Here is a 72,089-nt window from a genome sequence, read left to right on the forward strand (position 1 = left end):
TACATTACATTACTGATCCTGAGTTACATCCTGTATTATACTCCAGAGCTGCATTTACTATTCTGCTGGTGCAGTCACTGTGTACATACATTACATTACTGATCCTGAGTTACATCCTGTATTATACCCCAGAGCTGCACTCACTATTCTGCTGGTGCAGTCACTGTGTACATACATTACATTACTGATCCTGAGTTACATCCTGTATTATACCCCAGAGCTGCGCTCACTATTCTGCTGGTGCAGTCACTGTGTTCATACATTACATTACTGATCCTGAGTTACATCCTGTATTATACCCCAGAGCTGCACTCACTATTCTGCTGGTGCAGTCACTGTGTACATACATTACATTACTGATCCTGAGTTACATCCTGTATTATACTCCAGAGCTGCACTCACTATTCTGCTGGTGTAGTCACTGTGTACATACATTATATTACTGATCCTGAGTGACATCCTGTATTATACTCCAGAGCTGCACTCACTATTCTGCTGGTGCAGTCACTGTGTACATACATTACATTACTGATCCTGAGTTACATCCTGTATTATACTCCAAAGCTGCACTCACTATTCTGCTGGTGTAGCCACTGTGTACATACATTACATTACTGATCCTGAGTTACATCCTGTATTGTACTCCAGAGCTGCACTCACTATTCTGCTGGTGCAGTCACTGTGTACATACATTACATTACTGATCCTGAATTACATCCTGTATTGTACTCCAGAGCTGCACTCACTATTCTGCTGGTGCAGTCACTGTGTACATACATTACATTACTGACCCTGAATTACATCCTGTATTATACTCCAGAGCTGCACTCACTATTCTTCTGCTGCAGTCACTGTGTACATACATTACATTATTGATCCTGAGTTCCATCCTGTATTATACTCCAGAGCTGCACTCACTATTCTGCTGGTGCAGTCACTGTGTACATACATTACATTACTGATCCTGAATTACATCCTGTATTGTACTCCAGAGCTGCACTCACTATTCTGCTGGTGCAGTCACTGTGTACATACATTACATTACTGATCCTGAATTACATCCTGTATTGTACTCCAGAGCTGCACTCACTATTGTGCTGTTGCAGTCACTGTGTACATACATTACATTACTGACCCTGAATTACATCCTGTATTATACTCCAGAGCTGCACTCACTATTCTTCTGCTGCAGTCACTGTGTACATACATTACATTATTGATCCTGAGTTCCATCCTGTATTATACTCCAGAGCTGCACTCACTATTCTGCTGGTGCAGTCACTGTGTACATACATTACATTACTGATCCTGAGTTACATCCTGTATTATACTCCAAAGCTGCACTCACTATTCTGCTGGTGCAGTCACTGTGTACATACATTACATTACTGATCTTGAGTTACATCCTGTATTATACCCCAGAGCTGCATTCCCTATTCTGCTGGTGCAGTCACTGTGTACATACATTACATTACTGATCCTGAGTTACCTCCTGTATTATACTCCAGAGCTGCACTCACTATTCTGCTGGTGCAGTCACTGTGTACATACATTACATTACTGATCCTGAGTTACATCCTGTATTATACTCCAGAGCTGCATTCACTATTCTGCTGGTGCAGTCACTGTGTACATACATTACTGATCCTGAGTTACATCCTGTATTATACCCCAGAGCTGCACTCCCTATTCTGCTGGTGCAGTCACTGTGTACATACATTACATTACTGATCCTCAGTTACATCCTGTATTATACTCCAGAGCTGCACTCACTATTCTGCTGGTGCAGTCACTGTGTGCATACATTACTGATCCTGAGTTACATCCTGTATTATACTCCAGAGCTGCATTCACTATTCTGCTGGTGCAGTCACTGTGTACATACATTACATTACTGATCCTGAGTTACATCCTGTATTATACTCCAGAGCTGCACTCACTATTCTGCTGGTGCAGTCACTGTGTACATACATTACATTACTGATCCTGAGTTACATCCTGTATTATACCCCAGAGCTGCACTCACTATTCTGCTGGTGCAGTCACTGTGTACATACATTACATTACTGATCCTGATTTATATCCTGTATTATACTCCAGAGCTGCACTCACTATTCTGCTGGTGCAGTCACTGTGTACATACATTACATTACTGATCCTGAGTTACATCCTGTATTATACTCCAGAGCTGCACTCACTATTCTGCTGGTGCAGTCACTGTGTACATACATTACATTACTGATCCTGAGTTACATCCTGTATTATACTCCAGAGCTGCACTCACTATTCTGCTGGTGCAGTCACTGTGTACATACATTACATTACTGATCCTGAGTTACATCCTGTATTATACCCCAGAGCTGCACTCACTATTCTGCTGGTGCAGTCACTGTGTACATACATTACATTACTGATCTTGATTTATATCCTGTATTATACTCCAGAGCTGCACTCACTATTCTGCTGGTGCAGTCACTGTGTACATACATTACATTACTGATCCTGAGTTACATCCTGTAGTATACCCCAGAGCTGCGATCACTATTCTGCTGGTGGATACTCTGAATACATACAAGTGCTGTTTACAGAAAAAAATATAATGTAATAATATATATCTACTATGAAGTCTTGCAGCAATATTTGCAAAAAATCTTCTGGAAAGGAAAGCGTTACTACTAGTCATAGGTAGACATCCTCTTCAGCATGGAAAGCGCAGAAGCAGCATTTTTGGCAGTAAATATATAATTAAACTTATTACTTTAAAGGGGGCTGAATCTTTTCAAAGAAACTAATTACACTAATTTTTTTTATTGTTTGTACCCGGAGAGTCGAGCTTCCTGCTTGTGCAGAACTCACAGCTGCAATATCCCAGGCTTCCCACTATTGGCTGAGCTCTGGTGGATAATAATGACATCTGGGGAGATTACTGCGCCTGCATATGCTCTAAGGAAAAATCCTTCATCTTAACACATTTGAGGGGCGTAAGTACATAAGACAGAACATATGTACAGTGAGAGTGACAGGCAGCACAATTGGAGAGTTTAACAAGAGATGCCATTTCTCAGTATAAAATAATGCCCTGTGTCACAAAGATAATATTCATGTCATGTAACATCATCTAGATTTCTTGTACATATAAACAGCAATATAAGTGTGATTTACTACATACAGAACCCTATATTACAGAAAACATCAAATATGCAGTAAATCAAAATTATGATTGGCTTATCGGTTCTGTAAAGTACATTTACATAATATAATACTGCCCCCTATGTACAAGAATATAACTACTATAATACTGCCCCTATGTACAAGAATATAACTACTATAATACTGCCCCTATGTACAAGAATATAACTACTATAATACTGCCCCTATATACAAGAATATAACTACTATAATACTGCCCCTATGTACAAGAACATAACTACTATAATACTGCCCCTATGTACAAGAATATAACTACTATAATACTGCTCCTATGTACAAGAATATAACTACTATAATACTGCTCCTATGTACAAGAATATAACTACTATAATACTGCCCCCTATGTACAAGAATATAACTACTATAATACTGCCCCTGTGTACAAGAATATAACTACTATAATACTGCCCCTGTATACAAGAATATAACTACTATAATACTGCTCCTATGTACAAGAATATAACTACTATAATACTGCCCCTATGTACAAGAATATAACTACTATAATACTGCTCCTATATACAAGAATATAACTACTATAATACTGCCCCTATATACAAGAATATAACTACTATAATACTGCTCCTATGTACAAGAATATAACTACTATAATACTGCCCCTATGTACAAGAATATAACTACTATAATACTGCTCCTATATACAAGAATATAACTACTATAATACTGCCCCTATGTACAAGAATATAACTACTATAATACTGCTCCTATGTACAAGAATATAACTACTATAATACTGCCCCTATGTACAAGAATATAACTACTATAATACTGCCCCCATGTACAAGAATATAACTACTATAATACTGCCCCCTATATACAAGAATATAACTACTATAATACTGCCCCTATGTACAAGAATATAACTACTATAATACTGCCCCTATGTACAAGAATATAACTACTATAATACTGCCCCTATGTACAAGAATATAACTACTATAATACTGCCCCCATGTACAAGAATATAACTACTATAATACTGCCCCCTATATACAAGAATATAACTACTATAATACTGCCCCTATGTACAAGAATATAACTACTATAATACTGCCCCTATGTACAAGAATATAACTACTATAATACTGCCCCTATGTACAAGAATATAACTACTATAATACTGCCCCTATGTACAAGAATATAACTACTATAATACTGCCCCTATGTACAAGAATATAACTACTATAATACTGCCCCTATGTACAAGAATATAACTACTATAATACTGCCCCCATGTACAAGAATATAACTACTATAATACTGCTCCTATGTACAAGAATATAACTACTATAATACTGCTCCTATGTACAAGAATATAACTACTATAATACTGCTCCTATGTACAAGAATATAACTACTATAATACTGCCCCTGTGTACAAGAATATAACTACTATAATACTGCCTCCTATGTACAAGAATATAACTACTATAATACTGCCCCTATGTACAAGAATATAACTACTATAATACTGCCCCTATGTACAAGAATATAACTACTATAATACTGCCCCTATGTACAAGAATATAACTACTATAATACTGCTCCTATGTACAGGAATATAACTACTATAATACTGCTCCTATGTACAAGAATATAACTACTATAATACTGCCCCTGTGTACAAGAATATAACTACTATAATACTGCCCCTATGTACAGGAATATAACTACTATAATACTGCCCCTATGTACAAGAATATAACTACTATAATACTGCTCCTATGTACAAGAATATAACTACTATAATACTGCTCCTATGTACAAGAATATAACTACTATAATACTGCCCCTATGTACAAGAATATAACTACTATAATACTGCTCCTATGTACAAGAATATAACTATAATCTTGCATCTAGACTGTGACATGTGCCGGTCCTGTGTTTTGCACTTGCTACTTTTGTGTCACATTATATACTGCACACATTGTTTCCCAGAATTTCTGTATCAGCAGGAGTGGTGTTGTTGCGTATTTTTTCTGTTTCTTGCTGTTCACACCTCTCCCATCTACATTCTGTACAAGCAGCATCTTCATGTATAAATCCAATTTATGCACCCGGTCGCTGTGATAAACGTTTTTATCAAAGCAAATGTTCTCCGACTGTATATTTGTGCCGGCAACACGAAGTCAGTAATGCATTTTCTTGTCAGCTTTGAAGCCTTTTAGAGCTTTGAGTCTATCCATACTTGTTTTAAGTATTTAGTATTGCTGACTTGGGAATTTGAATGTTTTATCGTCCTTCTCGAGAATTGGGCCAGCTTGGTGTGTGCAGAGATGGCTGAGATCTTCCAGATGGGAGAAATGAAAAGCGATAAGTTTTGGTTCATTAGGATCAGTCCTATTCCCATTGTATAATTTACACTTCTCCAAGTTGTGTCCTACAATGGCGGCAACATTAAAGGGATAATGTATCTGAAGAAAACGACCTATTGTTTAAATCAGATTATCATATTAAATGTAGCTTTTAAATAGGTTTATCTTTAATTTCCATGTCACAATTTATATGTATAGAAAAAGTGAATTGTGCAGTTTTGACACCTGTCACTGGGGCTATTTTTTCACTTCCCGTACTTTCTTGTAGAGTGTTCAGCAGTTTACTTATCATCAGAGGCAGAATTACAATAAGACCTTTATACAGTACAGATAACACATGATCCAACAGTCACAATAGACAATGTGACAGATCATCTTCTCCCACCATCTTCACATTGACTCTTTCACACACTCATTAAATGCTTTGATACCAAATGATGCTGTTAATATTTACGTGAAATTCCCGAAAGAAGAGTCCAGGGTAAAAATTTAAAGATTTCTAACTTTTGTTTTGAATATGGAAGATAATATGAAAAAAAAAGTACAAAAAATAAAAACCGTTGGTTATTTTCTAATGAAACATCCCATTAACAGTCACACTAGGACCATCTAGGGCTTCCTGAGCAGAAGACCCTCCAGTTCAGCAGAGCTTACAGCCTAATATAGTGATATGACTGATCACAGACATATTTGGAAATCCCGCCATTTAACTCTGGTAAAACCCTTTTATAGTGTAATGAAACCTTAGGGTGTTGGCATCGATATGACGTACCCTGGGATAGGCTCACATTTTCTTTCTTTTGAAAATTTGCATGAATCTTCCCCATCTAAAGACTTTTTCTGTGATTAATGGACCACCATCTAACACTATAAAGCACGGACCGCCCCCAAACTGCATAGAGCTGGCTCCCTCTAAAGTCTGGAGTTTTTGCGAGAACCATATGTCATTAGGTTCTTAATATTTTTGACCAGTTATTGTTTTTTATTTTCACTATAGCCAGGCCGTCCATCAATTCACTGCCACAATGATGAAAAAGGGGGTCTGCTAGCCACATACCCTCCTACTCGGAGCCCTGCCATCTAGAGTCCCCCTGGTGCTTGTAAACAACGCCCTTAACCACCTACTGCCTCATCCTAGCAAGGGCTCTGGAGATCAGGTGGTTTCTGCCATTGTGGATCCTCCCATCCATGCTACTTATTTTCCCTTCTTGAAACCACACAGCCCTGTCACTTAGGGTCTCCTTCTGCCTCCCCAACACAGTCACTTCCCTCTGGTGGTTCTCCTTTCTGTTCTCTCATGGCTGCTTCGACTAATTGTTTGTTCCCTTCCTCCTTTTACCTCCTTGCTATTTTTCTGTTCCCTCTCGACAACGAGCTCTTCCACCCAATGCATTTTCTGGCCTCTGCCGGCTTGCATCTTCCTAATGTTTCCTTCCTGCTTGCCAACATAGCCATTTCCCTCTGACTGCCATCTCTTCTGCCCCTCCATGTTTCCTTTGACTGATTGTAGGCGCCACGTCTCCTTTTACCTCCTTGCTATTTTCTGTTCACTCTCAACAAGGAGCCCTGCCTCCTAATGTGTTATCTTGCCTCTGCCCACTTGCATCTTTCTCCTGCTCTGTCACCTAGTGTTTCCTTCCTCTTCCTCAACAGATCCACCTTCCCTATGACTGTCCCATTTCTGTCCTTTCAAAGTTGCTCTGACTGTAGGCACCACTGCTCCTTTTACCTCCTTGCTATTTTTGTTTCTTCTCGACAAGGAGCCTTGCCACCTATTGTCTTTTCTTGCCTCAAGCAGCTTGTGTCTTACCCTTGCCTCCTAGTGTTTCTTTCCTGCTCCCCAACAGAGCCACTTATCTCTGACTTTCCCCCTTTCTGTTCTTCCATGGTTGCTCTGACTGATTGCTTGTGCCACTGCTCCTTTTACCTCCTTACTATTTTTGTTTCTTCTCGACAAGGAGCCTTGCCACCTATTGTCTCTTCTTGCCTCTATCAGCTTGCATCTTTCTCCTGCTCTGTCATCTAGTGTTTCCTTCTTGCTTCTTAACAGAGCCATTTCCCTCTGACTGTCCCCCTTTCTGTTCTTCCATGGTTGCTCTGACTGATTGCTTGTGCCACTGCTCCTTTTACCTCCTTGCTATTTTCTGTTTCCTCTCGACAAGATGCCCTGGCACCTAATTCCTCTCCTTGCCTCTGCCACGTTTTATCTTACCTCTGCTTCCTCTCCTGAGACTTTGTGTCTTGCATCTCTCACCCCACGATTGTCCAACACTTTGAGTTCTCCAACATATCCCCATAGATCCCTTCCTCCTCCTCCTCCTTGCCCTCCCTCACCTTCTGTTTCCTAATGCCTTATCATACCTCCCTTATCCCTTCTCTCCAAGACAAAACCCAGAAATTCCTGATGGCTGCCTTGGAGTCATATGGAGAATAAGATATTATACAAAGCATCTGTGAGGGAGGGACAATGCCGTAGTCATGGCCAAGGACAGCAATGTATCTGTGCCCTGGCCTCCCATCACATGCACACAGTGTCCATTACTCAGGTTCAGCGCCATCAGGGTCTCTTCCCTGTTTCAGGAGAATCTTTTCAGGTGGTTTTTCATAAACTGAGACAGTCCATTTCAACTTTCAAACGCATAACTTTACTGTTTTCCATACAGAATGCATTCATAGTCAGGACAGAGTCAGCATCAGATTCCAAGCAGAACATTAATTCTTCTTTCCCTGTACTTCCCTCTCTGTCACACAGGACATGCCCGGGATGAACTGTAACACAGTTCCTAGAGTGTCCTCCCTGTCCAGACTTACTTCACTTCCGTTTCACACCGGTTCTGAGGGCATCAGCCCATGCTATAAGCTGCCACATGGTGAGCGAACTGCCCGCGGTTCCTGCTGCGATTTCTACTTCTTCTACACTTGCTTTACTCTGCTTCTCTTCTCGCTGCTGTTCTGTCCTGGTGCTCTGGATGGCTGGGCTTCACTCCTTAAACATTACAGGGTAGCTGCATTATACCCCCGGGCTCTAAGCCCGTGCAGACAAACTGGGCCCCCTGGTGCCAACTGATGCCAGGTAAGGGTGTACTCCTGCTTACCCTACAGCAAGCCCCTCCTACATTAACTATTTCCTATGTAAAATCCCTATTCATTACTACGGTTGCTATAGTGCCCCATCTAGTGGCCATAAATGGGTCCTACGCTTTCCCTAACATACATATACATTCTATAGCAAATATATATATATATATATATATATATATATATATATATATATATATATATATTACAGTACATACATAGCAGCATCATATACAAAGTTAAATACATGGTAAATATACATACGTGCACATAACAACATAAGGCGAAAGTAAACACATTTAAATATGGGTTTGTCCTATAAAGAAAGGGGTAGAGCATAAACCTATCCCGATACACTCCGAGTCCTTACACATCCTCGGGACGTTGTGAGCTCTTCTCCCTCCCTTCGAGTATCCTTGTGATTTGCCTATAGTCTCGTCTCTGAACAAGTCTTTTTATAAAACTTTAAAAAGTTCCACCAGAGAAGTCTCTGAAGACTCCAAGAAGATGGACTCTCTTCAGCATCCTTCTCCCAGCATTGAAGTGCTTTATAAATAAGAATGTAATCATGTTGAGCTCCCTGCAAGAATAAGATGAGGAGAGCCATTTAGCTCCTTTATCTGATCTCAGATTCATAGGCACCGAGAGGGAGAGACACTAATAAACAATCAACAGCAAATTAAGCCTTATAAATGCATGGAAAGGCTCCGGGACCATCTCCACTGTCGCGGTCCGAATTCCCCCGCTCCCCACCCGTGGCCGAGTCATCTCCAACAAAATCAGATAGGAAAGGATGCAGAATTGTATTCATTCCATTTATTGCCGATCATATTATCTCTGCCGGGCACTCGGCATCTATTTCAGGTAAAAACAATTGCAACTGCTTCAATTTCCACACGGAATACTGAATAATCTCAATGTTGTTTTTTTATTTAGAGCTTAGTGAAATAAAAAAAAAGAAAAGAAAGAAAAAATGAAAATGAATCATTCTCCGCACAACGGAGGCAACCCACATTAACATCTTAATTGGCTGACAAATTGCAAAAAAAAGTGGGTAGGTTGTAAAAGCAAAAAAATAAAAAATAAAAATAAAAAATGACTCAATGCTTTGCGGTTTCATTCCCGGAGCAAATTATCCGAGAGATAGTTAATAAAAATCTAGAGTGAGAAATGTTATTATAGCAACGAGATTGACATTGCAAAATAAAAGAGGAAAAAAAAAAATAAGTGAACGTGAAAATATATTCAATTTTTTGGGGGGTTTTGGAGACAATCTTACCCCGAGGCATCGGGAGCATTAATAATAATTTAGGAGTTGATCTTCCGTAGTGTTGTGTTTTTGAAGGCAGGATTGGAGATGAGATGGGGTGTGGAGGTGGTTATGCCTTCAGCCGCTCCGAATCGTTTCAGCTTTTAAGGATTAATGTACCTGAAAACAGGACACTTAATTGCGCGCTGTATTTCATGCTCCTCCACATCACATTTTCACGGCTTTTATCCTCCACAACAAACTTTAAGAAGGTGAAATAAATATTGGATGATTTCACATGAGCCATAAAAGTTGTCACGTTCTTTATTGAATGCAAACAGGACGATGGAAATATGGAAATAGGACCTTAGTCTAGATTTGTGGACAGGTGTTAGAGGGCAGCAATTGTCCAGGTCCTCGGAATCCTCGGAATCCAAAGGTCGACCTAAAACTTCCGACTATTGTTTGGCATTGTGGGGCAGTATTACTTAAAAACTGATCTGTACGTTTCCCATGCCTGAGTTCTTTAACTCATTACTTGCCAAATTAGCAATTTTCATTTTTTTTATTTTTTTTTTAAATGACAGATTTTTAATGATTTGGGTCCTAATTAGTGTTGAGCGATACCTTCCGATACTTGAAAGTATCGGTATCGGATAGTATCGGCCGATACTCGAAAAATATCAGATATCGCCGATACCCATACCCGATACCAATACAAGTCAATGGGACACAAGTATCGGAAGCTATCCTGGATGGTTCCCAGGGTCTGAAGGAGAGGAGACTCTCCTTCAGGCCCTGGGATCCATATTCATGTAAAAAATAAAGAATTAAAATAAAAAATATGGATATACTCACTCGTCCGGCGGCCCCTGGACCTTACCGATTGTAACCGGCAGCCTCCGTTCCTAAGAATGAGGAGTTTAGGACCTGCGATGACGTCGCGGCTTGTGATTGGTCGCGTGAGCGGTCACATGAGCGGCACGCGACCAATCACAAGCCGCGACGTCATCGAGGGTCCTAAACTCCTCATTCTTAGGAACGGAGGCTGCCGGTTACAATCGGTAAGGTCCAGGGGCCGCCGGACGGGTGAGTATATCCATATTTTTTATTTTAATTCTTTATTTTTTACATGAATATGGATCCCAGGGCCTGAAGGAGAGTCTCCTCCCCTCCAGACCCTGGGAACCATACACTGGGAACTTCCGATTCCGATTTCCGATACCACAAAAATATCGGAACTTGGTATTGGAATTCCGATACCGCAAGTATCGGCCGATACCCGATACTTGTGGTATCGGAATGCTCAACACTAGTCCTAATGAATCAGAAACATAATTTGCAAAATTTTTTCAAGTACGGATTTTTCAGAAACGGGAGTCCCAATATTCAATTAAAAATGACAATGACATGATTTCCTATTTTGTAAACATTCATTTTACAAACACAACACAAAAAATTGGACCTAATTATAAAAATTATAAAATCTTAGTTGCTAGAAGCTAAAGATTAGGCGTCCCAAAAAACGGACATTGGTAGATAATGGGTTAAAGGAATGTTTGCAAAAAAATGATCCCCTACCTGGAAAAAAAGTGATAACTTCTCGATTGGTGGGAATCAGATCCTTGGGACTTGGGACCACCGAAACTGGGTACTTTATTCCTTTAGTATGGAGTATAAGTGTGCATGCTCGGCCGCCGGTCCATTCATTCTTTATGGGACCGTTGTATTCTGCTTTCTTTCCCATAAGGAATGGATTGATGGGCATCACGGTGGCTCAGTGGTTAGCACTTCAGCCTTGCATTGCTGGGGTCCTGGGTTCAAATCCCACCAAGATGTCAATCAGGTCAGGATGTAGATAACACGGTACCAAGATATATTTCTTTCCTGTATCAATCAGGTCAGGAAGAGTGGAGCTTGGAATCACTGCCAGCTCCAGGTTAATGTCTTCCCTTTGGGGCATCTGTTCATTTTGGGTTCTTCCTCCTCATCTTCCAAGAGTTATGTCAGACTGTGTTTTTGCAAAAGTTTTTATCATTACTGCTTAGTGATCCAAACAATTTTCTGATCGGTTTTCATTTCATTTTTTGGGGTGAAGGTAAATGACCAAAAACAAAACAGCTATTCTGTTTTTATTTTCTTAATTTCCACATTTGCTAACTTGATATTATATTAGTTTGGACAGTTCCACAAGTGTTTATAACAAAAAGTTTTTATTTTTATTCCAACTAGGGCACCTAACAGAAGTCAGCAATGTAACTTGGGCACTGTGGTCTCATTGGCACCGTGGGCTCCCGGCACTTGCCCTGGTTGGAATCCTGACTTCATATCTTACTTTAAGTGGTTTAAAGGTGATATCCTGTATAAGAAAAAAGGCTCTACTTTGTTTACCCCACCCTCATACCATTCTTGTCCAAACATTCCATATGAGCCCGATTTACTGGTGCAGTGAAAAAGTGCAATACCAGAAATAACCTGAGGACAAAAGAGGCGCTGTCACTCTGGAAATTAGGTATAATTTACACAGGATTCAATTTCTGTCTCTCAAGCAGCCTTCTTTTAGGTGATTTTCAGAGTATTTTATAACATAAGTCAAAACTTGCGACATATTGAATCACTTCCCATTTCCAGATCCTGAAATGCAATGTCCGCTTCAGTAATAAGTACAACGATGAATGAAGAAGTATGAATTTTGCATCATCTCTTTGATATGATTTTTAAATATTTAGTCCCCTCTCCGGTGAGACGGGAATGACTTCACCAGACGGCAGGTCTTAATCTACCGAGACTCCATCTGTACTAATGGCAGGTTTTATTCCTGGCCGATGACATTCACCAGCTGTCCGGACCTCCGTCCTTCATGAAATGACGATCCGTCTTCATCTTAAGACCCGTCTGTATTCGCTCCACCAGGACTCCTTCAAGACTTCCTCTCTGTTCACAGATCGCACACAACTTGTGAACTCACTTCCTCTTATTTTCCTAATTTTACCTTTCCTGGATGATTCCTTGAGTTTCTTATACTTCTTGGGAAGTGACTGATACAAGTCTGTGAAGAACAGAGAGGCAGTCCCTTGTACATCAAGTAGAACTTTCTGTGACCACTGCAGTGAATGTAGTGACATGAAACGAGTGGTTACTATGTAATATGAACAAAAAACCCATTAAGAAAACCTAGAGAGGTAGAAGATGTCATTACTTTGTAAGATGAGGTTATTTGCTGAGTTGGGAACAGCAGACGCAAAGATCTGCTTTACTGCAAGTGTCTGCTTACTTGATTCTGGGCATACTCTGCATGCATACTCTGCGGGAATACTCTGCGGGAATACTCTGCGGGAATACTCTGCGGGAATACTTCTGCGGGAATACTCTGCGGGCATACTCTGCGGGCATACTCTGCGGGAATACTCTGCAGGCATACTCTGCATGCATACTCTGCGGGAATACTCTGCGAGAATACTTCTGCGGGAATACTCTGTGAGCACACTCTGCGGGAATACTCTGCGGGCATACTCTGCGGGAATACTCTGCGGGCATACTCTGCGGGAATACTCTGCGGGAATACTCTGCGGGCATACTCTGCGAGCATACTCTGCGAGCATACTCTGCAGGCATACTCTGCGGGCATACTCTGCGGGAATACTCTGCAGGAATACTTCTGCGGGAATACTCTGCGGGCATACTCTGCGAGCATACTCTGCGGGAATACTCTGCGGGCATACTCTGCAGGAATACTCTGCGGGCATACTCTGCGGGCATACTCTGTGGGCATACTCTACGGGCATACTCTGCGGGAATACTCTGCGGGAATACTTCTGCGGGAATACTCTGCGGGCATACTCTGCAAGCATACTCTGCGGGAATACTCTGCGGGAATACTCTGCGGGAATACTCTGCAGGCATACTCTGCGAGCACACTCTGCAAGCATACTCTGCGGGAATACTCTGCAGGCATACTCTGCGGGAATACTCTGCGGGCATACTCTACGGGAATACTCTGTGGGAATACTCTGCGGGCATACTCTGCAAGCATACTCTGTAGGAGTACTCTGTGGGAATACTCTGCGGGCATGCTTTGTGCCTCGCTCATCTATTGCTGTAATGGATCCTGTATTTTCTGCCTCCAGCATTATTATAGATGTATTAGGCTTAGCACCGATGACATCTGGACCTTGTGTTTGGAGCATATGCCAGGAAAATCCTTGGTATACTGGAAATAAAGTGAGTCAATTGTGGGCACACTCTGTGTGCATGCTTTGTGGACATACTCTGTGGGCATGCTTTGTGGGCATACTCTGTAGGCATGCACTGTTGGTATACGATGTGGGAATGCTTTGTGGGCTTACTCTGTGGGCATACACTGTGGGCATATGCTGTGGGAATACTCTGTGGGCATGCTTTGTGGGCATGCTCCGTGGGCATACTCTATAGGCATGCTCTGTGGGGATACTCTGGGCATGCTTTGTGGGCATGCTTTGTTGGCATATGCTGTGGGCATACGCAGTGGGAATACTCTGTGGGCATGCTTTGTGGGCATGCTTTGTGGGCATACTCTGTAGGCCTGCACTGTGGGCATAGGCTGTGGGAATACTCTGTGGGCATGCTCTGTAGGCATGCTCTGTGGGTATACTCTGTGGGCATGCTTTGTGGGTATACTCTGTAGGCATGCTCTGTGGGTATACTCTGCGGGCATGCTTTGTTGCCATACGCTGTGGGCATACACTGTGGGCATGCGTTGTGGACATACGCTGTGGGCATACGCTGTGAGCATGCTTTGTGTTGGGCTCACTTATTGCCAGTAATGGATCCAGTATTTTCTGCCTCTAGCATTATTATAGATGTATTACGCTTAGCGCCCAAGGCATCTGGACCCTATGTCGGGAGCATATACCAGGAAAATCCTTAGTATACTGGAAATTAAAGGAGTAGAGATGAGCAACAAAGATATTGCTCAGTGCCTCCAGATCAGAGGAGGTGGTGGGTTTACCGTCAGGTAAGAGGATCACAAAAAGAAAGGAAGACAAGGTGATTGGAGGACCAATTGGGGAGCAGCAGTTGGATAGTTATAGGCTGAGAAAAGGTGAGTATAACCATTAATGTTTATTTTTTAATGTCTTTCCTGTTCTCAGAATCCCACACAATATCAACCAGCTGCTATTTTGATGGATACGTGCAAAGTAAAAAAACAATTGCCAAATATTCACACTTGCCTGTATCAACAAATTTTGTGAAATTATAAAGAAATTCAATTTGTCTGGAAACAATTTAGCCAATGTATTTCTGTATGAGGAGGAAAAGCACATGTTAAACAAACTTGCAGCTGGTAAGTGGACAGATAAAGTCAGTGTATTTCCAAAATGAAAGTTCTGCAAAACACGACACAGACTCTAACCCAAACTTCTATACGACACAGACTCAAACCTTAACCCTAACTCTTATACAATACAGGCTCTAACCCTAACTCCTATATGACACAGACCTAACCCTAACTCCTATACAATACAGGCTCTAACCCTAACTCCTATACGACACATACTCTAACCCTAACTCCTATACAATACAGACTCTAACCCTAACTCCTGTATGACACAGACTCGAACCCTAACTCCTATACAATACAGGCTCTAACCCTAACTCCTATATAACACAGACTCTAACCCTAACTCCTATATTGCACAGACTCTAACCCTAACTCCTATATGACACAGACTGTAACCCTAACTCCTATACAATACATTCTCTAACCCTAACTCCTACACAATACAGACTCTAACCCTAACTCCTATACGACACAGACTCTAACCCTAACTCCTATACAATACAGACTCTAACCCTAACTCCTATATAACACAGACTCTAACCCTAACTCCTGTATGACACAGACTCTAACCCTAACTCCTATACAATACATTCTCTAACCCTAACTCCTACACAATACAGACTCTAACCCTAACTCCTATACGACACAGACTCTAACCCTAACTCCTATACAATACAGACTCTAACCCTAACTCCAATATGACACAGACTCTAACCCTAACTCCTATACAATACATTCTCTAACCCTAACTCCTGTATGACACAGACTCGAACCCTAACTCCTATATAATACAGGATCTAACCCTAACTCCAATACGACACAGACTCTAACCCTAACTCCTATACAATACAGGCTCTAACCCTAACTCCTATATTGCACAGACTGTAACCGTAACTCCTGTATGACACAGACTCTAACCCTAACTCCTGTATGACACAGACTCTAACCCTAACTCCTATATAATACAGGATCTAACCCTAACTCCAATACGACACAGACTCTAACCCTAACTCCTATACAATACAGGCTCTAACCCTAACTCTTATATGACACAGACTCGAACCCTGACTCCTATACTACACAGACTCGAACCTTAACCCTTTCTTTTTCACCCTAGCTGATATAAACACCAGCATTGTTGCCATTTTCATAGCATTTATGAGTGAAAAGATCCATTGTCTAAAAAAACACAATGTAGCTGTTATACTTAGGTCATTAGTTACAGTAAATGAGGTTGAGGGGGGTCTCACCATAAACCCACTCTAGACAGGGAAGATTTAGAGTGTGGTCCATAGTAAAGTCTGTGCTATGTTAAAATATACAGTATTTTACTACCAGTTTTACAAAGAAGCTCTACTTCGTACAAAATGCACAAATAAGATAAAGAACCCTGCACCCTTCCTTAATAACTCAGGAACAATGTGGAATAATTGACTTACAGTCCGAGCCGAGATCTTCCAGATCTGGTGTAACGGGGATGCGGTGAGGTTTGTAGCTTACAGTATTAACCCGAGGTTATTTCTCCCAATGAAGATTTCTCCGAGCGCTTTGTAATCTGTACTTAAAGTAATTAACCTTTGACCATCTCATTTTTACTTAAAGGTTTTCAAACTAGAAATGCTAAGCACAGAGCAAAGGACAGGTCCGGAGCGGTCAATGGTTATTACAGAGATGCGAATAAGAAGATACGAGGGGAGAGAAATCAAAACATTGAGAAGAGCTGTAATTACTGTCCTAAACTGCATAAGACTAGAAGAGAAGCTGGCCAAATGTATCGCAGGAGCACGCGCTGCATTGTCACTTAGGCCCTTCCTCTTTCTTTTGCATATTTTGCACTTTCAATTTACACCAAAAATTTGCACCAACAAATCTGGAGCATTTCTTGACTTTTAACCACTCTTTTTTTCTGCACACTTCTCAAAACTGCTTAGTGAGTCGTAAAAAAAAGTGTAAACCACATAATGCACAGCTTGGGTGCAATTTGAGCCAAAAATTGTGTATTTTCTTAGTAAATATTTTGGAAATGAGCGAATCTTTAGAAATTCAAATTTGCCATTTTACTAAAAAATGTGATTAGTGGCAACTCAATTAGTTGGGAATCACAAATACACTAATTGTCCTTTAACCCCTTAATCCCATATGATGTACTATCCCGTCGAGGTGACCTGGGACTTATTTCCCAGTGACGGGATAGTGCGTCATATGCAATCGGCCGCGCTCACGGGGGGAGCGCGGCAGATCGCAGCCAGGTGTCAGCTGACTGTCACAGCTGACATCCGGCACTATGTGCCAGGAGCAGTCACGGACCGCTCCTCGCACAATAACACCCAGAACACCGCGATCAAACATGATCGCAGCATTCCGGGGGCATAGGGAAGCATCGCGCAGGGAGGGGGCTCCCTGCGTGCTTCTCTGAGACCCTCGGTACAAGGCGATGTGCTCACCTTGTACCGAGCATCTCCTCACTGCAGGCCCCAGATCCAAAATGGCCGCGGGGCTACTTCCGAGTCCTGCAGGGAGGTGACGTCACAGCGCCTGCTCAGAGCAGGTGCCTCTAAGCCTGGAGCAGTGCACGTCAGATCGCTGATCTGACACAGTGCTCTGCAAAGTGTCAGATCAGCGATCTGTCACTATGTAGTGATGTCCCCCCCGGAACAATGTGATAATGTAAAAAAAAAAAAATTTTAGATATGTAAAAAAAAATAAAAAATTCCTAAATAAAGAAAAAAAAATATTGTTCCCATTAATACATTTCTTTATCTAAATAAAAAAAACAATAAAAGTACACATATTTAGTATCGCCACGTCCGTAACGACCCGCCCTATAAAACTGTCCCACTAGTTAACCCCCTCAGTGAACACCATAAAAAAAAACAAGGCAAAAAGCAACGCTTTATTATCATATCGCAGAACAAAAAGTGAAATAACATGCGGTCAAAAAGACAGATATAAGAAACCATGGTTTCGTTATCTTCTCCCACACAAAAAACGAGCCGCGATACAGCATCATCAGCGAAAAAATAAAAAAGTTATAGTCCTCAGAATAAAGCAATGCAAAAATAATTATTTTTTCTATAAAATAGTTTTTATCCTATAAAAGCGCCAAAACATTAAAAATGATATAAATGAGATATCGCTGTAATCGTACTGACCCGAAGAATAAAACTGCTTTATCCATTTTACCAAACGAGGAACGATATAAACACCTCCCCCAAAAGAAATTCATGAATTGCTGGTTTTTAGTCATTCTGCCTCACAAAAATCGGAATAAAAAGCGATAAAAAAATGTCATGTTACCAATAAAAATGTCAACTCGTCCCACAAAAAACAAGACCTCACATGACTCTGTGGACCAATATATGGAAAAATTATAGCTCTCAAAATGTGGAGATGCAAAACTATTTTTTGCAATAAAAAGCGTCTTTTAGTGTGTGACAGCTGCCAATCATTAAAATCCGCTAAAAAACCCGCTATAAAAGTAAATCGAACCACCCTTCTTGACCCCCTTAGTTAGGGAACATAATAGAATAAAAAAATGTATTTTTTCCATTTTCCCATTAGGGTTAGGGCAAGGGTTAGGGCTAGGCTTAGGGATAGGGTTAGGGCAAGGGTTAGGGCTAGGCTTAGGGATAGGGTTAGGGCTAGGGTTAGGGCTAGGGTTAGGGCTAGGGTTGGGGCTAGGGTTAGGGTTGGGCTAGGGTTAGGGCTACAGTTAGGGTTGGGGCTAAAGTTAGGGTTAGGGCTGGGGCTAAAGTTAGGGTTAGGATTGGGGCTAAAGTTAGGGTTAGGGATAGTTTGGGTTGGGGCTAAAGTTAGGGTTTGGATTACATTTACGGTTGGGATTAGGGTTAGGGGTGTGTCAGGGTTAGGGGTGTGGTTAGGGTTATGGTTGGGGTTAGGGGTGTGTTGGAGTTAGGGGTGTGGTTAGGGTTGGGGGTGTGTTGGGGTTAGGAGTGTGGTTGGGGTTAGGAGTGTGGTTGGGGTTAGGAGTGTGGTTGGGATTAGGGTTAGGGGTGTGTTTGGGTTAGGGTTTCAGTTACAATTGAACTTTTCCACTGTTTAGGCACATCAGGGCTCTCTAAACGCGACATGGCGTCCGATCTCAATTCCTGCCAATTCTGCGTTGAAAAAGTAAAACAGTGCTCCTTCCCTTCCGAGCTCTCCCGTGCGCCCAAACAGGGGTTTACCCCAATATATGGGGTATCAGCGTACTCAAGACAAATTGGACAACAACTTTTGGGGTCCAATTTCTCCTGTTACCCTTGGAAAAATACAAAACTGGTTGCTAAAATATAATTTTTGTGGAAAAAAAATGATTTTTTATTTTCACGGCTCTGCGTTATAAACTGTAGTGAAACACTTGGGGATTCAAAGTTCTCACAACACATCTAGATAAGTTCCTTGGGGGGTCTAGTTTCCAATATGGGGTCACTTGTGGGGGGTTTCTACTGTTTAGGTACATCAGGGGCTCTGCAAATGCAACGTGACGGCTGCAGACCAATCCATCTAAAGGTACCGTTACACTAAGCGACTTACCAACGATCACGACCAGTGATCGTGATCGTTGGTAAGTCGTTGTGTGGTCGCTGGGGAGCTGTCACACAGACAGCTCTCTCCAGCGACCAACGATCAGGGGAACGACTTCGGCATCGTTGAAACTGTCTTCAACTATGCCGAAGTCCCCCTGCAGCACCCGGGTAACCAGGGTAAACATCGGGTTACTAAGTGCAGGGCCGCGCTTAGTAACCCGATATTTACCCTGGTTACCATTGTAAAAGTAAAAAAAAAACACTACATACCTTCTGATGTCTGTAACGTCCCCCGGCGTCCACGCGCTGCTGCAGAGAGCTTTCCCTGCACTGAATGTGTCAGCGGCGCCGGCAGTAACAGCGATGACGTCACTGCTGTGCTCTGCTTTACGGCTGGCGCTCTCACAGTCAGTGCAGGGAAAGCTCCCTGCAGCAGCGCGTGGACGTCGGGGGACGCGACAGACATCAGAAGGTGAGTATGTACTGGTTTTTTTTACTTTTACAATGGTAACCAGGGTAAATATCGGGTTACTAAGCGTGACCCTGCGCTTAGTAACCCGATGTTTACCCTGGTTACAAGTGAACACATCGCTGGATCGGTGTCACACACGCCGATCCTGCGATGACAGCGGGTGAGCAGCGACGAAATAAAGGTCTGGACTTCTAGCTCCGACCAACGATATCACAGCAGGATCCAGATCGCTGCTGCGTGTCAAACACAACGAGATCGCTATCCAGGATGCTGCAACGTCACTGCAACGTCACGGATAGTTGTCGTTCTCGTTGAGTGTGACGGTACCTTAAGTCTGCATTCCAAATGGTGCTCCTTCCCTTTCGAGCTCTGCCATGCACCCAAACTGTGGTTCCCTCCCACATACAGGATATCAGTGTACTCAGGACAAATTTTGGGGTCCAATTTCTCTTGTTATCCTTGGAAAATAGAAAACTGGGGGCTAAAAATTATTTTTGTGGAAAAAAAAAGATTTTTTATTTTCACGGCTCTGCATTATAAACTGTAGTGAAACACTTGGCGGTTCAAAGTTCTCACAACACATCTAGATAAGTTCCTTGGGGGATCTAGTTTCCAATATGGGGTCACTTGTGGGGGGTTTCTACTGTTTAGGTACATCAGGGGCTCTGCAAATGCAACGTGACGCCTGCAGACCAATCCATCTAAGTCTGCATTCCACATGGCGCTCATTCCCTTTTGAGCTCTGCCATGTGCCCAAACAGTGGTTCCCCCCACATATGGGGTATCGGCCTACTCAGGACAAATTGGACAACAACTTTTGGGGTCCCATTTCTCCTGTTACCCTTGGAAAAATACAAAACTGGTTGCTAAAATATAATTTTTGTGGAAAAAAAATGATTTTTTATTTTCACGGCTCTGCGTTATAAACTGTGGTGAAACACTTGGGGGTTCAAAGTTCTCACAACACATCTAGATAAGTTCCTTGGGGGATCTAGTTTCCAATATGGGGTCACTTGTGGGAGGTTTCTACTGTTTAGGTACATTAGGGGCTCTGCAAATGCAATGTGTCGCCTGCAGACCAATCCATCTAAGTCTGCATTCCAAATGGCGCTTTTTCCCTTCCGAGTTCTGCCATGCGCCCAAACGGTGGTTGCCCCCCACATATAGGATATCAGCGTACTCCGGACAAATTGGACAACAACTATTGGGGTCCTATTTCTCCTGTTACCCTTGGGAAATACAAAACTGGGGGCTAAAAAATATTTTTTGTGGAAAAAAAAGAATTTTTATTTTCACGGCTCTGCGTTATAAACTGTAGTGAAACACTTGGGGGTTCAAAGCTCTAACCACACATCTAGAAAAGTTCCTTAGGGGGTCTACTTTCCAAAATGGTGTCACTTGCGGGGGGTTTCAATGTTTAGGCACATCAGGGGCTCTCCAAACGCAACATGGCATTCCTTCTCAATTCCTGTCAATTTTGCATTGAAAAGTCAAACGGCGCTCCTTCCCTTCCGAGCTCTGCCATGCGCCCAAACAGTGGTTTACCCCCACATATGGGGTATCAGTGTACACAGGACAAATTGCACAACAAACTTTGGGGTCCAATTTCTTCTCTTACCCTTGGAAAAATAAAAAATGGGGGCAAAAATATCATTTTTGTGAAAAAATATGATTTTTTAGTTTTACGGATCTGCATTATAAACTTCTGTGAAGCACTTGGTCGGTCAAAGTGCTCACCACACATCTAGATAAGTTCCTTAGGGGGTCTACTTTCCAAAATGGTGTCACTTGTGGGGGGTTTCAATGTTTAGGCACATCAAGAGCTATCCAAACGCAACACGGCATCCCATCTCTATTCCAGTCAATTTTGCATTGAAAAGTCAAACGGCGCTCCTTCCCTTCCGAGCTCTGCCATGCGCCCAAGCAGTGGTTTACCCCCACATATGGGGTATCAACGTTCTCAGGACAAATTGTACAACAACTTTTGGGGTCCATTTTCTCCTGTTACCCTTGGTAAAATAAAACAAATCGGAGCTGAAGTAAATTTTTTGTGAAAAAAAGTTAAATGTTAATTTTTTTTAAACATTCCAAAAATTTCTGTGAAACACCTGAAGGGTTAATAAACTTCTTGAATGTGGTTTTGAGCATCTTGAGGGGTGCAGTTTTTAGAATGGTGTCACACTTGGGTATTTTCCATCATATAGACCCCTCAAAATGACTTCAAATGTGATGTGGTCCCTAAAAAAAAATGGTGTTGTAAAAATGAGAAATTGCTGGTCAACTTTTAACCCTTATAACTCTTTAAGAAAAAAAAACTTTGGTTCAAAAATTGTGCCAATGTAAAGTAGACATGTGGGAAATGTTATTTATAAAGTATTTTGTCATATCTCTTTGATTTAAGGGCATAAAAATTCAAAGTTGGAAAATTGCGAAATATTCAAAATTGTTGCCAAATTTCCGTTTTTTCCATAAATAAACTCAGGTAAATTTTACCACTATCATGAAGTACAATATGTCACGAGAAAACAATGTCAGAATCACCGGGATCCGATGAAGTGTTCCAGAGTTATAACCTCATAAAGGGACAGTGGTCAGAATTGTAAAAATTGGCCCGGTCATTAACGTGCAAACCACCCTTGGGGCTTAAGGGGTTAAAAGCATGTAATACTCTGAGGTCTCTTAGGACTGTATCCAATCCCTTTCAAGTTCTTTAGTTTTAAGTAATGTCAAAGTGACCTCAAGATATAATGTAGGGCAATGCTCGCAGTTCTTGGCTCCTGTGCTATCACACACTATCTGTAATGTTTATTAAGTGTTTTATGGCTTTTCTTCTTATCGTTATGTCTAAGTTGTGAGTTGTGACTTCCTCCCACTATTTAGATTTATCATAGCATGGCTGCTCTATTCCCTGCCTTGACTTTTAGAAAGATCTGATTGGATGTGATGTGATATCTGCAAGGTTTTATGAGGAACCTGCCCAGCTGTGCTTGAAATCTTGTAAAGAATTCTCTGGCTGCTGCAAAAGTGTAAAATGTCAGCGGTCATTTTTGGAAATTCGGAAAGGGTGCAGACTCTTTATTGTGCCGTTCTCTATTCCTTCAGTAACAAAAATCAAAATATTTCACATTTTAATTCATCAGTTCAGTGCACCTGCTGCCATCTTTTTGCAGCCCATTTCTTATGTTTCCATGTATAGTTTTATATGAGGGAACTGTTTGTTGCAGCCTGTCAGCTCTTAAGAGAGATTCCATGGACAGGCTTAGCGCTAGGACCCTTCGTCTACCAGATCCAAGGGGTTGCCTTGGCCTTCACTCTTTTAACCTCTGTACAGGGATCTGGACTTACACAGGGGCTGCTGGGTTAGAGTCATGGAGTAGACTGCTGAGTGGTGGAGTAAGCTGGCCATAAAGAAGAATCATCATGCATAGCTGGAGCCCAAAAACGGAAGCAGAATCATTAGGCAGAAGAATCATCAGAAAAATGGCTCAGAACAGGTTGAATACAGGAAGAATATGAGCAAACAGACTGCAGATAAGCAGAGTAGTATTCACTGTAATTAGCAATTGGAAACAGATTCTCATGAGTAGGGATGAGCGAACTCGAACAGTAAAGTTCGGAGTTCGTACTGGACACCTAGTGTCTGGTACCGAACACAGACTTTTTTCAGGGAGTCCTTTTTAGTGTTGGGGTTCTGTGCTGAATAAAGATTGCTGAAAGGCTGCAGCACAGCCAATAAACAAGCTTCTAAGCTGCGGGCATTAATGCAGCCATCACAGTCATGCCAAGTATTGACGTGGCTGTTAATGGCCGGCGCCCGCTATGACCCGGCATGTATAACCGCCAGATCAGAGGTGGTGAAAATGAGGGACAGTGTAAAAGAATGAAATAAAAAATGTTGTGTGGTCCCCCTACTTTAAATAACAAGCCATAGTAAAGCAGACAGCTGTGAACTGGTCTTATTATGCTAGGAAGGGGACAATATCCATGGACCTTCCCTGTCTATTAATATCAGCCCCCAGATGTCCAGCTGGCTGCTTTGCCTTTGCTAGTTATTAAAATTTGGATGAACCTAAAAAAATGACTTGAGGTTACCCTATTTTTAATAACCAGCTAAGGCAAAGCAGACAGTTGGGGGCTGATATTGATAGGCAGAGCTGAATCACCAAGGGACATTAACAACCTAGGAATTAACCCCCAAGCGTCCAGTCTAGGCAGAACCAAAAGGGAATCCTAAGAGTAAAACAGGGCTACCTTATCGTTGCTCTGTCCCCCGCCAACCAAAGGAGACAAAAAGGGGACAGGTATTGGCATGACTGTTGCAAATTGATTCATTTGGTCTTGTTCAATTTCAAAAATATGTTTTTTTCTTCCATGAAGATGACCTTTGGAGAGACTTCTCTGAACAGTAGATCAGATGAGCTGGGTCTCACTGGTTGCTGCCAGTTCTAACCCGACGGCACTGCTGCACATTTTCCGATTTTGACTTTGCTGTCTCGGTCTACCACTGTGTGTATAACCCATAACATCTGTTTTGAAATTTTTGCCTGGGAGAGAACTTGCTGATGCAGTATAACTACCCTGTGTCTTGTTGCTGCACTTATTCTTCCCATGGTGTATAGGATCTGGGACATGAAACTATCTTCCACACTGACTCATTTGTAGCTAAGTATTGCTGTTCCTCACCCAGTTTACGACTCCAACGCAGCTATTTCCGTTGCAGTTAATGACTGTGCTTAACCTACATATGAATAGATGATCATTACTACCTGTTTGCTATCATTGTTTCCCCATGCAACTGACTATAATCCTACAAAACCCCTGACTGTAAAAGTGTATCGAGAAGTCCTGATGAAGGCAGTGGGTGATCACATCAATTACTGATTGATTTAAATGTCTCTTTTGTTCATTTACTTTGCATTTTGCAAATTGATATAAATAAACCATTACTACTTCTATTTCTGAAAGCATTCTTACTTTGAGCCATTTTTCCACGCCTGCCTATAACTTTTGCACAGTGCGCAAACATAATGGAAAATTGTAATTAAAAATAATGTATGCAAATATTTCCCCACAAAATGCATTTTATTACATACACATAAAACAAAAATAACTAAACATATCGAGCAGATAAATGACCATACTAACCGGTTACTTTACCAGTCCTTTAGCATGAAACTTGTATAAAAATACACATTTAAGAAATGGTGATGACAAAAGAAATAGCATTAATATAAATAACACTGTCAGTTCTATGTATTCTCAAAAAGAAATTAAAAATAATACAATTTCTCCTGCACTTAAAGATGCCTCCTTCTGCCACATCAGTGAAAAAAAAGATAGTAAAACCTAATGTCAAGAAGTCACAGCTGGCTTCAACTTTTACCTGGCTCTCTGTATTTCTATATTATGATCCCAGTGGCTGGGGATCACAGGAAATACTAGCTAAGTAACTAAACATAGACACGAGCTCTAGGGAGGTGGTAACTGGACTGACCGCAAAACCTGATCCTATCCAAACACGCTAAAGGTAGCCGGTGAACGTGCCTAAAATCCTGGACGTCTCGACGCAGCCTGAGAAACTGACTACCCCTAAAGAGAAAGCAAGACCTCACTTGCCTCAAGAGAAATAACCCCAAAGATATAGGAAGCCCCCAACAAATAATAACGGTGAGGTAAGGAGAAAAGACACACGTAGGAATGAAAACAGATTCAGCAAATGAGGCCCGCTAATACTAGATAGCAGAAGACAGATAGCGAACTGTGCGGTCAGTAAAAAACCCTACCAAAATATCCACGCTGAGAAATCAAGAACCCCCACACCAACTAACGGTGTGGGGGGAGAAACTCAGCCCCCCAGAGCTACCAGCAAGCTGGGAAATCACATATTAGCAAGCTGGACAAGAAACATATAGAACACTGATAATCAAAAAATGAACAAAACGGAAACTTAGCTTCTCTTGAAGAGACTAGGAGCAAGGTAGTCAGAAGGAATCAGAATAGCACTGAATACATTGACAGCAGGCATAGACTGAGAGTCCAAGTGAGCTTAAATAGAAAACCAGCCCACAGATAACGAGACAGCTGATGCCAGTCACAAACCTGCAGAAAGACAGCACTCACACAGTACCACTTGTGACCACAAGAGGGAGCCCAGGAATAGAGTTCACAACAGAATTCCCCGGTAGGCCCCTGTGAAGGAGTAAATCACTTCCCAAACTTGATCAGTAGTTTATCAGTTTATAATGTTTCAGGTTTTGGGGAGACCTGATATTATAGTAAATGGCTTCAACCAGAAATTCAATCTGCATTAATTTAAATTTTTATGGATTTAATGTGTCCAAATCGAGGTAATTTGGTGAATTAGATATCGTCAGATCTGCTCATCTCTAATGCCGTACATGTCACATATCCATATTCACAGTACTTTATTTGCTTGTAGGACAGAATTTAATCACACGTGATCACTTTTTGCTTCATATTCATTAGTATTGTAAATGCAGACGTTTCATACTTCACAGCTGGACGCTTTCTCATTCTTTGCCCGGCTCTGCTCGGTCCATATGGGTTGACGCCACCATCCAAGTTCCTCTCAAACAATGAAATAGCTTCTCTGATCCATAATTCATAGAATTTGCAGAATTATTTGTGTAAAGAGTCATGAGATAGGTCAGTGGAGAGGAAATAAAATATTTCCAGATTTTACAAAAGTCTGTTAATCCACATCCGTTTATGTGTCATTGTGAACATCGGGACATCTGGAAAAAGGCTGATATGGGAAGGAGATTTCATTGTGTCATCGAACATCTGTTCTGTAGAAATGTGTCTACTATTTTCTGAATCCAGGATAAAAGCAAATGATATTAACCATTGCGGGGGAACTTGTAGAAGAGGATCTGTTCCACCTAAAGAGGAGCACATAGGTGACATCCTACAATAACCACTCGTCCAGTCCAAGAGTAGAACCTGGAAAATGTTGAGAGACCTCGACTGTGACATCAATAGTCTTGAGTGTCTGCTCCTGATTGAGCAACGATCATCAATAAGAAGCAAACCCCAAAAATGGATAACTGATAGCCTTTTGATGCTTGTTGGTGGTCCAAAGGAATGGTCAACACCATTGCTAGTTTGCTAAGATTTACCATCTTCTCTTATTTTGTAAATTGTCTGGGTTGGTTTCTCAGAAGAGATGTCAGGAAGCTGCGGAAGCATTTGTACCTATAGGTTTTAAAAAAGGACACAAGTGTGATAAAGAAAAGTATTGTTGTGTTACTCACTGCCCTCGATACAAGGTCAGTATCTGCCATTTCTGATAGCTTGACCCTTATTGTCTTCTTGTTCTCCCACCTTCTATAATGACTCACCTTTTTACACTGCTCAATGCCGCAAGACTAAATAGCTGGTGCCTGGAGAGGATGTTGGTATTTAATGGAGAATCGCTACACCATTTATTGACTAGAGACTGAGATTTTACATTTCTGGCACTTGTTCCTTTGCCTTTAGATCACTATTTTTGTTTCTGTGTGCTTAGATTGCCTTGTTTGCTGACTATACTCCCATTTACCCATTGGATAACATGTTAAATGTAGTGCTACACCTGCTTCTAAATCCTGACGATTTTATGTCAAACTTCCGCTTTGTTGGAACCTGGTACTTGCAGTAGTATAGCTGGTCCTTATTTTCAGATTCCTCCAGACTATGCCTCAAATTTCCTATCGGGGCCTTTTGTATACTGATTGTCATGATCCAGACCAGGTTTTGAGTCCTGTCTTCCCCTTTTCATGGTCTGGTCATGCCAGGGGTTAACTTTCTCAGCCTCAGTTTGGTCTCAGGTTTGCTATTTATCTCCGCTGTGTCCTGCAGACCATGTCAGTTATAGTTCCTGCCTATGGCGTGTGTAGCTGACTCCATTTGCCCTGATTTGTCCTGCTGCCTTGCTTACTGAACCTGTGTCCGTTTTCCCCCTCTTCCCTTTTCGACTCAGTGCTCCCCTTTCGTGTATTGACTCTTTGGTTTTGACTTGGCTTGGACCTTGACCTGTGGCTTTGAGACTCTTGTCTTTGGCATATCTGCTCCTGACCGGTATTGACCCATTTAGCTTGTTGTTGACACTGTGTTTGCTTATTCCTTTTGTACTGCGCTACAGTCTTATATCGACCCGGCTTGTTTTGACTATTCTGCAGCCACCTGGTGGTGACCTCACCGCTGCATTGAAGGTCTGGTCTTGCTGGGTGCAGTCCTTCCTCCACTCTATTGCCACCTAGCGGAGCTTGCATTTACCTACATTGCAGCGGCGTGACACTGATCTCTCTTATGTTGATGACTCTTGGCTCCAATCCCACTTGTGATTTGTTCCAACAATTTCCATTGCAACCAATTCCAATCTATTGCTGTTGTGAGTACATGAAATTCCTCCTGCAGCAAAGTCCACTCCTCTGTTTGGCAGTTATGGGTGAAAACCAGAGGATTACTTAAAACCCAATCAAGCCAGGGTCAATCATATAGGTCCACATTCTGGCACATGGACATCACATGCCGTGTATATCCATCAGTGCCATTAATTATGTATCCACTAACTTTTTCTTTCATTTGAAACATTTTTATCCCCATTTCTTTGAGTATCCATCTTCACAGGGAACACCCACTAAACTCAGAACCTGCATCTCCACCTGAAGAAATATCAGTCTGAAATGGACTGAAACTATTATACCTTCAAGTCACGGTATGAAGTAGAAGATTATTCAAAATTAGTCATATGATTGATTAATTGATTTATTGATTGATTGATTGATTGATTAGTTATGGATGACATTCTTTGCATTAATGTTTATTGGGTCAGTTGACATTTTCCTCATGCGATTATTTTTATATTTTGAGTTCCTGTTAATTTTTTAATCTTTTTATTGAAACATAATTTCATTCATCAAAAAAGCGTGCATGGAAACATCCCACTTATACATTAATTTTAATAATGACTCTTTAAAGTACCACTATAGATTGGTGGAAGGAACCTTATTATTTTTGGAGAATTATAAATTATCTACCCACGATTAACCTACTTACTCTATTATCGGACCATCTGAAGAGGACATTAAAAGCTCATCTGTAAAACCATTTATTAAAATTACCTGTAAGCGCTTTATGATGAGGCGCTATGCAACTATGTATGAGAGTGCTGATTGCATCAGGATTGTAGTAAAGTGATGAGCGCTCGCTTCTCAAGCATGCCCTGAGAGTCACATAGTTAATATCTCCCCTCATTTACATTGGTCTAGGTGGTTAATCAAGATGTGGGCAGCTTTGGGTCAGACCACAGACCAGAGGTGAGGGAAAGTAGGACATGTAACAAAAAACTTTTCACATTGCATTTTGCAGTCTGACCTGTTTATTCGGAAAATGTCATCCTGTATACTTCAAAACTATACCTCCTATAGATACTATGGTCTAAGGATAAAGTGATTTCTCTTACCATTGCAAAAAGTCTATATACAGCATGGTACACATTTTTTATAATGCCAACTGCGCTAATCTGGAAGCAGAAAAAAAAGGTATATTGACGACATTTACATGAACGAGGGCCTATGGATATGACATACACACCAGAAATTTACCCGGCATATAGACACTCAAAAATGCTGAGAGAATGCAGCTCAGTAAGATAGTTCTTGGCCCAATGGCCATTTTCCAATCTCTACTCATCAAAATTCAGCCATTATAGTTTGCTAATTGATTTATTTTGGCACCTTCGATGTTGGACTATGTGATATTAACTTTGGCTATGTCTGTAGTTTACACTTCTAAATAGCTGTCTAGTATTGACCTTGGACCATGGCCATGACATGACGTCCATCAGTGACCACTCTGGTAGACTTTATACCATTACAAAGAGTAAAAAACAGAGAAATCCCTTCGATAAGTCATCAACAAACCTAACGAACAAGTTGCCTATTTAGCTGATGTTACAGTCCAGTTCAACGTGAAGGCAAGAACATGGCTGTCTATGGGGAAACAATGAAAGTGGCTGGTGACTACTCCATATTGCACAACAAATTGATGCAGGGTTTTTGAAAAACAACTTATCATTAATTTATCACTCTCACTAGTAACAATGGAGCTATAGCTATAGGGGGTTTGAAGACAAGAAGACATATCCCCAGCTGGCATTGTTGGAGAAACATCTGTACTGTATATCTGGAGAAGTGCTGGAGGCCTCCATAGCTTCCTCCTCTGCAGATATCTCCAGGGAAGATGCCCACTGGAGCTCAGCACAAGAGTGAATGTTAGTCAAATATTTTTGTATTCTTCAAGGAAATAGAGAGAGAAATACCAGTGGGTGGGAAAAGATCAAAGAAGACATTCATAGTGATACAGAAGGCTTTGCTTAAAAATATAATGATAGTATTATTTTGGGTCTTAAGGATACTTAGTTTTTAGTTTTGTTTTTTAAATTATTCATTACTGAATTTTAACCAACATTTTTATTTTCTTTAAAGATTAACTTTTTGATATTTCTTTTTTTACAAGACAAGTTGTATTTGTTATTATTATTGTGGTTTTGCAGGATTGTTTTAGTTAGTATCTTTTTATTTTGGGTGATACATGTAAAAACAAACAATTTTTTCTTGCTTTTTAAAATGCGGTAAAAATAAGACATTTATTTAATATATTGAGGCAACTATTGCAACACCAATATACAAATATATATATATATATATATATAAAAATATAATATATATACACTTTTTACATTTTAATGTTTTTAAACAATTAAAACACATTCTTACAGTAATTTTTGTAGCCATATACCCATCAATGTAAATGGGAAAAAATATATTGTAATTGGAATTTTTTAAATTTGATTATGTTGGGCACAAATTCACCTATAGTTTTTGCCAAAAGTTTAGAGACTGACACAAATGTAGTTTTTCACAAAGTTTTCTACTTTGTTGATTTTAGATCTTTTCGTTATATGTTTCTATGGTTACTGAAGTACAATTCTAAACATTTTGGAAGTTTTTAAACTTCAGTTCTGAAGCCTCGGTCACTCCAGCTCTAATAAACACCCTGCACCGCCTCTTCCTGTTTCACTGATGATTCCTGTACCTTAAGTCATACAGCAAAGAAGCTGTCAGTCAAACAGGAAGGAGTGGCGTTGGGCAGGGAATAGAGCTGGAGTGACAGAGGCTTTCCTTAAGCCTAATTTGAATATCAATTGAAACAGTGATTTCTCAATGTCGGAGGAACAGATCAGCCATTGAAAGCTATTGCTGGACTTGGGTTTGAAAGAGCTACATACACAACTGTAATGGACATTAATAATGCCTTCATTCTAAATAAGTACATTTTATTTACAATGATTTCTAAAAATAAAGCCAAAAACCGTAGCCTGAGAAGTTTGGTATACGGACACATAGAATCGTTATATGGCAGTCGTTAGGTGGTTAATGTCCTACTGTCACCTAGTGAGATAAGGGCACAAGAGAGAAAGGTTTTCTTTCATGCTTAATGAATATTTATTGAAAACTTGTGTCTGGACGATTTTCAAGGCGTTTCTACATTAGCCGCGCTGCTTGTCTGTTCAATGTTCTGCTTTATCTCACTGGGTAATTGTGAGAGTCAGGTAAATGTTGATTTACATGTAAATAGGTTTTACTAAACTCGTCGTTAAGTGATACAAGACTGGGATATAATTTTTTCTCATTAGGCTTTTTCTGGCAAAGGCTGGAAATGCAAATGAATACATTGTATTTGTAAATATCAGGCAATTTGTAATGTGTATGGCTCGGTAATGGGATTTCCATTTGTAGCGGTGGTGAAATAATAGAATCAAGTTATACACCGGTCACGGAGGTCAGATGAAGGGAACACGGACACCTAGAGCAGGTAAGAGGCCAATCAGAAGTCTAGAGGCAACTCGAACCAATCACTCCGCAATTATCTCCATCTCCTTCTACCAGCGCACTCAATAAAACCGGTAATGACACAAGTCTGTCCAAACACTTCAAATTAAATTTACTATACCTGAAGAACACAGTGTCCTTTTACTCTGGGACGACGGATTGACAGGCTAATAAAAGGAATAAGGATGAAGGTTTCCAACTTCCTTTTGAAAATGACCGGTTAAGTTAAGTCTTCCTTAATCCTCGTCAACATTAAAGTGAATTTCCAATTCTGTCAAGAAAAACTTTCCAAAGAATGCAACAGAGTTGTGCTATATTTGTATTCCTTTTAATCCAGGTTTTACACTATTCTTGCAGCAATTTGTTTCCTAAAATAAATAAAAATACTACTAGAATGACAATTCTATACTAGATCTTGTGAGCAACTATTAACTAGGAAAGGAATTCATGGCACCCAGATGGGGAAGGAGATTGACTGTGAATTTACTATGGAATATATTCATGGCTGCCAGAGGAGAAGGAAGCTGACTGGGAATTACTGGCAAGCAATTATGTCTATGGATGAAAGATCTGGGTGGGTGAAGCTCCCTGTATACAGAGATACATGATAAGATTCAGTCTGCAGCCACCACTAGGGGGAGCTCCCTGTATACAAAGATACATGATAAGATCCTGTCTGCAGTCACCACTAGGGGGAGCTCCATGTATACAGAGATACATGATAAGATTCTGTCTGCAGTCACCACTAGGGGGAGCTCCCTGTATACAGAGATACATGATAAGATCCTGTCTGCAGTCACCACTAGGGGGAGCTCCCTGTATACAGAGATACATGATAAGATCCTGTCTGCAGCCACCACTAGGGGGAGCTCCCTGTATACAGAGATACATGATGAGATCCTGTCTGCAGTCACCACTAGGGGGAGCTCCCTGTATACAGAGATACATGATAAGATCCTGTCTGCAGTCACCACTAGGGGGAGCTCCCTGTATACAGAGATACATGATAAGATCCTGTCTGCAGCCACCACTAGGGGGAGCTCCCTGTATACAGAGATACATGATAAGATCCTGTCTGCAGCCACCACTAGGGGGAGCTCCCTGTATACAGAGATACATGATGAGATCCTGTCTGCAGTCACCACTAGGGGGAGCTCCCTGTATACAGAGATACATGATAAGATCCTGTCTGCAGCCACCACTAGGGGGAGCTCCCTGTATACAGAGATACATGATAAGATCCTGTCTGCAGCCACCACTAGGGGGAGCTCCCTGTATACAGAGATACATGATGAGATCCTGTCTGCAGCCACCACTAGGGGGAGCTCCCTGTATACAGAGATACATGATAAGATTCTGTCTGCAGCCACCACTAGGGGGAGCTCCCTGTATACAGAGATACATGATAAGATCCTGTATGCAGCCACCACTAGGGGGAGCTCCCTGTATACTGAGATACATGATAAGATCCTGTCTGCAGTCACCACTAGGGGGAGCTCCCTGTATACAGAGATACATGATAAGATCCTGTCTGCAGCCACCACTAGGGGGAGCTCCCTGTATACAGAGATACATGATAAGATCCTGTCTGCAGTCACCACTAGGGGGAGTTCCCTGTATACAGAGATACATGATAAGATCCTGTCTGCAGTCACCACTAGGGGGAGCTCCCTGTATACAGAGATACATGATAAGATCCTGTCTGCAGTCACCACTAGGGGGAGCTCCCTGTATACAGAGATACATGATAAGATCCTGCATGCAGCCACCACTAGGGGGAGCTCCCTGTATACAGAGTTTCTTTGATAAGATTCTGTCTGCAGCCACCACTAGGGGGAGCTCCCTGTATACAGAGATACATGATAAGATCCTGTCTGCAGTCACCACTAGGGGGAGCTCCCTGTATATAGAGATACATGATAAGATCCTGTCTGCAGCCACCACTAGGGGGAGCTCCCTGTATATAGAGATACATGATAAGATCCTGTCTGCAGCCACCACTAGGGGGAGCTCCCTGTATACAGAGATACATGATAAGATCCTGTCTGCAGTCACCACTAGGGGGAGCTCCCTGTATACAGAGATACATGATAAGATCCTGTCTGCAGCCACCACTAGGGGGAGCTCCCTGTATACAGATACATAGGATCCTGTCTGCAGCCACCACTAGGGGGAGCTCCCTGTATACAGAGATACATGATGAGATCCTGTCTGCAGCCACCACTAGAAGGAGCTCCCTGTATACAGAGAAACATGATAAGATCCTGTCTGCAGCCACCACTAGGGGGAGCTCCCTGTATACGGAGATACATGATAAGATCCTGTGTGCAGTCACCACTAGGGAGAGCTCCCTGTATAGAGAGATACATGATAAGATCCTGTCTGCAGCCACCACTAGGGGGAGCTCCCTGTATACAGAGATACATGATAAGATCCTGTCTGCAGCCACCACTAGGGGGAGCTCCCTGTATACAGAGATACATGATAAGTGTTATGACCCCAATGGCGAGGGTCTCAGAGGAACAAGTAAGTCTGCGAAGTACAAAAATCCAGCTCATAGGGCAGTGGTAACTGGGTTGACCATATATCTACTCCTAACGCCAACACTAGAAGTAGCCGGGGAACATGCCTACGTTGGTCGCTAGATGTCTCGCGCCAGCCGGAGGACTAACTACCCCTAGAAGAGGAAAACAAAGACCTCTCTTGCCTCCAGAGAATAGACCCCAAAAGTTGGATACAAGCCCCCCACAAATAATAACGGTGAGGTAAGAGGAAATGACAAACACAGAGATGAACTAGGTTTAGCAAAGAGAGGCCCACTTACTAATAGCAGAATGTAGTAAGATAACTTATATGGTCAACAAAAACCCTATCAAAAATCCACACTGGAAATTCAAGAACCCCCGAACCGTCTAACGGCCCGGGGGGAGAACTCCAGCCTCCCTAGAGCTTCCAGCAAGGTTAGGATACAGATTATGTACAAGCTGGACAAAAATGCAAACAAAAACAAATAGCAAAAAGCAAGAAAGCAGACTTAGCTTAATCTAGCAGGAACCAGGATCAGTAGACAAGAGCACAACAGATTAGCTCTGATTACAACGTTGCCAGGCATTGAACTGAAGGTCCAGGGAGCTTATATAGCAACACCCCTGACCTAACGACCCAGGTGAGCATACAAGGGATGGCAGACATTCCCAGAGTCAAATCACTAGTAACCACTAGAGGGAGCCAAAAAGGTAAATTCACAACAGATAAGATCCTGTCTGCAGCCACCACTAGGGGGAGCTCCCTGTATGCAGAGATACATGATAAGATTCTGTCTGCAGCCACCACTAGGGGGAGCTCCCTGTACACAGAGATACATGATAAGATCCTGTCTGCAGCCACCACTAGGGGGAGCTCCCTGTATACAGAGATATATGATAAGGTCCTGTCTGCAGCCACCACTAGGGGGAGCTCCCTGTGTACAGAGATACATGATAAGATCCTGTCTGCAGCCACCACTAGGGGGAGCTCCCTGTGTACAGAGATACATGATAAGATTCTGTCTGCAGTAACCACTGGGGGGAGCTCTCTGTATACAGAGATACATGGTAAGATCCTGTCTGCAGTCACCACTAGGGGGAGCTCCCTGTATATAGAGATACATGATAAGATTCTGTCTGCAGTCACCACTAGGGGGAGCTCCCTGTATATAGAGATACATGATAAGGTCCTGTCTGCAGCCACCACTAGGGAGAGCTCCCTGTATACAGAGATACATGATAAGATCCTGTCTGCAGTCACCACTAGGGGGAGCTCCCTGTATATAGAGATACATGATAAGATCCTGTCTGCAGTCACCACTAGGGGGAGCTCCCTGTATATAGAGATACATGATAAGATCCCGTCTGCAGTCACCACTAGGGGGAGCTCCCTGTATATAGAGATACATGATAAGATCCTGTCTGCAGTCACCACTAGGGGGAGCTCCCTGTATATAGAGATACATGATAAGATCCTGTCTGCAGTCACCACTAGGGGGAGCTCCCTGTATATAGAGATACATGATAAGATCCTGTCTGCAGTCATCACTAGGGGGAGCTCCCTGTATATAGAGATACATGATAAGATCCTGTCTGCAGTCACCACTAGGGGGAGCTCCCTGTATATAGAGATACATGATAAGATCCTGTCTGCAGTCACCACTAGGAGGAGCTCCCTGTATACAGAGATACATGATAAGATCCTGTCTGCAGTCACCACTAGGGGGAGCTCCCTGTATACAGAGATACATGATAAGATCCTGTCTGCAGTCACCACTAGGGGGAGCTCCCTGTATACAGAGATACATGATAAGATCCTGTCTGCAGCCACCACTAGGGGGAGCTCCCTGTATATAGAGATACATGATAAGATTCTGTCTGCAGTCACCACTAGGGGGAGCTCCCTGTATATAGAGATACATGATAAGATCCTGTCTGCAGTCACCACTAGGGGGAGCTCCCTGTATATAGAGATACATGATAAGATCCTGTCTGCAGTCACCACTAGGAGGAGCTCCCTGTATACAGAGATACATGATAAGATCCTGTCTGCAGTCACCACTAGGGGGAGCTCCCTGTATACAGAGATACATGATAAGATCCTGTCTGCAGTCACCACTAGGGGGAGCTCCCTGTATACAGAGATACATGATAAGATCCTGTCTGCAGTCACCACTAGGGGGAGCTCCCTGTATATAGAGATACATGATAAGATCCTGTCTGCAGCCACCACTAGGGGGAGCTCCCTGTATATAGAGATACATGATAAGATCCTGTCTGCAGCCACCACTAGGGGGAGCTCCCTGTATACAGAGATACATGATAAGATTCTGTCTGCAGCCACCACTAGGGGGAGCTCCCTGTATATAGAGATACATGATAAGATTATGTCTGCAGTCACCACTAGGGGGAGCTCCCTGTATACAGAGATACATGATAAGATCCTGTCTGCAGCCACCACTAGGGGGAGCTCCCTGTATAAAGAGATACATGACAATATCCTGTCTGCAGTCACCACTAGGGGGAGCTCCCTGTATACAGAGGTACATGATAAGATCCTGTCTGCAGCCACCACTAGGGGGAGCTCCCTGTATACAGGGATACATGACAATATCCTGTCTGCAGTCACCACTAGGCGGAGCTTCCTGTATATGTGACGCCCCATGTTCCTGGTTGTCACAATATCATTGCCTTCCTCACGGGAGAGTGATGTCACGCTTGGAAGAGATGGAAGATTATTTTTAACACTTAATTAGCACATACAACACTGTTCTGACTCCAGGCCAGATGGGGGAGCTCTACACCCGACTTCAGGGGAGCTGCTCTCTCTGGTCGGGAGGAGTTAGTTGCTAGGCAGTTGCTAGGTAGTTAGGAAGAGTAAGGCCGGCCTCACACATGCGAGTTTTACAGACGTATGAGCGCATAAACTACGTCCGTAAAATTCGCATTAAACACGGCCCAATGAATCTCTATGGCCCAGCTCCTATCTGCCTTATATTACGCATCCGTAATATATGGTCTTGTATGGCCGTAGAAAATCGCAGCATGCTGCGTTTGTCACCGTATTGCGCAAAAAAATCGCCAATGAAAGTCTATGGGGGCGAGAAAAATTCAGATTCCACACGGACCATGCGTGTGACTTGCGAGAAATACGCAGCGGTGTTAGTGAAAAGCCGGTAATTCAATTGCCGGCTTTTCATTTCTCCTTCACAAACCCGACAGGATATGAGACATGGTTTTCATACAGTAAACCATCTCATATCCCCTTTTTTTTGCATATTCCACACTACTAATGTTAGTAGTGTGTATGTGCAAAATTTGGGTGCTGTAGCTGCTAAAATAAAGGGTTAGATGGCGGAAAAAATTGGCGTGGGCTCCCGTGCAATTTTCTCCGCCAGAGTGGTAAGGCCAGTGACTGACGGCAGATATTAATAGCCTAGAGAGGGTCCATGGTTATTGGCCCCCCCTGGCTACAAACATCTGCCCCCAGCCACCCCAGAAAAGGCACATCTGGAATATGCGCCTATTCTGGCACTTGGCCTCTCTCTTCCCACTCCCGTGTAGCAGTGGGTTATGGGGTAATGAAGGGTTAATGCCACCTTGCTATTGTAAGGTGACATTAAGCCAGATTAATAATGGAGAGGCGTCAATTATGTCACCTATTCATTATTAATCCAATTGTATGAAAGGGTTAAAAAACACACACACACATTATTAAAAAGTATTTTAATGAAATAAACACACAGGTTGTTTTAGTATTTTATTGCTCTCTCAATCCACCTGAAGACCCTCGCTTGGAAAAATAATAAACAAACAATATACATACCTTCAGATGATCTGTCAGGTCCCACGAAGTAAATCCATCTGAAGGGGTTAAATCATTTTACAGGCAGGAGCTGCGCTAAAGCACTCGCTCGTGCCTGTAAACCCCGGGGAATGAAGGAAAGCAGAGTGAACTGTACTTACATTGAGTCGCGCTGAGGCGCCCTCTGGTGGATGAACTCATATGAACTCGAGCGTGGGAACTTTTCCAAGGCTCCAGTTCATGAGGACATCCACCAGAGGGCGCCTCACCACGACTCAATGTAAGTACAGATCCAGCTTTCCTTTCAGTACCCGGGGGATTACAGGCACGAGCGAGTGCTTTAGCGCAGCTCCTGCCTGTAAAATGATTTAACCCCTTCAGATGGATTTACTTCGTGGGACCTGACAGGTCATCAGAAGGTATGTATATTGTTTGTTTATTATGTTGCCAAGCGAGGGTCTTCAGGTGGATTGAGAGAGCAATAAAATACTAAAACAACCTGTTTGTTTATTTCATTAAAATAATTTTTAATAATGTGTGTGTGTTTTTTTTAACCCTTTCATACAATTGGATTAATAATGGATAGGTGTCATAATTGACACCTCTCCATTATTAATCTGGCTTAATGTCACCTTACAATAGCAAGGTGGCATTAACCCTTCATTACCCCATATCCCACCGCTATAGGGAGTGGGAAGAGAGTGGCCAAGTGCCAGAATAGGCGCATCTTCCAGATGTGCCTTTTCTGGGGTGGCTGGGGGCAGATGTTTTTAGCCACGGGGGGGCCAATAACCATGGACCCTCTCCTGGCTATTAATATCTGCCCTCAGTCACTGGCTTTACCACTCTGGCGGAGAAAATTGCGCGGGAGCCCACGCCAATTTTTTCCGCCATTCAACCCTTTATTTTAGCAGCTACAGCACCCAAATTTTGCACATACACACTACTAACATTAGTAGTGTGGAATATGCAAAAAAAAGGGATATGAGAAGGTTTACTGTATGTAAACCATGTCTCATATCCTGTCGGGTTTGGGAAGGAGAAATGAAAAGCCGGCAATTGAATTACCGGCTTTTCACATATATCGCGCTGAATTAAATATAAATACAGAATATATATATCTCAATGACATTTATATATATATATATATACACTGTATATATGTTTTACCGAACATTTGAGCACATAAATCCATTAGATGTCGGTTTTGCAAGCCTGCGAGAAAATCTCGCAGTACGGATGCCATACGGATTACATACGGAGGATGCCATGCGCAAAATACGCTGACACACCCTGCCTACGGATGACATACGGACCACTATTTTGGGGACTTTTCTGCGTATTACGGCCGTAAAAAACGGACCGTATTTTTATATGCTGAGTGTGAGGCCGGCCTTAGACATTTGGTGCCTGACAGGAGACTGGAGCAGTCTGAGGCAGAAGGATGGGTGAGGGGCTCCAATAAGCCGGTCGGACCCCGCCACAGCTACAGCACCCATAATGCCGCTATCCATGCCGTATATTCCTGGAGCGGCCTGGCTACCCGAATATTCAGGAGAGTCCCATGCATTCAGTGACTTTAAAGATAGACTCTGCAGCTTATTTCAGGTGTACCCCCTGTTGGAACAACAAAAAGTTAGCTGTTGTGAAATTGGATTCTGGGCTCCCCCGGTGGCCACTGGTGGAATTGAACTTGTGTGCATCATCCTCTCTGTTCACCTGTTCCCATCAGGATGTGGGAGTCTCTATATAACCTTGCTCCTCTGTCAGTTTCATGCCGGTCAACAATGTAATCAGAAGCCTTTCTGTGCATGTTCCTGCTACTAGACAACTCCCAGCTAAGTTGGACTTTCGTCCTTGTTTGTTTTTGCATTTTGTTCCAGTTCACAGCTGCTGTTTCGTTACTGTGTCTGGAAAGCTCTTGTGATCTGAAATTGCCACTCTGGTGTTATGAGTTAATACTAGAGTCTTAAAGTAATTTCTGGATGGTGTTTTGATAGGGTTTTCAGCTGACCATGAAGTGTCCTTTCTGTCTTCCTGCTATCTAGTAAGCGGACCTCGATTTTGCTAAACCTATTTTCATACTACGTTTGTAATTTCATCTAAAATCACCGCCAATATATGTGGGGGCCTCTGTCTGCCTTTTGGGGAAATTTCTCTAGAGGTGAGCCAGGACTGTATTTTCCTCTGCTAGGATTAGTTAGTCCTCCGGCTGGCGCTGGGCGTCTAGGGATAAAACGTAGGCACGCTACCCGGCCACTGTTAATTGTGCGGCAGGTTTAGTTCATGGTCAGTTTAGATTCCATCTTCCAAGAGCTAGTTCTTATATATGCTGGGCTATGTTCTCTCGCCATTGAGAATCATGACAGTTTGACCGGCCCAAAAAGGGTTAAATTATTGGCTGAGAAAGGAGGGAAAAAAGAAGTCTGCTGAAATTTTTTTTTTTTTTTTTTCTCTAGTTCTGAGTGTGCTCATAATTGAATCACTTGCTAGTCTGCCTATACTGCAGCCTTCCTCTCTTTCTCTCCTTCTAATCCTTGAATGGCTCTGTGTTCACCTGTTTGAAATGGATCTTCAGAGTGTAGCTACAGGTTTGAATAATCTCGCCACGAAGGTACAAAATTTGCAAGATTTTGTTGTTCATGCACCTATGTCTGAACCTAGAATTCCTTTGCCTGAATTTTTTTCAGGGAATAGATCTTGCTTTCAAAATTTTAAAAATAATTGCAAATTGTTTTTGTCCCTGAAGTCTCGCTCTGCCGGAGATCCTGCACAGCAGGTCAGGATTGTAATTTCCTTGCTCCGGGGCGACCCTCAAGATTGGGCTTTTGCATTGACACCAGGGGATCCTGCGTTGCTCAATGTGGATGCGTTTTTTCTGGCCTTGGGGTTGCTTTATGAGGAACCTCATTTAGAGCTTCAGGCGGAAAAAGCTTTGATGTCCCTATCTCAGGGGCAAGATGAAGCTGAAATATACTGCCAAAAATTCCGTAAATGGTCTGTGCTTACTCAGTGGAATGAGTGCGCCCTGGCGGCGATTTTCAGAGAAGGTCTCTCTGATGCCATTAAGGATGTTATGGTGGGGTTCCCTGTGCCTGCGGGTCTGAATGAGTCCATGACAATGGCTATTCAGATCGATAGGCGTCTGCGGGAGCGCAAACCTGTGCAACATTTGGCGGTGTCTACTGAGAAGACGCCAGAAAATATGCAATGTGATAGAATTCTGTCCAGAAGCGAGCGGCAGAATTTCAGACGAAAAAATGGGTTGTGCTTCTATTGTGGTGATTCAACTCATGTTATATCAGCATGCTCTAAGCGTACTAAGAAGCTTGACAAGTCTGTTTCAATAAGCACTTTACAGTCTAAGTTTATTCTATCTGTGACCCTGATTTGTTCTTTATCATCTATTACCGCGGACGCCTATGTCGACTCTGGCGCCGCTTTGAGTCTTATGGATTGGTCCTTTGCCAAACGCTGTGGGTATGATTTGGAGCCTTTGGAAGCTCCTATACCTCTGAAGGGGATTGACTCCACCCCATTGGCTAGTAATAAACCACAATACTGGACACAAGTAACTATGCGTATTAATCCGGATCACCAGGAGATTATTCGCTTTCTGGTGCTGTATAATCTACATGATGTTTTGGTGCTAGGATTGCCATGGCTGCAATCTCATAACCCAGTCCTCGACTGGAAAGCTATGTCTGTGTTAAGCTGGGGATGTAAAGGGACTCATGGGGACGTACCTTTGGTTTCCATTTCATCATCTATTCCCTCTGAGATTCCTGAATTCTTGTCTGACTATCGTGACGTTTTTGAAGAACCCAAGCTTGGTTCACTACCTCCGCACCGGGAGTGCGATTGTGCCATAGATTTGATCCCGGGTAGTAAATACCCTAAGGGTCGTTTATTTAATCTGTCTGTGCCTGAACACGCTGCTATGCGAGAATATATAAAGGAGTCCTTGGAAAAGGGACATATTCGTCCTTCGTCATCTCCCTTAGGAGCCGGTTTTTTCTTTGTGTCTAAGAAAGATGGCTCTTTGAGGCCGTGTATTGATTATCGGCTTTTGAATAAAATCACGGTTAAATATCAATATCCGTTACCACTGCTGACTGATTTGTTTGCTCGTATAAAGGGGGCCAAGTGGTTCTCTAAGATTGATCTCCGTGGGGCGTATAATTTGGTGCGAATCAAGCAGGGGGATGAGTGGAAAACCGCATTTAATACGCCCGAGGGCCACTTTGAGTATTTGGTGATGCCTTTTGGTCTTTCAAATGCCCCTTCAGTCTTCCAGTCCTTTATGCATGACATTTTCCGCGATTATTTGGATAAATTTATGATTGTGTATCTGGATGATATTCTGATTTTTTCGGATGACTGGGACTCTCATGTCCAGCAGGTCAGGAGGGTTTTTCAGGTTTTGCGGTCTAATTCCTTGTGTGTGAAGGGTTCTAAGTGCGTTTTTGGGGTTCAAAAGATTTCCTTCTTGGGATATATTTTTTCCCCCTCTTCCATCGAGATGGATCCTGTCAAGGTTCAGGCTATTTGTGATTGGACGCAACCCTCTTCTCTTAAGAGTCTTCAGAAATTTTTGGGCTTTGCTAACTTTTATCGTCGATTTATTGCTGGTTTTTCTGATGTTGTTAAACCATTGAGTGATTTGACTAAGAAGGGTGCTGATGTTGCTGATTGGTCCCCTGATGCTGTGGAGGCCTTTCGGGAGCTTAAGCGCCGCTTTTCTTCCGCCCCTGTGTTGCGTCAGCCTGATGTTGCTCTTCCTTTTCAGGTTGAGGTCGACGCTTCTGAAATCGGAGCTGGGGCGGTGTTGTCGCAGAGAAGTTCCGACTGCCCCGTGATGAGACCTTGTGCTTTTTTTTCCCGTAAATTTTCGCCCGCCGAGCGGAATTATGATATTGGGAATCGGGAGCTTTTGGCCATGAAGTGGGCTTTTGAGGAGTGGCGTCACTGGCTGGAGGGGGCCAGACATCAGGTGGTGGTATTGACTGACCACAAAAATTTAATTTACCTTGAGTCTGCCAGGCGCCTGAATCCTAGACAGGCGCGCTGGTCGTTGTTTTTCTCTCGGTTTAATTTTGTGGTGTCATACCTACCGGGTTCTAAGAATGTTAAGGCGGATGCCCTTTCTAGGAGTTTTGAGCCTGACTCCCCTGGTAATTCTGAGCCCACAGGTATCCTTAAGGATGGAGTGATATTGTCTGCCGTTTCTCCAGACCTGCGGCGGGCCTTGCAGGAGTTTCAGGCGGATAGACCGGATCGTTGCCCACCTGTTAGACTGTTTGTTCCTGATGATTGGACCAGTAGAGTCATCTCTGAGGTTCATTCTTCTGCGTTGGCAGGTCATCCTGGAATCTTTGGTACCAGGGATTTGGTGGCAAGGTCCTTCTGGTGGCCTTCCCTGTCACGAGATGTGCGAGGCTTTGTGCAGTCTTGTGACGTTTGTGCTCGGGCCAAGCCTTGTTGTTCTCGGGCTAGTGGATTGTTGTTGCCCTTGCCTATTCCGAAGAGGCCTTGGACGCACATCTCGATGGATTTTATTTCGGATCTGCCTGTTTCTCAGAAGATGTCTGTCATCTGGGTGGTGTGTGACCGTTTCTCTAAGATGGTCCATTTGGTTCCCTTGCCTAAGTTGCCTTCTTCTTCCGAGTTGGTTCCTCTGTTTTTTCAAAATGTTGTTCGTTTGCATGGTATTCCGGAGAATATCGTTTCTGACAGAGGGACCCAATTCGTGTCTAGATTTTGGCGGGCATTCTGTGCTAGGATGGGCATAGATTTGTCTTTTTCGTCTGCTTTCCATCCTCAGACTAATGGCCAGACCGAGCGGACTAATCAGACCTTGGAGACATATTTGAGGTGTTTTGTGTCTGCGGATCAGGATGATTGGGTTGCTTTTTTGCCATTGGCGGAGTTCGCCCTCAATAATCGGGCCAGCTCTGCCACCTTGGTGTCCCCGTTTTTCTGTAATTCGGGGTTTCATCCTCGATTTTCCTCCGGTCAGGTGGAATCTTCGGATTGTCCTGGAGTGGATGCTGTGGTGGAGAGGTTGCATCAGATTTGGGGGCAGGTAGTGGACAATTTGAAGTTGTCCCAGGAGAAGACTCAGCTTTTTGCCAACCGCCGTCGTCGTGTTGGTCCTCGGCTTTGTGTTGGGGACTTGGTGTGGTTGTCTTCTCGTTTTGTCCCTATGAGGGTTTCTTCTCCTAAGTTTAAGCCTCGGTTCATCGGCCCGTACAAGATATTGGAGATTCTTAACCCTGTGTCCTTCCGTTTGGACCTCCCTGCATCTTTTTCTATTCATAATGTTTTTCATCGGTCATTATTGCGCAGGTATGAGGTACCGGTTGTGCCTTCCGTTGAGCCTCCTGCTCCGGTGTTGGTTGAGGGTGAGTTGGAGTACATTGTGGAAAAGATCTTAGACTCCCGTGTTTCCAGACGGAAACTCCAGTATCTGGTCAAATGGAAGGGATACGGTCAGGAGGATAATTCTTGGGTGACTGCCTCTGATGTTCATGCCTCCGATCTTGTCCGTGCCTTTCATAGGGCTCATCCTGATCGCCCTGGTGGTTCTGGTGAGGGTTCGGTGCCCCCTCCTTGAGGGGGGGGTACTGTTGTGAAATTGGATTCTGGGCTCCCCCGGTGGCCACTGGTGGAATTGAACTTGTGTGCATCATCCTCTCTGTTCGCCTGTTCCCATCAGGATGTGGGAGTCTCTATATAACCTTGCTCCTCTGTCAGTTTCATGCCGGTCAACAATGTAATCAGAAGCCTTTCTGTGCATGTTCCTGCTACTAGACAACTCCCAGCTAAGTTGGACTTTCGTCCTTGTTTGTTTTTGCATTTTGTTCCAGTTCACAGCTGCTGTTTCGTTACTGTGTCTGGAAAGCTCTTGTGATCTGAAATTGCCACTCTGGTGTTATGAGTTAATACTAGAGTCTTAAAGTAATTTCTGGATGGTGTTTTGATAGGGTTTTCAGCTGACCATGAAAGTGTCCTTTCTGTCTTCCTGCTATCTAGTAAGCGGACCTCGATTTTGCTAAACCTATTTTCATACTACGTTTGTCATTTCATCTAAAATCACCGCCAATATATGTGGGGGCCTCTGTCTGCCTTTTGGGGAAATTTCTCTAGAGGTGAGCCAGGACTGTATTTTCCTCTGCTAGGATTAGTTAGTCCTCCGGCTGGCGCTGGGCGTCTAGGGATAAAACGTAGGCACGCTACCCGACCACTGTTAATTGTGCGGCAGGTTTAGTTCATGGTCAGTTTAGATTCCATCTTCCAAGAGCTAGTTCTTATATATGCTGGGCTATGTTCTCTCGCCATTGAGAATCATGACAGTTAGCGTCCTGACTGGCCAATTGATAGGTGCAGCAAAAACAGAAGTAGTATTACTGTAATAAGCAGTAATACTGCAGCAGTATTAAAAATGAGACTATGCCCTTAGCCAAAATTGTGCAGTCCATGCAAGTGCCCTCAAAGGAGAAGATCAGCTGACCTCCAATCCAGGAGTATGCAGGCCTGAGGATCTTCCCTGGAACAAGAAGCAAAGATGATATTAATGTAATATTGTGCACCTGAAAAAAAAATGTTTGCACTTGTGTTATGTATCGTTCAAGAAAGAAACCTCCCATAAAGAGAAGCAAAAGTTATTTTCTGTATATATATGTTCCTGCAACATTCAATAATTAGTTAATTCCCATAAAGGGAAGCTCAAGTTTACATATGTTTAACCTGTTTATCAGCATTTACAAAAATGTTGCTTGTCTTTTAATAACCTGTAACTGTTGTTTTCTTTTCCCAGTTTGGAAGTACTGGATTTAACAGGGGGGGGAGTGTGACGCCCCAGGGTCTTGGTTGTCACAGTGGCATTGCTTTCCTCATGGGGAGAGTGACATCACGCTTGGAAGCGATGCAAGATTCCTTTTAACAGGTAATTAGCACTTACAACACCATTCTGACTCCAGGCCAGAAGGGGGAGCTCTACACCCGTCTTCAGGGGAGCTGCTCTCTCTGGTTGGGAGGAGGAGTTAGTTGCTAGGCAGTTGCTAAGTAAGTTAGGAAGAATTAGACAGTTGGTGCCTGACAGGAGACTGGAGCAGTCTGAGGCAGAAGGATGGGTGAGGGGCCATACAGCCTGAGGTGCTGTAGCTCCTAGATAGCGAGATACAGAAGGAAGAACAGCCTTTAGCTAACATGCCGAAGAGCGAAGCACAGGAGTGTGACAACAGGGAAGAATAGCTGGGACTGGGCTACATCCCTGAGCGCAGACACCAGTAGCCTGAAGACCGAGGCTTTTGTGGGACTCTAAGACACATAACAGAAAGCGGCAGGACAGCTGGATTATACATCACCTGTTCGCCCTAACACCCAGGAGATACAGTGAAACATAGAGCCCGGGTCGTGATAGAGACCCTGTAAAAAGGCTCGAGTCACCTGTCATACGGGTTTGTGTCCCAGTTCATCAAAGGAGAGAGATAACTGAGAGAACCTTGCTACAAAGCCATAGGCAGTAAGGGACTATAACAACACAGCGCTAGAAGGAAGGCTTTTAACTCCACCTGATAAAGCTGGACTCTGAACTCGCTTCCAAGCCAGCCGGACCCTGCCTGTACCTGTGATCTGGCGCCCTGGACTGTGGCTACCTGCTGCCATCAGTAAACCAGGTAAAGAGACTGCACCTGTGTCCTCCATTCTTTACTGCACCACTCACCATCTTCATCTACTACACGGGAGCCCTGGGGACCTATTTCACCTGTGGGAAGTTATACCATCCGGCTGCCATAACATCACCCCAGAGGACCCCTTTAAGCAGCATCAGTCACCCCTGACCGAATACCACAGGTGGCGTCACGAACATTCCTTTATTTCAAAAACCCCTTTTAAGACCGTCCCTTTAACATGGGCGCCCAGGGCCACAGACCAGGTCGCCGCCACCGTGACACATCCCTTTAAGTAACGGACCCGGTACCGAGTAACCCTAGGCCCTGACGGGTGACTCATTTATAGAGATACAGGATAAGATTCTGAAGGAAATGCCATAAATGACATTTAATGAGGATACGGTGAAAAAAAAACAAAAAAACTAAAGGATACAATCTTCTTAAATATTAGGCATTGTTACAAAAATAGAAAATTTACTTACAAAATAGTCTCCCCCCCCTTCCCATTCAATCTAAGATCAGCATTCAACATGACTGTATATGGGATGTGTCCTACATTTTGGGAACTCATGACATGAGTGTAAAACTCTACAAGCCAGTTAGCCAGTTTTTTGGCTTAAATGCTGATCTACGGTATTTTGTCACACCCGGTTTGTAACTCTTAAAATAAATAAAAAAGTAAAAAAATATAAATAAATATAAATATACTGTATCCTCATTTCGAATCAAATGTTGATGGAATCTCCGCATACTCTTTGTTGCAGTTTTATAATTTCACATGGGACCGACTTCCATAGTTTCCAGTAATGTAAGTAATATATATTCATTGCTGCTTGTAGACAAAAACAATTTCACAAAAATGTCATTATACACATGATATGATATTTACGCCTTGGCAATTGTTCGCACTATTTACATGTACCTGTAACAATACAAGTCCAATTTCTGCTCAGGAGCACTGGGCTTATATTAAAGGGTAAGACGAGGTCTCATCCAGCTTTATTGATTGTCTGCTACATAGTATGTTAACGCCACAGAATACAAAAAATAATCTAAAACACAATAATTGAATCAGGTTCACAGTCCCCACAAGGTCCCACTGAAGGGGCTGAGCTCATCAGCTAAATATGTTTCACAAAATACAACTTTCTTAAGATATAGGATGCAAAACTTTATTAACCCCTTCACCCCCAAGGGTGGTTTGCACGTTAATGACCAGGCCAATTTTTACAATTCTGACCACTGTCCCTTTATGAGGTTATAACTCTGGAACGCTTCAACGGATCTTGGCGATTCTGACATTGTTTTCTCGTGACATATTGTACTTCATGATAGTGGTAAAATTTCTTCGATATAACTTGCGTTTATTTGTGAAAAAAATGGATATTTGGCGAAAATTTTGAAAATTTCGCAATTTTCCAACTTTGAATTTTTATGCCCTTAAATCACAGACATATGTCACACAAAATACTTAATAAGTAACATTTCCCACATGTCTACTTTACATCAGCACAATTTTGGAACCAAATTTTTTTTTTGTTAGGGAGTTATAAGGGTTAAAAGTTGACCAGAAATTTCTCATTTTTACAACACCATTTTTTTTTAGGGACCACATCTCATTTGAAGTCATTTTGAGGGGTCTATATGATAGAAAATACCCAAGTGTGACACCATTCTAAAAACTGCACCCCTCAAGGTGCTCAAAACCACATTCAAGAAGTTTATTAACCCTTCAGGTGTTTCACAGGAATTTTTGGAATCTAATATATAAAGCTGAATGTGTGTGTGTATGTATGTATGTGTGTATGTCCGGGATTGGCATCTGAACCGTCGCAGCTACAGCCACAAAATTTTGCACAGTCACACGTCTGGACCCCGAGAGCGTCATAGGCTATGTTGTGAGGTGAAATTTTAACCCCGCGCTTTCCAATTCACCAAACAATTTTGCCCCTATCTACATAATGGGGAAAAAATGAAAGGAAAAGTGTTGGAGGCAAAATAACAGCTGCCAGATGTGAACAAGGGGGACTTAAAGAATGACAGCGATGGCGCCAAAGAGTATATACTGTACAGTTGCTAAGGTGGGGCCCCGACATGAGATAATCACCACACCACCACGGGGATATGAACACACACACAAAATGCGCCACACACTACCACGTGCTCGAACACATATACCACCCTCAGCGCACATTTCACCACACATACACCAACCTCGCCACATAAAAGTCGAAACACAAGTCGCCGCTCAAAACTCGCCACGCGCAAAACTCTCCACATGCAAAACTCGCCACACGTGCAAAACTCGCCACATGGAAAACTCGCCACACGCAAAACTTGCACACGCGGAAAAATTGCCACATGCAAAAGTTGCCTCACACAAAACTTGCACATACTCAAAAGGCACCACACATAAAACTCGCCACGCGCAAAACTCGCCATGCGCAAAACTTGCTGCACACAACTTGCTACACTAACCTGTCACATGCAACTCGACACACAAAAAGTTGCTACACGCATGTCACCACACAAAACTCATCTCACAAAAGTCGCTACATGCATGTCGCCACACGCAACTCAACACACACAACTTGACACACGAAACTCGCCCTAAAACACACACAAGTCTGGTATTATCCTTCAAAAATAAAAATCTGATTAATAAGCAGACAAACTACAAGAGCAACAAATGTACCATATAGGAAATACGGCAGCTGTCAGTCACATGACCAGTCTATTATGTGTATGTGTGAGCTAATATATACTGCCAGGGGGTGGGCTTCCTGTAGGCTGGGGATTTATCAGGCTGCCAATTTAGCTTACAAATACTGAGGTAAAAATACTGACCAAATAACATGTGAACAAGGTCTAAAACAGGAGGAGATGACATACAGATATATACTATATACAGGAGGAGGTGACATACAGGTATATACTATATACAGGAGGAGATGACACACAGGTATATACTATATACAGGAGGAGATGACACACAGATATATACTATATACAGGAGAGATGACACACAGGTATATACTATATACAGGGGAGATGACACACAGGCATATACTATATACAGGAGAGATGACACACAGGTATAAAGTATATACAGGAGGAGATGACATACAGGTATATACTATATACAGGAGGAGATGACACACAGGTATATACTATTTACAGGGGAGATGACACACAGGTATATACTATATAGAGGAGGAGATGACACACAGATATATACTATATACAGGAGAGATGACACACAGGTATATACTATATAGAGGAGGAGATGACATACAGGTACATACTACATACAGGAGGAGATGACATACAGGTATATACTATATACAGGAGGAGATGACACACAGGTATATACTATATACAGGAGCAGATTACCTACAGGTATATAGTATATACAGGAGGAGATGACATACAGGTATATGCTATGTATAGGAGGAGATGACATACAGGTATATACTATATACAGGAGGAGATGACACACAGATATATACTATATACAGGTGAGATGACACACAGGTATACACTATATACAGGAGATTACATACAGGTATATCTAATATATAAAGCTAAATGTGTGTATGTATGTATGTGTGTATGTCCGGGATTGGCATCTGCACCGTCGCAGCTACAGCCACAAAATTTTGCACAGTCACACGTCTGGACCCCGAGAGCGTCATAGGCTATGCTGTGAGGTGAAATTTTAACCCCGCGCGTTCCAATTCACCATACAATTTTGCCTCTACCTACATAATGGGGAAAAAGTGAAGGGAAAAGTGTTGGAGGAAAATTGACAGCTGCCAGATGTGAACAATGGGGACTTAAAGAATGAGAGCGATGGCGCCAAAGAGTATATACTGTACAGTTGCTAAGTTGGGGCCCTGACATGGGATAATCACCACACACGGGAATATGAACACAAACACAAAATGCGCCACACACTACCACGTGCTTGAACACATATACCACCGTCAGCACACATTTCACCACACACACACCAACCTCGCCACATAAAAGTCGAAACACAAAAGTCACCACTCAAAACTCGCCTTGCGCAAAACTCGCTACATGCAAAACTCGCCATATGCAAAACTCACCTCATGGAAAACTCGCCACACGCAAAACTTGCACACACAGAAAAATTGCCACATGTACAAAAGTTGCACCACATGCAAAAGTTGCCTCACACAAAACTTGCACATACTCAATACGCACCACACATAAAACTCGCCACGTGCAAAACTCGCCATGCACAAATCTTGCTGCACACAACTTGCTACACTAACCTGTCACATGCAGCTCGACACACAAAAAGTTGCTACACGCATGTCACCACACAAAACTCATCTCACAAAAGTCGCTACACGCATGTCGCCACACGCAAATCAACACACACAACTTGACACATGAAACTCGCCCTAAAACACACAGAAGTCTGGTATTATCCTTCAAAAATAAAAATCTGATTAATAAGCAGACAAACTACAAGAGCAACAAATGTACCATATAGGAAATACGGCAGCTGTCAGTCACATGACCTGTCTATTATGAGTATGTGTGAGCTAATATATACTGCCAGGGTGTGGGCTTACTGTTGGCTGGGGATTTATCAGGCTGCCAATAGCAACCAATCACAGCTCAGCTTCTATTTTGCTACAGTTAATTAATCTGAGCTCTGATTGGTTAATATAGGCAACAAAGACATTCTCAGTATAACAAAGCTAATATATGTTGTGAAATTCTTCTATTAGCTTAGTTTTTGCCTTTTAATAATTACATTTCTATCTATTTGTTTTGTGGTTTTTGTGTGCAGAATAAATTTTTGTTAACACATTCTATTTTGCTAACAGCAGTCATTAACCCGGGCGAAGCCGGGTAGTACAGCTAGTGTTTAAATAAAAATGAACATTTAACTTTTTTTCACACAAAATTTATTTCAGCTCCAATTTGTTTTATTTTACCAAGGGTAACAGGAGAAAATGGACCCCAAAAGTTGTTGTACAATTTGTCCTGAGTACGCTGATACCCATATGTGGGGGTAAACCACTGTTTGGGCGCATGGCAGAGCTCAGAAGGGAAGGAGTGCCATTTGACTTTTCAATGCAAAATTGGCTGGAATTGACATGGGACGCCATGTTGCGTTTGGAGAGCTCCTGATGTGCCTAAACATTGAAACCCCCCACAAGTGATGCCATTTTGGAAACTAGACCCCCTAAGGAACTTATCTAGATGTGTGGTGAGCACTTTGACCCAACAAGTGCTTCACAGAAGTTTATAATGCAGAGCCGTAAAAATAAAAAATCATATTTTTTCACAAAAATGATCTTTTCGACCCCATTTTTTTATTTTCCCAAGGGTAAGAGAAGAAATTAGACCACAAAAGTTGTTGTGCAATTTGTCCTGAGTACGACGATACCCCATATGTGGGTGTAAACCATTGTTTGGGTGCAGGGCAGAGCTCAGAAGGGGAGGAGCGCCATTTGACTTTTCAATGCAAAATTGACTGGAATTAAGATGGGACGCCATGTTGCGTTTGGAGAGCCCCTGATGTGCCTAAACATTGAAACCCCCCACAAGTGACACCATTTTGGAAAGTAGACCCCCTAAGGACCTTATCTAGATGTGTGGTGTGCACTTTGACCCAACAAGTGCTTCACAGAAGTTTATAATGCAGAGCCATAAAAATAAAAAATCATATTTTTTCACAAAAATGATCTTTTCGCCCCCATTTTTTTATTTTCCCAAGGGTAAGAAAAGAAATTAGACCACAAAAGTTGTTGTGCAATTTGTCCTGACTACACTGATACCCCATATGTGGGGTAAACCACTGTTTGGGCACATAGCAGAGCTCGGAAGGGAAGGAGCGCTATTTTACTTTTCAATGCAAAATTGACTGGAATTAAGATGGGACGCCATGTTGCGTTTGGAGAGCCCCTGATGTGCCTAAACATTAAAACCCCCCACAAGTGACACCATTTTGGAAAGTAGACCCCCTAAGGAACTTATCTAGATGAGAGCTTTGAACCCCCAAGTGTTTCACTACAGTTTATAACGCAGAGCCGTGAAAATAAAAATTCCTCTTTTTTTTCACAGAAATGATATTTTAGCCCCCAGCTTTGTATTTTTACAAGGGTAACATAATAAATTGGACCCCAAAAGTTGTTGTCCAATTTGTCCTGAGTATGCTGATACCCCATATGTGGGGGGGAACCACTGTTTGGGCGCATGACAGAGCTCGGAAGGGAAGGAGTGCCATTTGGAATGCAGACTTAATTGGATTGGTCTGCAGGCGTCACGTTGCATTTGCAGAGCCCCTGATGTACCCAAACAGTAGAAACCCCCCACAAGTGACCCCAAATTGGAAACTAGACCTCCCAAGGAACTTATCTAGATGTGTTGTGAGAACTTTGAACCCCCAAGTGTTTCACTACAGTTTATAACGCAGAACCGTGAAAATAAAAATTATTTTTTTTTCACAAAAATTATTTTTAGCCCCCCGTTTTGTATTTTCACAAGGGTAACAGGATAAATTGGACCCCAAAAGTTGTTGTCCAATTTGTCCTGTGTATGCTGATACCCCATATGTGGGGGTAAACCACTGTTTGGGCGCATGGCAGAGCTCGGAAGGGAAGGAGCGCCGTTTGGAATGCAGACTTAGATGGATTGGTCTGCAGGCGTCACGTTGCATTTGCAGAGCCCCTGATGTACCTAAACAGTAGAAACCCCCCACAAGTGACCCCATATTGGAAATTAGACCCCCCAAGGAACTTATCTAGATGTGTTGTGAAAACTTTGAACCCCCAAGTGTTTCACTACAGTTTACAATGCAGAGCCGTGAAAATAAAAAATCCTTTTTTTCCCACAAAACTTATTTTTTAGCCCCCAGTTTTGTATTTTCCCAAGGGTAACAGGAGAAATTGGACCCCAAAAGATGTTGTCTAATTTGTCCTGAGTACGCCGATACCACATATGTTGGGATAAACCCCTGTTTGGGTACACGGGAGAGCTCTGAAGGGAAGGAGCACTGTTTTACTTTTTCAACGCAGAATTGTATGTAATTGAGATCGGATGCCATGTCCCGTTTGGAGAGCCCCTGATGTGTCTAAACAGTGGAAACCCCCCAATTATAACTGAAACCCTAATCCAAACACACCCCTTACCCTAATCCCAATGGTAACCCTAACCACACCCCTAACCCTGACACACCCCTAACCCTAATCCCAACCCTATTCCCAACCGTAAATGTAATCCAAACCCTAACCCTAACTTTAGCCCCAACCCTAACTGTAGCCTTAACCCTAGCCCCAACCCTAGCCCTAACCCTAGCCCTAACCCTAGCAATAACCCTAACCCTAGCCCTAACCCTAGCCCTAACCCTAGCAATAACCCTAGCAATAACCCTAACCCTAGCCCTAACCCTAACCCTAGCAATAACCCTAGCCCTAACCCTAGCCCTAAAAATGGAAATAAATGCATTTTTTTTTTTTTTTTATTTTTCCCTAACTAAGGGGGTGATGAAGGGGGGTTTGATTTACTTTTATAGCGGGCTATTTAGCGGATTTTTATGATTGGCAACCGTCACACACTGAAAGACGCTTTTTATTGCAAAAAATATTTTTTGCGTTACCACATTTTGAGAGCTATAATTTTTCCATATTTGAGTTCACAGAGTCATGTGAGGTCTTGTTTTTGCGGGACGAGTTGACGTTTTTATTGGTAACATATTCGGGCACATGACATTTTTTGATCGCTTTTTATTCCGATTTTTGTGAGGCAGAATGATCAAAAACCAGCTATTCATGAATTTCTTTTGGGGGAGGCGTTTATACCGTTCCGCGTTTGGTAAAATGGATAAAGCAGTTTTATTCTTCGGGTCAGTAGGATTACAGCGATACCTCATTTATATCTTTTTTTATGTTTTGGTGCTTTTATACGATAAAAGCTATTTTATAGAAAAAATTATTATTTTGGTATCGCTTTATTCTCAGGACTATAACTTTTTTATTTTTTTGCTGATAATGCTGTATCATGGCTCGTTTTTTGCGGGACAAGATGACGTTTTCAGCGGTATCATGGTTATTTATATCCGTCTTTTTGATCGCGTGTTATTCCACTTTTTGTTCGGCGGTATGGTAATAAAGCGTTGTTTTTTGCCTCGTTTTTTTTTTTTTTCTCACGGTGTTTACTGAAGGGGTTAACTAGTGGGACAGTTTTATAGGTTGGGTCGTTACGGACGCGGCGATACTAAATATGTGTACTTTTATTGTTTTGTTTTTTTATTTAGATAAAGAAATGTATTTATGGGAATAATATATATATTTTTTTCTTTATTTAGGAATTTATTTTTTATTTATTTTTTTACACATGTGTGAAAATTTTTTTTTTAACTTTTTTACTTTGTCCCAGGGGGGGACATTACAGATCGTTGATCTGACAGTGTGCATAGCACTCTGTCAGATCGGCGATCTGCTGTGCAGGGCTGCAGGCTTACCAGCGCCTGCTCTGAGCAGGCACTCGGTAAGCCACCTCCCTCCCTGCAGGACCCGGATGCCGCGGCCATCTTGGATCCGGGACCTGCGGCAAGGAGGGAGGTAGGAGACCCTCGGAGCAACGCGATCACATCGCGTTGCTGCGGGGGTCTCAGGGAAGCCCGCAGGGAGCCCCCTCCCTGCGCGATGCTTCCCTATACCGCCGGTACACCGCGATCATGTTTGATCGCGGTGTGCCGGGGGTTAATGTGTCGGTGGCGGTCCGTGACCGCTCCTGGCACATAGTGCCGGATGTCAGCTGCGATATGCAGCTGACACCCGGCCGCGATCGGCCGCGCTCCCCCCGTGAGCGCGGCCGATCGCGTATGACGTACTATCCCGTCGGTGGTCATACGGGCCCACCCCACCTCGACGGGATAGTACATCAGATGTCAGAAAGGGGTTAAAAGGCAACTATAACATCTGCATTAAGTCCAACATATGTGATTTTAATATTTTTTATCAACAACTGATCTTAAATTGCAACCTGTATTATACTTCAGAGCTGCACTCACTATTCAGCTGGTGCAGTCACTGTGTACATACATAACATTACTGATCCTGAGTTACATCCTGTATTATACTCCAGAGCTGCACTCACTATTCTGCTGGTGCAGTCACTGTGTACATACATTACATTACTGATACTGAGTTACATCCTGTATTATACCCCAGAGCTGCACTCACTATTCTGCTGGTGCAGTCACTGTGTACATACATTACATTACTGATCCTGAGTTACATCCTGTATTATACCCCAGAGCTGCACTCACTATTCTGCTGGTGCAGTCACTGTGTACATATATTACATTACTGATCCTGAGTTAAATCCTGTATTATACTCCAGAGCTGCACTCACTATTATGCTGGTGCAGTCACTGTGTACATACATTACATTACTGATACTGAGTTACATCCTGTATTATACCCCAGAGCTGCACTCACTATTCTGCTGGTGCAGTCACTGTGTACATACATTACATTACTGATCCTGAGTTACATCCTGTATTATACTCCAGAGCTGCACTCACTATTCTGCTGGTGCAGTCACTGTGTACATACATTACATTACTGATCCTGAGTTACATCCTGTATTATACCCCAGAGCTGCACTCACTATTCTGCTGGTGCAGTCACTGTGCACATACATTACATTACTGATCCTGAGTTACCTTCTGTATTATACCCCAGAGCTGAGCTCACTATTCTGCTGGTGCAGTCACTGTGTACATACATTACATTACTGATCCTGAGTTACATCCTGTATTATACCCCAGAGCTGCACTCACTATTCTGCTGGTGCAGTCACTGTGTACATACATTACATTACTTATCCTGAGTTACATCCTGTATTATACCCCAGAGCTGCACTCACTATTCTGCTGGTGCAGTCACTGTGTACATACATTACATTACTGATCCTGAGTTACCTCCTGTATTATCCTCCAGAGCTGCACTCACTATTCTGCTGGTGCAGTCACTGTGTACATACATTACATTACTGATCCTGAGTTACATCCTGTATTATACCCCAGAGCTGCGATCACTATTCTGCTGGTGCAGTCACTGTGTACATACATTACATTACTGATCCTGAGTTACCTCCTGTATTATCCTCCAGAGCTGCACTCACTATTCTGCTGGAGCAGTCACTGTGTACATACATTACATTACTGATCCTGAGTTACATCCTGTATTATACTCCAGAGCTGCACTCACTATTCTGTTGGTGAAACTGATTAGTTTAAGAACAAGATGTAGCCATATGAGCTTGGATTTCAGCCACATTGCATGGTCTTTTACTGTATGTATTGTCGGCATTTGTATAGCTGCATATGTTTTTTTCATGATAATTGCCTTTCTGAACTCTGTCACTCTCACAGTAAAACTCTAATCCCACAAGGAAAGAAGGAGAACACCAGATGGTAGCAATGTCCCAGGATATTCATCTTGCAGAACATGAGGGACTGATAAGGAGGGATTCAAGTTGGAGTCAGATTCCGTCTGTGCTTACTCCTTTCTTTATCCAGTATATTATCTCTCAGCCTCCATATATTCATTATTAATAGTCCTGAATATTTTTTTTATATATTTTGTCTAACACTTTATTTATACCACTGACGATTTGTAAATTGCAACACAAATTTTAGAGGTCACGTTCTCATGGCCAGAGAAAAGTTCAATAGCTCTGCTTATTTCAATTTGGGGTTAATGAGGCCGAGTTATAAATAACGTTTTCAACTTTTGTTTTTCCTGAAGTCTGAGAAATTTTTAACATCTGCCCTTCTCAGATTTTGTTTTTTAACATCCTATGACATCTGGCAGTAATGAAAAGTTATCTGGCATTAAGCTTATTTGTGGTACTATACGAAGTCATGTTAAAATATTTTATCACTCTTACACATCATTATCTATCTGTCAATTATTGATCTATCTATTATCTATCTATCTATCTATCTATCTATCTATCTATTATCTATCTATCTATTTTTCATCTATTATCTGTCACAACTCTCGGGTATTGCTGCGGCGGGAAGAGCTGGGCGCCGCAGCAAGAGAGTTGAGAGCAGAGCGGCGGGGAACTCACTAGGCAGCAAACAGGACCTGAACCATGTGACAGGGTGGGAGGTGGTTGAGGGCGGCACCAGATGCCGGGGTGCAGAGGTGACGATATACACAGGAGAGTAGTTAAACGTGTCAAGATCAAAACCAGGAGATAACAAGGTAATCGAGGGTTGAGGCGGAGTGATAGTTAGAAACACAGCTAAAGGGTAGAAAGCAAACAGAACAAACAAGCAGAGTAAAGCACAGAGAGCAAAACAAGCAAATGCAAACCGAGCACACACTCAAGGAGTCAGACACATAGACGAAACGAAAGTATAGCTGACAGGGAATCCTAGTCTGGAGTATGTATAATTACCCCTCCCAGATACAAAGAGAGGCCAGCAATATTAACCCTGAGAGAGCAGGACATGAATCATGTACCATACCATGACAGGACCCCCTCTTAAAGGGGGGCCACTGGACCCCCAGGCTTCTTAGAGTATCTGGCATGAAAAGCCTGCACCAGTCGATCAGCGTGCACAGAACTGACTGGAACCCATGACCGATCCTCAAGGGAATATCCCTTCCAATGTATAAGGTACTGAAGCCTTCAGCGCACCCACCGTGAATCAATGATGCGCCCTACCTTGTACTCCAGCTGACCTTCTACCAACACTGGTGGAACATTGGATGAGGAATCTCCTCTAAGCATCCCAACAGGTTTTAATAGGGACCTGTGGAAGACATTAGATATTTTGAAGGAGGTGGGCAACTGTAATCTATAGGCCACCGGATTGATCATCTCCACAATCTTGTATGGACCTATAAACCTTGGGTCCAGCTTCATAGAGGGTATCTTAAGCTTGGTGTTACGGGTGGACAACCACACCTTCTCCCCCACTGCCAACACCGGATCTGACCCCATCCTCCTATCTACAAATCCCTTTTCTGTGCTTTAGAGATGTTCCCTTGAACCTCCCTCCAAAGGGTTCTCAAATGTCGTACCATGGCCTCAGCACCAGGACAACCTGACTCCATGCAAGAAAATTCCCCAAACTGTGGGATAAACCCATAATTGACATGAAAGTGAGACTTTCCAGTAGACTGATTAATTCAACAGTTGAATGCAAATTCTGCTATGGGTAATACCTCACACCACTCTTCCTGTCTGGACGAGTCCAGGCATCTCAGAATTTGCTCCAACGACTGATTTGTGCGTTCAGGAGAACGATAATGTGACCCCCAACTTCTTACAAAACGCTCTCCAAAACCTGGCCACAAATTGCACACCATTGTCCGACACCACATTCACCGGTACCCCATGCAACAGAACTATGTGCTGTATAAATAAGCGGGCCAAGGTTTCAGCAGCCGGTAACGGTACAAAATGGGCTTGTTTAGAAAACCTATCAACCACCACCCATACCACTGAGTTGCCCTTGGAAGGAGAAAGATTAGTGATAAAGTCCATGGACAGATGTATCCATAGCTTATCCAGAATTGGCAAAGGTGTTATGATCCTAGTGGCAAGGATCGCAAGTAGGACTAGCTAAGTTACTAATCCGACTACAAACTCTGGGGAAGTGGTAACTGAATTGACCGCAACCTGATCCTATCCGCAAACAACTATAGGCAGCCGTGGAACGTTACCTGAAAATCCTAGACGTCTCTTCACGGCCTGAGAAACTGACTATTCCTAGAGGGAACGAAAGTCCTCACTTGCCTCAGTGAAATGACCCCAAAGATATAGAATAGCCCCCCACAAATATTAACGGTGAGTTAAGGGAAAAGCACAAACGCAGAGATGAAATTAGATTTAGCAAATGAGGCCCGCTAACACTAGAAAGCAGAAAATAGAAAGGGAACTGTGCGGTCAATTAAAAACCCTATTCAAAATATCCACGCAGAGATCGCTCGAGCCCCCGCACCAACTAACGGTGCGGGGGAAGCAACTCTGTACCCCAGAGCAAACCAGCAGAAGAAATCACATATTAGCAAGCTGGACTAAACTCATCATACACAGAAATCATATTGCAGACTGATGAGCAAAAAATAATTAAACAGAACTTAGCTTCTCCTGAAGAGACTGAAACCGAAGATAATCAGGAGTAATCAGAATAGCACTGAGTACATTGACAGCCGGCAACAAGTGGAAGTGAAACAGAGCTAAATAGGAAACTCCCAAGTGAATAACGAGGCAGCTGATCAGCCACAGACCCGCAGGATAACAAACAAAGCCACCAGGGGGAGCCCGAAACAAAAGTCACACAATACCACCTGTGACCACAAGAGGGAGCCTGAAAACAGAGTTCACAACACAAAGGCACCAATTCCATGGCCAGTCAGACCTGAGAGCATTTAGAGCGAGCACACCCCACTAGTGTTGAGCGATACCGTCCGATACTTGAAAGTATCGGTATCGGAAAGTATCGGCCGATACCGGCAAAGTATCGGATCTAATCCGATACCGATACCCGATACCCATACAAGTCAATGGGACACCAAGTATCGGACGGTATCCTGTATGATTCCCAGGGTCTGAAGGAGAGGAAACTCTCCTTCAGGCCCTGGGATCCATATCAATGTGTAAAAGAAAGAATTAAAATAAAAATAGGGATATACTCACCCACCGACGCAGCCTGGACTTTACCGCCGTAACCGGGAGCCGTTGTACCTAAGAATGCGCGCTTGAAGGGCCTTAGATGAGGTCACTGCGCTCTGATTGGTCCGTAGCGGTCGCGTGACCGCTACGCGACCAATCACAAAGCAGTGACGTCACCTAAGGTCTTTCAAGCGCTTGAAATACCTTAGGTGACGTCACGGCTTTGTGATTAGTCGCGTAGTGGTCACGCGACCGCTACGCGACCAATCAGAAGCTGCGGACGTCTTCTAAGGTATTTCAAGCGCTTGAAAGACCTTAGGTGACGTCACTGCTTTGTGATTGGTCGCGTAGCGGTCACGCGACCGCTACGGACCAATCAGAGCGCAGTGACCTCATCTAAGGCCCTTCAAGCGCGCATTCTTAGGTACAACGGCTGCCGGTTACGGCGGTAAAGTCCAGGCTGCGTCGGAGAGGTGAGTATATCCCTATTTTTATTTTAATTCTTTATTTTACACATTGATATTAATCCCGATACCGATTCCCGATATCACAAAAGTATCGGATCTCGGTATCGGAATTCCGATACCCGCAAGTATCGGCCGATACCCGATACTTGCGGTATCGGAATGCTCAACACTACACCCCACAAGTACTCACAAACATTTTGTTATCAGCAACCATAGAGGGCCACCAAAAACCCTTAGCCATTGCCCCCTGGGTAGCTGCAATCCCAGGTTGTGCACTTAACAGAGCACCATGAAACTCCTGCAGGAGTGTGAGATGGAAATGTTCGGGTACAAACAATTTTTCCAGGGGGGGTGTTATTCCTGGGAGCTCGTGCTTGTGCTTCCAGAATCTCTCTGTAACTCAGAAGAGACTTCTGCCACAACCACTCCCGGTTGAAGAATGGAGGAAGGAGGTTCTGGAGGGGACACATAATCAAAACTTCGGGATAATGTATATGCCATTACATTTTTAGAGCCTGGTCGGAATGGAACGTAATGGTAAAATAAAATTGAGAAAAAAAAGTGCCCATCAAGCCTGTATGGGGGTCAATCTTATAGCGGACTCAATATAGGCCAAATTTTTATGATCCATGATGACCATAATGGGATGGACGGCCCCCTCCAAAAAATGCCTTCATTCTTTGAAGGCCAATTTAACCGCCAACAATTCCCTGTTGCCGAAGTCATAATTTATCTAGGCCGAAGATAATTTTTTCGAGAAAAAGACGTAGGGTTTGAGGTAAGTGAGGGTGGGAGGGACCTGGGATAAAATTGCCCCCACCCCCACCTCAGAAATCGACCTCTACAATAAAAGGTCTCGACGGATCAGGTTTTACCAACACAGGGGCTGAAGTAAAACATTTCTTTAATGTCAGGAAGGAATTATTTGCCGCCACGGACCAATTTTTTACATCCGCCGCTTTGAGAGTGAGGTCCATCAAGGGTTTCACCACCTGCGAAAACCCTTTAACCCCTTTACCCCTAAAGGTGGTTTGCACGTTAATGACCGGGCCAATGTTTACAATTCTGACCACTGTCCCTTTATGAGGCTATAACTCTGGAACGCTTCAACGGATCCTGATGATTCTGACACTGTTTTCTCATGACATATTGTACTTCATGTTAGTGGTAAAATTTCTTTGATATTACTTGAGTTTAATTGTGAAAAAAATGGAAATTTGGTGAAATTGTAGAAAATTTAGCAATTTTCCAACTTTGAATTTTTATGCCCTTAAATCACAGAGTTATGTCACACAAAATACCTAATAAGTAACATTTCCCATATGTCTATTTTACATCAGCACAATTTTGGAACCAATTTTTTTTTGTTAGGGCGTCATAAGGGTTAAAATTTGACCAGCAATTTCTCATTTTTACAACACCATTTTTTTTAGGTACTACATCACATTTGAAGTCACTTTGAGGGGTCTATATGATAGAAAATAACCAAGTGTGACACCATTCTAAAAACTGCACCCCTCAAGGTGCTAAAAACCACATTCAAGAAGTTTATTAACCCTTCAGTTATTTCACAGGAAGTTTTGGAATGTTTAAAGAAAAATGAACATTTAACTTTTTCCACAAAAAAATTAATTTAGTTCCAATTTGTTTTATTTTACCAAGGGTAACAGGAGACATAGGACCACAAAAGTTGTTGTACAATTTGTTCTGAGTCTGCTGATACCCCATATGTGGGGGTAAACCACTGATTGGGTGCATGGCAGAGCTCGGAAGGGAAGGAGTGCCGTTTGACTTTTCAATGCAAAATTTAATGGAATTGAGATAGGACACCATGTCGCATTTGGAGAGCCACTGATGTGCCTAAACATTGAAACCCCCCACAAGTGACACCATTTTGGAAAGTAGTCCCCCTAAGGAACTTATCTAGATGTGTGGTGAGCACTTTGAACCCCAAGTGTTTCACTACAGTTTATAACACAGAGCCGTGAAAATAAAAATTCCTTTTTTTCCACAAAAATTATTCTTTAGCCCCCAGTTTTGTATTTTCCCAAGGGTAACAGGAGAAATTGGACCACAAAAGTTGTCCAATTTCTCCTGAGTATGCTGATACCCCATATGTGGGAGAAATCCACTGTTTGGGCACATAGCAGAGCTCGGAAGGGAAGGAGCACTGTTTGGAATGCAGACTTAGATGGAATGGTCTGCAGGCGTCACATTGCGTTTGTAGAGCCCCTGATGTACCTAAACAGTAGAAACCCCCATAAGTGACCGCATATTGGAAAATAGACCCCCCAAGGAACTTATTTTGATGTGTTGTGAGAACTTTGAACCCCCAAGTGTTTCACTACAGTTTATAACGCAGAGCCGTGAAAATAAAAATCATTTTTTTTCCACAAAAATGTGTTTTTAACCCCCAAATTTTTATTTTCCCAAGGGTAACAACAGAAATTGGACCACAAAAGTTGTGGTCCAATTTGTCCTGAGTATGCTGATAACCCATATGTTGGGGTAAACCCCTGTTTGGGCGCATGGGAGGGCTCGGAAGGGAAGGAGCACTGTTTTACTTAATAAAATAATAATAACGTAATAGGAGAAATTGGACACAAAAAGTGTTAGGTGTCGAGTTCCCACCTCTGCACAGGAGGAATCTCGACCCGTCTCCGCTGCGGTCTCCCATTCTTCTCCAGCCACAGTGGAGTCTGCTCAGCAGAGACGTCGGTCCAGGCGTCTTGCTCAGTCTCACTCTGTGCATAGAGTTACTGCTGCTTTTCCAGCTTCTGCCATTAAAGCCAATGCTGGGCAGCGGCGAGCAGACGCTTTTGGGACTAAGCCCTTCTTTTCCCCTTCTGAGCATGCCCAGGGCAAGATCTCCCATTGGAGATCAAAGGTCACATGCTCAGATACTGCAGCTGATCCAATTGGTCCTCCAGGAAGGTCCTGAAGATGCTGAACTTTTGTGGCAGCATACCATTGGTCCTTTTTGGAAGGTCCTGTATGTGCTGCAGCTATATAATCTTCGCATGACCGCACAGCCATGCGCTAGTGTACATTTGTATACATGTGTGTGTTGATGAGTGCAAGTCGTTCTTTAAATATCCCCTCCCTTGTGTATGACTGCTCGCGAAAGGTGGATGCTTGCTGTCTAGCGCCCGACTAGCTGTCAACATAAAGACACACGATACAGCGTCTACTGCTGTAGCCGCCAGTGCGGCGCCGTGCGCTTATAGAGCGCTTTCCTATCCCAAGTCTGGGTGGTTAGTGGCGTCCGCCAAAGCGGCACAGCACGCACTCTTGTGCTTTAAGTTTTTCTGTTACTTTGACACCCCAGTTGCGGTGTTGAGCGCAAGTGGTCTGTAAGTACTCTAATCCAGTGTCTTGGGATAGAGTCCTGAGACTCCTTGCTTGCGCTCTTGGTGCGGTACCGCGGCCCTGTGATGCAACAGGGTTTGCTTCCTTCACACAGGGTGAAGTTAACCCGTGTGTGTATCCACATTGTACCGCCATATAGTCCGTCATTACTCAGCAGCAGGTTCCATCTCTGCACAGTGGACCCCGGGCTGCGAACACACCTTATACCATCTCTCTTATAATTTGGTGCGTTCCGCTAGCCCTAACAAAAAGTTGTTGTCCAATTTGTCCTGAGTACGCTGATATCCCATATGTAGGGGGGAGCCACCGTTTGGGCGCTTGGCAGAGCTCGGAAGGGAAGGAGCACCGTTTGGAATGCAGACTTAGATGGATTAGTCTGCAGGCGTCACGTTGCATTTGTAGAGCCCCTGATGTAGCTAAACAGTAGAAACCCACCACATGTGACCTTATATTGGAAAATAGACCCCCAAGTAACTGATATAGATGAGTTGTGAGAACTTTGAACCCCCTAGTGCCCCCAACCCCCAACTTTGAGCCCCCAGAGCCGTGAAAATAAAAAAATATTTTTTTCCCCACAAAAATGATTTTTTAGCAGCCTAAAATTTTTATTTTCCCAAGGGTAACCACAGAAATTGGACCCCAAAAGTTGTTGTCCAATTTGTTCTGAGTACGCTGATACCCCATAAGTTGGGGTAAACCCCTGTTTGGCGCTCGGAATGGAAGGAGCAAGCTTTTACTTTTTCAAAGCAGAATTGGCTGGAATTGAGATCGGACGCCATGTCAAGTTTGGAGAGCCCCTGATGTGCCGAAACAGTGGAAACCCCCCAATTCTAACTGAAACCCTAACCCAAACACACCCCTAACCCTAATCCCAACCCAAACCATAACCCTAACCACACCCCTAACCCAAACATGCCCCTAACCCTAATCCCAACCACACCCCTAACCCCAACACACTCCTAACCCTAATCCCAACCCTAACCACACTCCTAACTCCAACACACCCCTAATCCTAATCCCAACCATAACCCTAACCACACCCCTAACCCTGACACATACCTAACCCTAATTCCAACCATAAATGTAATCCAAACCCTAACACTAACTTTAGCCCTAACCATAACTTTAGCCCCAGCCCTAACCTTAACTTTAGCCCTAACCCTAATCCTTACTCTAGCCCCAACCCTATCCCTAACTTTAGCCCCAACCCTAACCTTAACTTTAGCCCCAACCCTAACCCTAACTTTAGTCCCAACCCTAACTGAAGCCCTAACCCTAACTGTAGCCCTAACCTTAACTTTAGCCCCAAACCTAACCCTAACTTCAGTCCCAAACCTAACCCTAACTGTAGCCCCAACCCTAACTGTAGCCCTAACCCTAACTTTAGCCCCAACCCTAACTCTAACTTTAGCCCTAGCCCTAACCCTTACTTTAGCCCCAACCCTAACCCTAACTTTAGCCCCAACCCTAACCTTAACTTTAGCCCCAACCCTAATCCTAACTTTAGCCCCAACCCTAACCCTAACTGTAGTCCCAACCCTAACTGTAGCCCCAACCCTAACTGTAGCCCTAACCCTAACTTTAGCCCCAACCTTAACCCTAACTTTAGCCCTAACCCTTACCCTTACTTTAGCCCCAACCCTAACCCTAACTTTAGCCCCAACCCTAACCCTTACATTAGCCCCAACCCTAACCCTAACTTTAGCCCCAACCCTAACCTTAACTTTAGCCCCAACCCTAACCCTAACTTTAGCCCTAACCCTAACCCTTACTTTAGCCCCAACCCTAACCTTAACTTTAGCCCCAACCCTAACCTTAACTTTAGCCCCAACCCTAACCCTAACTTTAGTCCCAAACCTAACCCTAACTGTAGCCCCAACCCTAACTGTAGCCCTAACCCTAACTTTAGCCCCAACCCTAACTCTAACTTTAGCCCTAACCCTAACCCTTACTTTAGCCCCAACCCTAACCCTAACTGTAGTCCCAACCCTAACTGTAGCCCCAACCCTAACTGTAGCCCTAACCCTAACTTTAGCCCCAACCTTAACCCTTACTTTAGCCCTAACCCTTACCCTTACTTTAGCCCCAACCCTAACCCTAACTTTAGCCCCAACCTTAACCCTAACTTTAGCCCTAACCCTTACCCTTACTTTAGCCCCAACCCTAACCCTAACTTTAGCCCCAACCCTAACCCTTACTTTAGCCCCAACCCTAACCCTAACTTTAGCCCCAACCCTAACCTTAACTTTAGCCCCAACCCTAACCCTAACTTTAGCCCTAACCCTAACCCTTACTTTAGCCCCAACCCTAACCTTAACTTTAGCCCCAACCCTAACCTTAACTTTAGCCCCAACCCTAACCCTAACTTTAGTCCCAAACCTAACCCTAATTGTAGCCCCAACCCTAACTGTAGCCCTAACCCTAACTTTAGCCCCAACCCTAACTCTAACTTTAGCCCCAACCCTAACCCTAACTTTAGCCCCAACCCTAATCTTAACTTTAGCCCCAACCCTAATCCTAACTTTAGCCCTAACCCTAACCCTTACTTTAGCCCCAACCCTAACCCTAACTGTAGTCCCAACCCTAACTGTAGCCCCAACCCTAACTGTAGCCCTAACCCTAACTTTAGCCCCAACCTTAACCCTAACTTTAGCCCTAACCCTTACCCTTACTTTAGCCCCAACCCTAACCCTAACTTTAGCCCCAACCTTAACCCTAACTTTAGCCCTAACCCTTACCCTTACTTTAGCCCCAACCCTAACCCTAACTTTAGCCCCAACCCTAACCCTTACTTTAGCCCCAACCCTAACCCTAACTTTAGCCCCAACCCTAACCTTAGCTTTAGCCCCAACCCTAACCCTAACTTTAGCCCTAACCCTAACCCTTACTTTAGCCCCAACCCTAACCTTAACTTTAGCCCCAACCCTAACCTTAACTTTAGCCCCAACCCTAACCCTAACTTTAGTCCCAAACCTAACCCTAACTGTAGCCCCAACCCTAACTGTAGCCCTAACCCTAACTTTAGCCCCAACCCTAACTCTAACTTTAGCCCCAACCCTAACCCTAACTTTAGCCCCAACCCTAATCTTAACTTTAGCCCCAACCCTAATCCTAACTTTAGCCCCAACCCTAACCCTAACTGTATCCCCAACCCTAACTGTAGCCCCAACCCTAACTGTAGCCCTAACCCTAACTTTAGCCCCAACCCTAACCCTAACTTTAGCCCTAACCCTTACCCTTACTTTAGCCCCAACCCTAACCCTAACTTTAGCCCCAACCCTAACCCTTACTTTAGCCCCAACCCTAACCCTAACTTTAGCCCCAACCCTAACCTTAACTTTAGCCCCAACCCTAACCCTAACTTTAGCCCCAACCGTAACCCTTACTTTAGCTCCAACCCTAACCCTAACTTTAGCCCTAACCCTAACCCTTACTTTAGCCCCAACCCTAACCTTAACTTTAGCCCCAACCCTAACCTTAACTTTAGCCCCAACCCTAACTGTAGCCCCAACCCTATGTGTAGCCCCAACCCTAACTGCAGCCCTAACCCTAACTTTAGCCCCAACCCTAACTCTAACTTTAGCCCTAACCCTTACTTTAGCCCCAACCCTAACCTTAACTTTAGCCCCAACCCTGACCCTAACCTTAGCCCCAACCCTAACCCTAATTGGAAAATGGAAATAAATACATTTTTTAAATTTTATTATATTTCCCTAACTAAGGGGGTGATGAAAGGTGGTTTGATTTACTTAGCTGTTTTTTTAGTGGATTTTTATGATTGGCAGCTGTCACACACTAAAAGATGCTTTTTATTGCAAAAAATAGTTTTTGTGTCTCCACATTTTGAGAGCTATAATTTTTCCATATTTTGGTCTACAGAGTCATGTGAGGTCTTGTTTTTTGTGGGACGAGTTGACGTTTTCATTGGTACTGTTTTCAGGCACTTGAGATTTTTTGATCTCTTTTTATTCCGATTTTTGTGAGGCAGAATGAACGAAAACCAGCAATTCAAAGCATTTTTATTCTTCGTGTCAGTACGATTACAGCGATACCTCATTTATATTTTTATGTTTTAGCGCTTTTATACTATAAAATCTATTTTATATAAAAATAATTATTTTTGCATTGCTCTATTCTGAGGACTATAACTTTTTAATTTTTTTGCTGATGATGCTGTGTGGCGGCTCATTTTTTGCGGGACAAGATGACGTTTTCAGCGGTACCATGGATATTTATATCCGTCTTTTTGATCGCATGTTATTACACTTTTTGTTTGGCGTTATGATAATAAAGCGTTGTTTTTTGCCTCGTTTTTTTTTTTACGGTGATCACTGAAGGGGTTAACTAGTGGGACAGTTTTATAGGTCAGGACTCGTTACGGATGAGGCAATACTAAATATGTGTACTTTTATTGTTTTTTTATTTAGACAAAGAAATGTATTTATTGGAACAAATTTTTTTTGTCATTATTTAGGTTTTTTTGTTTTTTTTTTCACATGAAAATATATATTTTTTTTAACTTTTTTACTTTGTCCCAGGGTGGGACATCATGCTATAGTGTCAGATCGCTGATCTGACACTTTGCAAAGCACTGTGTCAGATCAGCGATCTGACAGGCAGTGCTCCAGGCTTGCCGATGCCTGCTCTGAGCAGGCGCTTACAAGCCACCTCCCTGCAGGACCAGGAAGGAGCCCTGTGGCCATTTTGGATCCGGGGCCTGCAGGGAGGAGGAGGTAGGAGACCCTCTGAACAACACTCCGGGGGTTAATGTGCCAGGAGCAGTCCGTGACCGATCCTGGCACATAGTGCCGGGTGTCAGCTGATTATTACACACTATGTGAGCGCGGACGATCGCCTATGGCATACTATTCCGTCCATGGGAAGTAGGGCCCGGGTCACATGGACTGAATAGTACGTCTAATAGCAAAAAGCCGTTAATGAACTTCCTATAGAAGTTAGTGAAGCCCAGGATTCGCCGCAACCCCTTTAGGTCATGAGGCTGCACCCAGTCCGTAATGGCCTGAACCTTCCCAAGATCCATGTGGAACCCCTCCCCTGATATAATTTATCCCAGAAAAGACAGTTCCTGCACAAAGAATGAGCATTTCTCCAGTTTAGAGTATAAGTGGTTCTCTCTGAGTCTCATAAGAACCATACACAGATGGTGTAAATGAGACTGACTGTCCTCTGAGTATATCAGAATGTCATCCAGGTAGATGACTACATAACGCCCAATCAGGTCAGAAAAAATAACATTAATGAAATTCTGGAAAACAGCAGGGGCGTTAGTGAGACCGAAAGGCATTACCAGGTTTCCAAACAGTCCCTATGTTGTCAGAAATGCTGTTTTCCATTCATCCCCCTCCCGGACCCTTTTCAGGTTATAAGCCCCCCCGTAATTCGAGCTTAGAGAACCATTTGGCCCCCGTGAGTTGGTTGCATCAATCTGGAATCAGAGGGAGAGGGTATGTGTTCTTTACAGTAATTTTGTTCAGGTCCCGAAAGTCGATGCATGGTCGCAAACCACAATCCTTTTTCTTTACAAAGAAAAACCCTGCTGCCACGGGTGAGACAGAAGGCCGAATATGCCCCTTGTGGAGGCTCTCTGAGATGTACTCTTTCATGGCTAGGCGCTCAGGTTCAGACAAATTAAACAGACGAGCCTTGGGTAATTTGGCTCCTGGGACTAAATCAATGGCACAATCAAAAGGTCGAAGAGGTTGAAACACCTCAGCCTCACTTTCGGAGAACACGTCTTCGAAATCCTTAAGGTATTCCGGAATACCCTCCAAACAGTTTTTACCAGGTTGACAAAAGGTCCCAGGTTACAACATGGACCATTATCCTTACATTCCCCATTGAATGATCTCCCCCGTCACCCAAACAATAACAGGATTGTGGCATTGCAGCCAGGGTATCCCCAGAATCAGTTGTGCAGGCAGATTATTCATAACGAAACAACCTAGTTTCTCCATGTGAGTGGAACCCACTTTCAGCGAAAAGACATCAGACATGAAACAAATTTAATCCCGGGTAAGAGAGATGAATCAACAGCCACAATTTTAACAGTGTCTTTCAGTCTGCCTATCCCTATCTTATTAAGTGTCACAACTTGGGAATTAATCAGATTAATGGAGGAACCGTAGTCAACAAAGGCGGTGGTCAAGACAGGACTGCCGGCTCCACAGTAAAAGCGTAGTAGGTTGTCTCTATGGTGTCTTCTCTCTCTTGCCTTTATCAATATAGACCCAATCTCCATGGGCTCAGGTATGGGTGTAGTGTTACACAATTTGGAGTTCAAGGGAGTCTCTTGTTGCATCACTCCTCTAGCATGGAGTCTCCGATCCAAACAGACTGCCTGCGCCATGGCGTCCTCCAGGGTATCAGGAGGAGGAGGTAATGCTAGGGCGTCCTGTAGAGAGTCAGACAGGCCTCTGCGGAACAACCCCCTCTGGGCGGCGTCGTTCCAAGATACTTCTGCTGCCCAACATCTAAACTCTGAGCAGAACCTTTCAGCGGAGTGCCTCCCCTGTGTCACACTCATCATCATATCCTCTGCCAGTCGCACGCTATCAGGCTTATCATAAATGTGCCCCATGGTCTAAAAGAACAAGTTCACAGACATGTTCAGGAGCAGAGGAAGAGAGAGAGAAATCCCATGCCTGTGGAGCCCCCCTTAGCAAGGAAATTACGATCCCCACCCTCTGTCTTTCATTTCCAGAGGCCTGGGGATGCAATTCAAAGAACAACTTGCATCCCTCCTTGAAGACCCTAAACAATTTTTTATCTCTGGAAAAATTGCCAATTGTCGGGTAACTTTACCGATGGCTCAGGGTCTGCTAGGGATACATAAGTGGGGCCCCTCTCCCGGAATCCCGACAGAGGAGACCCCTGTAGAGCACCTGCCACATCTCTTTGCACCTGTTGGTGCAAGCGAACCAGGACTTGCAGCTCCATGGACAGCTTCTGCATAAGCTGGGAGAGCTCATTAACCTGCCCCGTGAAAGCCTGTACCAGATCCATAATATACTAACACCCCGCCAGCAGGGAAAGACTGTACAGTCAGCTATAATGTCACGACTCCCGGGTTTTGTTGCTGCAGGGAGAGCAGCGCAGCAAGTGAGCTGAGAGAAGAGAGGCGGGGAACTCACTAGGCAGCAAACAGAACCTGAACCACATGACAGGGTAGGAGGTGGTTGAGGGCAGCGCCAGACACCGGGGTGCAGAGGAGACGAAATACACAGGAGAGTAGTTAAACGTGCCAAGATCAAAACCAGGAGATAATGAGGTAATCGAGGGTTGAGGCAGAGTGATAGTTAGAAAGAGAACTAAAGGTTAGAAAGCAAACAGAACAAACAAGCAGAGTAAAGCGCAGAGAGCAAAACAAGGAAATGCAAACCGAGCACACACTCAATGGGTCAGACACACAGACTAAGGGCTCATACTCACTTGCGCGAGACTC

This window comes from Ranitomeya variabilis, chromosome 3, assembly GCF_051348905.1.
Source record: "Ranitomeya variabilis isolate aRanVar5 chromosome 3, aRanVar5.hap1, whole genome shotgun sequence".
Lineage (NCBI taxonomy): Eukaryota > Metazoa > Chordata > Amphibia > Anura > Dendrobatidae > Ranitomeya > Ranitomeya variabilis.